At 38.2% G+C, this 71,722-nt stretch overlaps 5 protein-coding genes across 5 annotated transcripts; 4 read left to right on the forward strand and 1 right to left on the reverse strand.

Moving 5' to 3' along the window:
* Positions 1–3,676: 3,676 nt before the first annotated feature.
* On the forward strand, positions 3,677–5,748 carry LOC136063823 (uncharacterized). Its single transcript, XM_065764751.1, has 2 exons — positions 3,677–5,093; positions 5,162–5,748. Exons 1-2 carry the CDS (start codon positions 3,677–3,679, stop codon positions 5,746–5,748), a joined length of 2,004 nt encoding a protein of 667 aa, XP_065620823.1.
* Positions 5,749–7,443: 1,695 nt separating this feature from the next.
* LOC111999717 (putative ribonuclease H protein At1g65750) lies at positions 7,444–9,198 on the forward strand. The gene has a single exon (XM_024031856.2). The coding sequence runs from the start codon at positions 7,444–7,446 to the stop codon at positions 9,196–9,198; it is 1,755 nt and encodes a 584-aa protein (XP_023887624.2).
* A 6,389-nt stretch (positions 9,199–15,587) lies between these two features.
* LOC112036474 (uncharacterized) lies at positions 15,588–34,503 on the forward strand. The gene is made up of 8 exons (XM_065764752.1): positions 15,588–15,988; positions 17,365–17,455; positions 17,604–17,691; positions 17,987–18,056; positions 18,604–18,673; positions 21,111–21,180; positions 33,485–33,540; positions 34,498–34,503. The coding sequence occupies exons 1-8, from the start codon at positions 15,846–15,848 to the stop codon at positions 34,501–34,503; spliced, it is 594 nt and encodes a 197-aa protein (XP_065620824.1). The 5' UTR covers positions 15,588–15,845.
* LOC111989091 (probable plastidic glucose transporter 2) lies at positions 34,494–44,587 on the forward strand. The gene is made up of 9 exons (XM_065764748.1): positions 34,494–34,634; positions 34,736–34,848; positions 34,925–35,018; positions 35,838–35,991; positions 36,154–36,297; positions 36,395–36,468; positions 42,121–42,209; positions 43,597–43,711; positions 44,041–44,587. The coding sequence occupies exons 1-9, from the start codon at positions 34,509–34,511 to the stop codon at positions 44,221–44,223; spliced, it is 1,092 nt and encodes a 363-aa protein (XP_065620820.1). The 5' UTR covers positions 34,494–34,508; the 3' UTR covers positions 44,224–44,587.
* A 23,746-nt stretch (positions 44,588–68,333) lies between these two features.
* LOC111988779 (cyclin-dependent kinase F-1) lies at positions 68,334–71,035 on the reverse strand. Its single transcript, XM_024020570.2, has 2 exons — positions 70,464–71,035; positions 68,334–69,394 (listed from the first exon to the last, which is right to left on the reverse strand). Exons 1-2 carry the CDS (start codon positions 70,944–70,946, stop codon positions 68,465–68,467), a joined length of 1,413 nt encoding a protein of 470 aa, XP_023876338.1. The 5' UTR covers positions 70,947–71,035; the 3' UTR covers positions 68,334–68,464.
* Positions 71,036–71,722: the final 687 nt, after the last annotated feature.

The raw sequence follows: 71,722 nt of genomic DNA on the forward strand, positions 1-71,722 counted from the left end.
TCCCACTGCCCCACCTGGTGTCCCCTCCATCGTCGAGCAGTGAAGGCCATCGTGCCACTCTCCTGACACGATGAGAAAATCCTCGTTCAGCCCCTTGTTGGACGCAGGGAGGCACTGGATAAGCTGGACCCTGTCGTCCCTTGTCCTCATGTAGTACGACTTATTCTTCAGGTGTTGAAGGTTGTAACAGTAGTTCACGTCGTGATGGGTCAGCCGTAGCCCCATCTTCTCGTTCAGAGCGTCCACACTACCCAAAATTTTGAACATGTTGGTGGCGCACTGAGTAGGGGTTAACCGGAAGTATGTGAGATAACCCCTCGTCATCGGCCCCATGGGGATTCTCATACCGCCTTCCAAGAAGGCGATGATGGGAATCACCACCTCGCCCTCCTGCCTCCGAATGAGCCACTCCCCTTCCTCACAATACCTCAAGCCCACGTTGGCCGGTATCTTGTAATCGGAGATGAATTTCTCCATCGCCTCCTCAGTATAGACGTACTTCTTAAGTCTACCCATCCTAAATGACGCCAAAGAGAGCTAAAGAAGGAGCTAATAAAAGAGAAGGAGGAGCAGAGAAAAAGAAAAGAAGCTCAGAGAGGGATAGAGTAACTTACAGAAATGAGGAAAAGCTCCTCGGACAGGCTTTTTATGCTGGGGATGTAGGTGGAAACTTTGCTGGACTCAGGATATGTATGCGCAAGAGTTCTGGATTGTGAGTAAAGAAGAGGAAAAGCAGTTCGAAAGGGTATTTATACCCCAAATCGAGGAGCCATGCGGGTTTTCCCGCCCATAAATGATAGGCGAATCCCCACCATTAGATTGTCACCTACCCGTTGAGCGTGGGGAGCACAGAGCCGCCTGAATTTAATGAAGGACACGTTACGCGCACTAAAGCGTCAGTAAAGCACCTTGGGCAGGTGAAAAGGATCCGACACTGACGTGGGACAAGACTCGATGGGACGCAGATTAGGCCCGAGGGTGTCAAAATCCCCCTCTCCGCCCGAGGATGCGAACAGCAAGATTTTGAGGGGCTATTGTGGGGCCAGAAAGAGTTAGCCGGTCACGGCCCGCTTCGAACCAGGCCCAAAGGCCCACGCCGAGGAGGTGTCCGAGGTCCGAGGACGAGGGCGTAAAGCCCAGTTGCCCAAGAAACAGTGCCGAGGAAGATTCCTTCCTCGGATGGACGAGACCACAAAGTGGACACGCAGCACGCCATCAAGGGGAATCTTCCTGAACACCCAAAGAGCAAATAGAAGGTACCCAGCGTCGGCAGTGGAAGCATGGTGGAGGAACAAGCCCCGGATGAACTGTCACCTCCACATTAAATGCCCTCAACTAACGCCCTGGCCGCATTAATGAGGATAGGACTCCTGAACAGTGCTGTCTTGGGTGCTGCAACCCACAGGAGGAATGGGGATGCGGCTGATGGGACAGGTTCTCAAGTGGTGGCCTGGCTGATCAACAAATGTAGGGCCAGGATCAACTGAAAGAGATATATATAATGTAAGGAGTCCCTCTTGAGAGGGGGACATAGAAAAAGGGATCAAAATTGAAAAGTACTGTAGCAACTTGTGTTCTCTCAAACCTTGTAATCAATCTTAAAAGAAGTAATAAGGATTTCAAGTTCTATAAGGCTCGTCCGAGGAGCATTATTGTACCTCTCAAATTACGTTTAAGTTATTACACCCTCAAACATCCATGCATGGCCGCTACATTCCTCGCTAGGGCCTAGTTCTCGAACCCATTCTCTATAAATTCATTGCAGGGTTAGCTGGGCTTGGGTCCATTCTCTGAATAACAAAAGAGCCCAAAACCGGTCCCTACAATTATATATTTAATAATTTTTTTAAAATCAACTGTGGGGCACTTATATATATATTTATTTATTTATTTATATTTAAATATATATATTATATATTTAATAATTTTATAAAAAAACTAGTGGTAGAGCTACACTTCCTCAGTTCCTCCTACTAATACTAATTTAATATATATATATATATATAATATTATATAATTAATAAATTTTTTAAAATAACCAGTTCTTCCTATCCTATATAAAAGCCAATTAGTTCACACAAGCCCTAATAAATTACTATTGTTGTTTCGTCATTAGTGTTGTTTGTCTTTAAGGAGTTACATTGATATTAATATTTAGGTTTTTTTAATATATTAATATTTATATTTTTTTTCTACTCAATTTAATAATAATAATAATAATAATTTGTCAAACCCATGGATTCAACCCGACCCATGTAGGTTGGGTTGGGTTAGGTTGGGTTGAATTTTTTTTGACCCACTATGGTGGGTTGGGTCAAAAAATCCTCTCAACCCAACCTAACCCGATCTATGCACACCCCTAATAGTTTGTTAATTAGCTAGGAAGGTGATCAAACCCTCTTTAAGTACAAACAGGTAGGGTAGTAACAAACAAATAGGACAAAAATCAATTCTAAAATGCCATGGTGATAACCCTCGGAGGACCATTGCTATTAATAATTGAGTTCTTTGTTTAAATAAATAAATTCCTGTGAATAGTATTGTGAGCAGTGGAAACTTGGAAAATGGTGGGAGCATTGATGGATCATCCTTAAACCCAGCAATCCCAGTAGGCATGATTGTAGCCTCAGTCCCACCAGCTACCATGATTTCAGCCTCACCTTTTTCTAATGTGATTAGTAGCTGAAAAGAAGCAATAATTTGCCGTTGCACAAGTTAATATTGTATTGGACTACATATCGGTTGTCTAATTCCACACTATTTTTAAGCACATGGTTAAAATAGGCATATAAGAAAGATGTAAAATTGTAAATAATCGTGTATTAAAAATTGAAGCAGAACAACCAATTGAAGATTCAGTAAATTCATTAATTTTTGCTACAACAAAACATTTCATAGGAGATCAAGAAAAATATAGAGAAAAAAGTTTTGATAGCTTAGTTGATTTAAAGTGTCCAACCTTATCAGATTTTAGATGGTATAGGGATCTATTTTTGTCAAAGGTATTAGCAAGAAATGATAACAGTCAGCCATATTGGAAAGAAAAATTTATTGGAGGATTGCCTAAACATTTTGCGTATCAAGTTAGAGAAAAATTGTTTAATGAAGGACATACTGATTTTACCTATTGAAAACAAAATAATAATAATAACAATAATAATAATAATAATAATAATAATAATAATCAACCACTAATTTCCCAAAAGAAAAAAGTTTAATGGACCTAAACACTAACATTAACTTTAGGGTGTTAATGTTAAGGAATAGAAACATCAAAGATGTACAAGAATCTAACCAAACACTTCGCACGACCAAATTCATTAAGAACCATTTACAATACTAGAATCTAGATAAGTTTAACCATTTGACTATCAAAATTTATGTATATTCATTTAAAAAGTCTAAAAACACATTATTATCATTTATTGTAACTTAATATGATCCTAAGTCATAAATAGCTCTTCCCCCTGACATGGATTGATGGAGGGGTAGTTGCTCGCGTCTGGAGGAAGTTTTCTCCCTGTAAACTTGTTCTAGAGCGTAGCACTGTTTGTCCCTTCCTTGGAAGGTGAGAGTGTCCCTTGCGATAACACTGTTATTGCAAGGCTAGGGGTCCTGTTTTCTTTCTGGGTTTTGGGAAACACTGTGCGTGTCCTCTGGTGTTCTGCTACACAAGATGGAAGACTTGACAAATCACTGGTGCTCTCTATCTTTATCCGATAGAGAAGGCCAAGGTCTATGTCTAAAGAGTGACCAAGCCATCACCGAGCATGGTATTTTAGCCAGATTCCTAACAAAACGTCCGCTAAATATCGATGCCATCGCAAACACCTTCACCCCTCTCTGGAGATCCAAATCGGGGTTCAAGGTAAAACTCTTAGGGAACCATCTTGTTCTCTTTTCTTTCGCAAGCGTCAACGAAGTTGATCGCATCCTCTCATTGGAGCCATGGAGCTTTGACAAGCACATTATGGTTCTCTTACGCTACAACAAGGACATCTCAGTCAAAGAGTCTGAACTAACAAAAGTTCCCTTCTGGGTTCAAGTTTTCGACATTCCGCTTCGGTTCAGGAATAAAGTGATTGCGGAGCAAATATGCGATCCAGTGGGTGACATACTAAAACACAACGAGACGGAGGAATGGGATGGTGGAAGCTTCATAAGGGTTAGAGCTCTTATCGATATCTCGCACCCTCTGTGCAGAGGACGACTTATTACACTGGAGGATGGAAAAGATCACTGGGTCTCCTTTAAATACGAACGCCTCCCCAATCTCTGTTATTGGTGCGGTTGCCTAACGCAAAATGACAAGGACTGTGAGACGTGGATAGAGAGCGAAGGCAATCTTAATTCAATGAACCAACAGTTCGGGGCTTGGCTCAGAGCCCCTCCTTTCTCAGCAACAAGGAAGAAAGTTATCTCGGTCCCGGGCTTCTTTGCCAAGAAAAAGTCTAGTAGCTCCTCCTACACCTCCTCCAACTCAACCATCCGGCCTCCAAGTGATCATCAGCATGACGAAAGGGAACTTCAGTCGGTCACGGACCATACTCCATCAAATGGGACTGATGTGACTTCTGACAACCATAGAGCCAGTGGAGCATGTGTGGGAGGACGCTCTACCCAAAGTATAAATGAGGGAATCAAGGATGTTCCCCCCATACAATTCAAGTTGAATGATGATTTCGAAAAATTAATTCAAAATTTAGACAATGAAATCAAACGCTTCGACGGGGCGACAGATTCGCTAGATAACAGTGAGAATCTTAGACCGATTTCTACAAAGGCCACCCCAGCTACTGCAGGCCCACAGTTGGGCCCAAACTTTGAAAGTTCGAATCTGCAAAACCTTGAGCCCACGCCACAATGCGATCCAGCCAAAATGGATCACGATCAGGTGCGAATAAAAGCCCAAGCGGAAGGGAAGTGGTTACGCATCCAAAGGCCGACCCACCTCAAAGAAATTCAGAATTTTGAAGTAAACTTAGGTAAGCGTTGTCCTCCTAACAAGCTGGTCCCCCCTAACCCTCCTAAACGCAGAGCTCTAGGAAGCGTGGTATATGATGAGAATTGCCCACCAACGGCGGAGGCTGCCTGTCAGCCCCGCCGAGAGAGACGAGTTGGCTCTGCTGGAACGTGCGGGGGCTTGGGAACCTCCGTACAGTCCGAGAGCTCGAGGTTGTGACTCGGGCACAAGACCCCTCTGCCCTCTTTTTGGCCGAAACTTGGGCAGAAGAAGCTAGGCTGAAGAAATTGTGTGGTGAATTAAGGTTCGATCATTGCTGGGTTGGACCTAGTGCTGGCAAAACGGGCTGTTTAGTCCTCCTGTGGAAGAACTCGGTTAAAATCGAAGTGGTCTCATCCTCTCCCAATCACATCGACGCCATCATTGGTGATGTCTCAGCTGTACAGTGGAGATTCACCGGCATCTATGGTCATGCCGACCCCTCCAAGAAGCATGAAACGTGGTCTCTTATCAGGGGTCTCCATCGAAAATTCTCCCTCCCTTGGTTGTGCGCCGGGGACTTTAATGAAATTTTGTGGTCTCATGAAAAGCTTGGTTTGGGTCCAAGGAAAGAAGGTGTGATGAGGGACTTCCGGGATACTCTTGATGAATGCGGGCTCATGGACCTTGGCTTTGTAGGGGATAAATTCACCTGGAGGGGGAAACGGGCTGCTGGGTTAGTCCTTGAAAGGCTTGACAGAGCTGTAGCGGATAATAGGTGGTTTGCGCTCAACCCGGGCACTTAGGTACAACACATTCTTACTCACTCCTCTGATCATAGAGCTATAGTTATTAAACTTGATGGGATTACTCCCTGTCCAAACCGCCCCTTCAAATTCGAGCAGATGTGGCTTCGCGATGCTGGTTGTAGTGCTACCGTAAATAAGGTCTGGGGCTCTCCCTCTCCAAATGCCTCAATGGTACTTACGGCCAGAAAAATTAAAGCCTGTGGGGATAGTTTATTGGTGTGGAGTAGGCAGTCATTTGGTAGTGTCAAGAAGCAACTGGAAACCTTGGGAAAAAAGCTCTCTCTTGCCGAAATAAGGGCTGCCAACGGTCTTTTAGATTTTGAGGTAGTGAAAGGCTTAAAGACTGAAATCAACGAGCTTCTTGACAGAGAGAGCCAAATGTGGCAACAGAGGTCTAGGGCCCTCTTCCTTCAATGTGGTGACCGAAACACAAGTTATTTTCACAGTAAAGCCTCCCACCGATTCCGCAGGAACAGAATTAAGGGTCTTAGGAACTCTTCGAACTCCTAGTGTACTGAGGATCAACAGATAAGGAATATTGCTTGTGACTACTATCGAACCCTGTTCACATCATCCCATCCTACAGAGTTCTCTGATATTTTAGAAGCAGTCATACCAACTGTCACAGAAGAGATGAATGATCAACTTCTCAGGCCGTTCCTCAAAGATGAAGTAGAAGATGCCATCAAGCAAATGAAGCCAAACTCTGCCCCTGGCCCCGACGGTATGCCACCTCTATTCTATCATTCTTTCTGGTCTTTGATTAATGAGGATATATGCTCTGCTGTGTTGGACTGCTTGAATAATTGCAAAATCCCCAAAATAATTAATTACACTAACATCACTCTGATCCCAAAAGTAAAATCCCCGGAATGCATTACAGATTTTAGACCGATCAGCCTCTGTAACGTTGTGTATAAGATTGTTTCGAAGGTCTTAGCAAATAGACTTAAAGTTCTTTTGCCTGCTGTGGTATCCGAGAACCAGAGCGCCTTCCAAGCTGGTAGGGTCATCACTGACAATATCCTTATGGCCTTCGAAACTCTCCACTACATGAAACACCATCATAGTGGTCGAACAGGCTTCATGGCATTGAAGTTGGACATGTCTAAGGCTTATGATCGGGTTGAATGGAGATATCTCGAAAGTATTATGGAGAAAATGGGTTTTGCTAAGAAGTGGACTGATTTGATTATGGAGTGCATCTCATCTGTCAGTTATTCCATCCTCATTAACGGTGAAGCGTCGGAGGTGATCCAACCATCGAGGGGTTTGAGACAGGGTGACCCACTTTCACCCTACCTCTTCCTCCTTTGCACTGAGGGCCTTCATAGTCTCCTTCACCAGGCAGCGGCTGCAAGGCAGATTCGGGGTGTTTCTATATGCAAAAAGGGCCCAAGATTGACGCATATTTTCTTTGCGGATGATAGTGTGGTGTTTTGTAGAGCCTCCCTCGAAGAGTGCAAGAAAATTCAGTCCCTCCTTGATTGTTATGAGAAGGCCTCGGGGCAGAAACTGAATAAAAACAAGACAGGCTTATTCTTTAGTAAATCCACCCCGGCTGCTATCTTGGACTAGATTAAGGTTGCGCTGGGGGTGCAGGAGATCAAACAATATGAAAAGTACCTTGGACTTCCATCGCTAGTAGGCAGGAAAAAGAAAGCCAGCCTTTTATACATTAAAGAGAGGGTGATGGCTAAGCTTCAAGGGTGGAAGGAGCAGCTTCTTTCCCAAGCGGGGCGGGAAGTGCTTCTAAAAGCGGTGATCCAGGCTATCCCAACATTTGCGATGAGTTGTTTCAAACTCCCGATCTCCCTGTGCAATGATATTGAGGCTTCGATCAGGAAATTCTGGTGGGGTCAAAGGGGCAATCAAAGGAAAATCCACTGGGCCAAATGGAGCTCTCTCTGTCAGCCAAAAAGCCTGGGAGGCATGGGTTTTAAAGACCTCCAAAACTTTAATGTTGCTATGCTAGCTAAACAGGTTTGGCGGCTGCTGGACAACAAAACCTCCCTCTTCCACAGATTCTTCAAAGAAAAATTTTTCCCAAGGGGCTCCATTCTTGAGGCTAAGGAAGGTAATGGTTCATTCGCTTGGAAAAGCATTCTCAAAGGCAGAGATGTGATTAAAAAAGGCATGCAATGGAGGGTGGGTAGTGGCTCGTTGATACGGATTTACCACGATAGCTGGCTGCCCGACCCCTATAATAAACGGGTGGTGTCTCCTAGAGACTTCCTTGGAAATGATGCTATGGTCTCGGTTCTAATAGACAGGGATCGACGTAGCTGGATCACTGATGCTATTGACAACATCTTCCTGCCTCATGAGGCTTCGTTGATCAAAGCAATCCCGCTCAGCCTTAACGACTGTGAAGATAAGACTTTCTGGCCCCATAATGTTGACGGCTCATACTCAGTTCGGTCTGGCTATAGACTCCTCTCGGAGGATGTCTCAAAAGAACGTCCTTCTGTGTCGGACCCAGCACCTACGAAAAGGCTCTGGAAAGGTATTTGGAATTTAAAAGTTCCCAATAGGGTCAAAACTTTTATGTGGCGGGCTGGAACTGATTCTCTTCCTTCAAAAATGAATTTGCTGAAGCGTAAGGTATTGTGCAATGATCTCTGTCCTGACTGCAAGTTAGAAAGTGAGTCCTCCTTTCATGCTCTTTGGACCTGCCGTGTTGTGGCCCCTGTTTGGAAGAGCAAATTTGAATGGCTGCGTAAGCTCGCGGTTAGATGTAACTCATTCCTTGATGTTATCAAGCTCTGTCAAGACCACAACGGCCTACTGGACCTGCTCGCAATGACCGGGTCTCTGCTTTGGTCCCGTAGAAACCAGCTCAGACATGGCGAGAAGGCGATACAGCTCCACTTAATTAACGCCACGGCATCTGAAAACCTGTGGGAGTTTCAAAATGCGGCGGCACCTCCCTGCCCTGTCGCAAATGTTGCAGCTCCGGTCAGGTGGCTGCCTCCCCCTAAGGATTGGGTGAAAGTCAACTTCGATGGTGCCATTTTTCAAAAGGAGAAGCTTGCTGGTCTGGGTTGTATTATTAGAAACGATGAAGGTCTGGTTATGGCTGCCTTTACACAATGTATTCCACTGCCTACTTCTGTAGAGATGGTGGAAGTGTTGGCGGCGCGCAGTGCTATCGTTTTTGCTCGTGAGCTGTGCCTAAATCAGGTGATCCTTGAGGGAGACTCGGACACGGTCATCAAAGCCCTTTCTAGTGGTGGTTTTGACTCCTCATGCTTCGGCCACATCATTAAGGATGTCAAACTTCTCTCCTCTGTTTTCCAGAACATCTCCTTTTGTCATACGCGCAGGAATGGAAATAGCGTAGCTCATAGGTTAGCAAGATCAGCGTGTAAGTTTTCGCATTTTCAGATTTGGATGGAGGACTTACCCCCTGATATTGTATCTGTATACCTCTCTGAGCTTCCTTAATATATTTCCCCCCTCGTTTTAGGGTGGCTTCTCAAAAAAAAAAATAATAATATGATCCTATGAATCTTTAAAAATCATTTTGTTATAATTGCGAATGAAATATTAGAACACTATTTCAAACAAACAAAAAATATAAATACATTACAAAATCTTCCCAATGACATGTTGGTGGAAATATTTTCGAAGGTGGGAAATGATTTAGCAACGCTATTGGGAAATATCAAGTACGAAGATAGAGCAGGTATTGGCGTGATTGTTAGAGATAGTCAAGGCTTGGTCATGGCTTCCTTATTAGAAAATATCCGTCTCCCACACTTAGTTGTGAACCTGGAAACTTTGGCAGCATGTAGAGCACTTGAATTCTCCCTTGAGCTAGGCTTCGATAAAGCAATTCTTAAGGGTGACTCGATGACCGTCATTGCTGCACTAAGGGATCCTTCTCCTTCATTAGCTTCATATGGTCTGCTACTTCAGGATGCCTAAATGATGGCACGGTCTTTTACTTGTATTTCCTTTCAACATGTTGGTAGAGTAAGGAATAATGTTGCTTACAACCTAGTTAGACATGCACATCATGTCACAGGTTTTTCAGCTTGAATGAAGGATGTTCCTATCCATATTTTTGCACTTACCAGGCAGATTTACCTATCACTGAATAAAAAACTTCAAGTTCTTCTTTCTCAAAAAAAAAAAAAAAAGGTTAAGGTATAACAAAACAACTTTTTCAATGTACATATACTAATTTATTTCCCTCTAAATAAGTTATGCAATCTATTAATTCAATTCTTTCCTTTTTCTTAATCAATTGCAAAAACATCAATGAATTAACAGAAAACAGATTGGTCCTCCAAAGAATTAGATGACAAAGCCAAAAAACTATTTTTTTTTTTTTTTTTCATGTTATCAAGCAAAGAATCCCCACGCACTACTCATGGTGGGAACATACAAATACTTCTTGAATGAAAAAGTCATTGAAGGAAAAAGATTGATTGAGGAAGCTCTTGCATGTGGCGATTTTATTGCAATTTATATTCATGGAGTCATGCTGCTTTGTGAATCAAATCCTAAAGGCATAGGTAACCTTTTGGAAGTTTTAAATGGTGAACATGGCAAGCATAAGCTTTTAAAATACCAAAAAATTCTTCGATTACTTGCTATGGGAACTGCCTTGTTTCAAAGTCCAAACTTTCAAGCATGCCAAAAAACTAGAATGGGAAATTGGAACTGGGATAAACCTTATCCTTATGGTTATGAAGAATTTGTGGTTATGTGTAGAAGATGCTCGATCAACCTTGACATGTTTAAGTTGGTGAGTAGGCTTTTTTAATTCTCTCTCTCTCTTTTTTTTTTTTTCATTGTAGCATCACTTAAATTATAAAATGCAATATTCTTTTTTTTTTTTATTCATTCTTTGTTAGACTTGGTCAAAGTTTTACAATTATGATTTCCTTAATGGTTTGCCCAAAAAAAAAAAAAAAAACCAATAGCATCACTTAAATAATCAAATGCAATATTTTTTTTTTCATTATTTTATCTAATTCTATCCTCCATGTGATAAAACCCCCAAAAAAAAAATTTGACCAATAGCATCACTACAATTAATCATTCCCATGTGGTAACACGAGTTATATACTAGTATATATTAAAAGCCAAAACTTAGAGAAAACTCAAGTAAATTTCAATTGGATTCTCAATTTTGCGCCACATGTTCCATTTAATTTTTAATTTTTATACCAAGTGAATTATTGAGTGTAAAAATCAAAGAACCCAAATCTAATTAGATTCTAAATTAGATTTCAATTGAAGTCCAATTTTGCATCCAACTAATTTTTTAATTTTTGTGACAAGTGAATTATTGAGTGCAAAAATTGAAGAGTCTAAATTCATTTAAATTCTAAATTATAGATATATATATATATATATATATATATAAAATATGAGAAACCATTACATATTTTAAATTCTAAATTATAGATATATATATATATATATATATATATAAAATATGAGAAACCATTACATATTTTAGAAATGTATGATTTAAAAAAGGTGTAAACTAATACTATGTATAATTTAAACATCTTCTCAAAAAAATGTATAGTTTGAACAGTGTAATTGTAATTGTTTTTAATTGTATTCATGCATATGCATGAGGTTACACACTAGTATATTATAATACAATTATCTATTAACAACGACAAAGACACAAAACATCATTATTTTTTACTACATTAGAGCATCTGTTTGAGCCCATGCATATATTTCTATTTATTTTAGCATAATAACCTTTTTATTTTATTTTAGGCATAAATACACTTTTAGTCCCTATATTTTGACTTTTTTTCCATTTTAATCTCTACAATTTAATTTTACCATTTTTAGTCTCTAAACCAATTAACGCGTGTTATTTTCGTCATTTCCATTAGTTAACTGACGGAAATAGTTGAAATGACAGCCGGAGAAATTAAAATATTATAAAAAATGCCACATCAACATCTAATTTTTTTTTTTAATAAATAATTTGTCAATTTTAACTAAATAAAAAAAGAAAAAACAGAATTAAAAACAATAAAATACATCAATTTAGATCTAATTCATTTTGAACAAGAACACATGAGAACATGATCACAAATTTAAACATCAACACAAAAACGTAAAAGCACAAACCCAAAACCAAACATAAACTCAAATTTAAAAACACAAAGAACACAAACCCAGAAAATCAAACCCAAGAACATGAATTCAAAATTAAACCCATTGAATCAACTTCCTTTCCCACTTAAAATCAAATCAATAATGCAATAAAATTTGATAAGAGAACAAAGACTAATGTTGAAAGACCCATGTTGAAAACCCATCAGTTTTTCTCATTCTTCCCCAAAGATTCATAGCCAAAATCATAAAATCAAAGAAAACCCAGAAATCTCAAACACTTAAAAACCCAGAAACCCAAAAATTCAAACAAAACCCAGTTTATTTCAAACAATCAACAACAAAATCAACCAACCTGTCCAACTCGGCTCATTGAATCAAATAAACACACAAACCCAGAAAAACCCAGCCAATTCGGCTCACAACAACAACAAGCCCAACCAATCCATAACAAGTCTAAACTCAAATCAGCTATCATAGATCCCACAACTCCAACAGATTTAACATTGTGAGACAAAGAGAGAGAGGTGCTGTTATCTTTAATGCTTGGCTTGTCCAAATCCAGAACCACCGAACAATCTGACTTCGACAAGGATGAGGAGGTTGAAGACAACGATGAAGAAGAAGACGAACAACAAGCCTCCGTAATTTTTTTTTTTGTTTCATTTTTTGGGTTTGGGTATTTGATTTTCGGGTTTGATTTTTTCAGTAAGCAGATTTGCTCGCCGTTGGTTCCAGCGTCGAGCGAGCCCAGCAAGATCGAGATGTACTCGTCGGCCTTCTATGCCGCTTGTATTGTCGGCAGTATTCTCAGTTGTGGTCTCACTCACATGGCCATCACTCCTCTCGATCTTGTCAAGTGCAATATGCAGGTCCGATTCTTTTAAATCCCTCGCTCTCTTTCGTTTTCAGCTTCTTTTTCTTCGATTTGATTCTACTTTACATTTCTTTACTCGGATTAGATCTGTGTGTGTATCAGTATTTATCTATGTGTGTTTACATTGAGCTGGTCTTCATGTTAAAGCTTTTCTCCGTGGGTCTTCGACCATGGGTCTTCAGCTATGAGATGGACCGGCCATGAGAGGAGAGAGAGCTTGGGTATGAGCCATGAGAAAGAGAGAGTTTGAGATGAGAGAATAGTGTGTGGCCTTATAGTTTGAGTTTGAGATGAGAGAATAGAGTTTGAGTTTGAGATGAAAGTGTGTGGCTGGTTTGAGAATAGTGTTCAGGTTTGGATCTTATGTTAATTTTTTGGGTTTTAAAATTTTTGGGTTAGTGTTCTTGTTCAAGAAACTTTTAAATCTTAATTCACGTGAATTTTGGTTTTTAATTATATTTTTATTTTTTTTATTTATTAAAATTAATAAATTAATTTTTTAAATTTATATGTTGATGTGTCATGGGTGATGTGGCATTTTTTATAATATTTTAATTCCTCCAGCTGCCACCTCAGCTATTTCTATCGGTTGACTGACGGAAAGGATGAAAATAACACACGTTAATTGGTTTAGGGATTAAAAGTGGTAAAATTAAAATGTAAGGGCCAAAATGAAAAAAAGTCAAAATATAGGGACTAAAAGTGCATTTGCGCCTTTATTTTATATATTACTTTTCAAAATACCTTACATCAGATTATTTATTTTACACTACACTTCATCATAATATTATTTCCTTATCATTTTTTATTATTATTATTATCTCAAATTACCTCCCTCTTCCTCAACCATACACTTCATCATAATATTATTTCCTTATCATTTTTATTATTATTATTATTATCTCAAATTACCTCCCTCTTCCTCAACCAAAAACCACTGTCCTCAATTTAAATAATTTCTAAAACATTCATTTGCATAGCTACAATAATTTTGTAAAATTTTCCAATCAACCCCAAAATACATGTGCTATAATAATTGTGTAAATTTGTAAAAATACATTTGTGCTACAGAATTATGTAAATTTACATAGTTAATATAATACAAATGTATTTTTGCACAATAATACATAGATTTATGAAGGTGTATTTTAGGGTTGATTGAATAAATTTGGAGTCTTACGCTATTTTATAATTAATGCAAATGCTATTACAATGAAATTAATGTAAAATTGTAGAGAGAGGGGCCAAATATAAAATTGTAAAGAAAATACCTCTCTCTCTCTCTCTCTCTCTCTCTATTTTATATACATACATATATATATATATATATTAAAAAAATATCTTGGGACTAGTGGGGAACAGGCCTTCCATCCCTAATAACTGGACTGTTACCCTTCTCATATGTAAAAATAATAAAAAAAACCTATAATTTAACCCCATATTATTTTTTAAGCCCAATAATCCAAATATAAGTAATTACAAACCAACACTTACAAGAAGTAGAGAATATTCTACTTACAACACTTACAATTATTTGCAATCCTTAGTCCTTGATTAAAGTTTTACTTGGATCATAATATTCTACTTTATCATTAATATAACCCAAAACAACTTTAATATATTCCACTTTAACATTAGTATAACTTTGACCCAAACAACTTAATTTAAATTTTGTCGTAAATGTTATAGTATTAGTTTACATATATGAGAAGTTTGTCAATAGAAAAACAGGAAAAAAAAGTTTACATATATGAGACTACTATAATATATCACAGCTAAATTATTATTTTCTTTTTTCAAAATGGAAGCTAAGATAGAGAATCAACTAGAAAGGTCATTAGTTTTTATTATATATATATATATAATTTTTTTTTTAAATTTTAGAAAATTTTAACCTCTAACATTTGCTTTTGATAATTGTTCTTTATTATTAAATTAAGACATTATTTACTTTTTATTTAGTTGACTTAAATATAACATTTATTTTTAAAGAGGTGTAGATAGTTACATTCTTAAAAAAGAAAAAAAAAAAAAATTTAAACTAAACTAAATTCTTATATGTTTGCAAATTACTATTCTATCAAACACAATAATCCAAACAAGACAACAATAAGCCCAATGACGTAAAAAGTGGTGGATGGGATTTATCATTTTGCTTAACTCTTATGCAACTTTACTTTCAAATAATAATGTGAAGTTTTGTTTATGCGGTATGTAACTCCAAAAGTAGGAAAATTATTTTATATTCTCAAGTAGTATAAATGCGTACTTTTTTCTTTAAATATGAATTGTGACTTTCACTATAAATTTAATTAGTGGAATTTACAATTCTGTGAGAGAAATGATTATGCATTTACGATACATCGAGAATATTGTATAATAGAGAAAATTTAGGTACAGTATCTTAAGTGTTGTTCTTTAGACTCCCTTTTAAGATTTAGTCATTTGGTTATTTAACTAAAAAATATACAATTTTTTTTATAAAAAAAATTCACATGACAAAATTAAAAAAAAAAAAAAAATCTAAGGAACAATATCAAAATACTATTCCTATATTCCTAAGTCGTCTTGCTCAGGTATAATTACCTCCAGAAATATGAGTTGATAGTTATCCCTACAACTAATGATTTTCCACCAAACCCCCAAAACAGATAATATAAAATAAGATAATAAATATCTCATCTCAGCTCATCAAATCAAATACACAACAGTATAGCAATACCGCCATGAGTATAAAGTTGAGGGCACTGTATCAACATTCAACAGCTCTATAAAAAAAAGTTTAGGTAAATTTCAAAAAATGACCAAAAAACTCTTCACTTATTATTATAGTCATCACATCCAAACACCATGGTCATTTTCGTCCAAGTAAAAAAGAATCGGAATTTACACAAAAGCAAAGAGGTTTCTTTTGCGTGAGAACGAAGTCAACCAGGAAGACGTTGTTAATAAAGTGTTGTACTTCAAAAGTGGGTAGTAGTGGGCCTTTCTCTTCTTTCTCTTCAAACTTGTAAAAACCTTTTTATTTTTATTTTAATTTTTGGTTGAGAAATTTGTAAAACTACTTGAGCTTTGAGTTTCTGGGAAATAATTAATTATTAGATTAAAATTAAAATTAATGTTGATCTCGAGAAGAAGAAGGGTGATGAGCTGGAGGATAGTAGGGAAGTCTGTTCAAGCATTAGTGGCACATGCTTTGCTCTTCTCTTTCACTCTCTTGCTTTCTCTTAAGCTTCAGCGTGCCCTGCCTTATTCTTGGTGGTTCGTATTTTTTTTTTCCCTTCGTCTTTGCTTTTTCTATGTTAGCAAAAAACATGTTACTATTGTTATTGCTTTCAATCTGGGTTCTGACAAAGTGGGATAAGAAAATTTTTATTAGAATCCATTTGGGTTCTCAAAGATTGATTTTTTTTTTTTTTTTTTTTTTTGTCTTCATGGGTTGGTTCAATCTCTGTATATATGATGTTTCGAGGAGGGAATTGCTTATAAATGTTGTGAAATTGATTGAAACACTTGTGGTTGTGTGTAAAAATGTAAGTCTGTTTTTTATTATTTTTATTTTTATTTTATTGTAATAGTTGCATGCACTGACTTTATAGATTCTGATTTCTGATTTCTCTGAAATTTGTTTTATTTAGTTTTGTATGGTTGGATTTTCTTATCCTTGTGGTTTTAATTCAAATTCTTCTATCTAGGCAGTATTTCGATTTAACTGGAATCATTATTTGCTTAAAAACTGTGGGAAATGTGATCAAAATTGGCAGTCAGTGAAGTTTAATGTACTTGCAGTTAAAGAAATATATTATGACAAAACTTACAGAAGGGTGGAAAAGTAAAGAAAGAAAAATAAGACTTAAAAAGGGTATAATTAGAATGTTATCATTTTCTTGCTACTTATTTTATTATTATTTGTTTTTGTAAAAAAAGAAAAGAAAAAAGCCTTTTTCTGTACAATTCACACGTATATGGAAGAGTGAATTACTTCACATTTGAGAACCATGATGTGGACTCATATAGAGCTCTGATTCTTCCAAGTTCAAAGATCTCACCATTTAGTGCACGTTGATCTGGAAGTGCTGCTTAACAAAGTTTTGACAGGAGTAGTGCAAAACCATGATAGACGTAATTTAAAACTGGAATTTTGAGTTTTGAATGCAAGTGTGAATCCCTGCAAGTTGCTTTGAATACTAGCCAAGGAGAGATTATTCATGTTCATAGTAAGGGATTTTTCTGATGGTATTCCCTTGCTATTCTTTGGCTAAATTATCTAGCAATTTCAATAGGTAATTACAAACTAAGCAATGTGCTATTAAATATAAATTTGTATTGAGCACGTGTATGTTCATGTCAAACAATTCAAATAAGTGTACTATCTGTCCATTTCCTGCTGTCTAGAGGGGAAAATTTGGTCTCATTCCATGCATGACAGCTGCAAATTACTAAATGTATCATTACTTATAATCATATTGAGGGTCTATGTTTAAGCATGAACAGCCTTAAAAAAAAAAAAAATTTCTTGGTTAGGTTTGGTGGATGTTCTTGTAATATCCTGCATGTGGGCTGGCAATAAGAAATAGTATTTTTATTAATTGTTTATATGTTATTAAGTGGTTTTTGCTTTTGTTCTTATTCTGCAGGACTGTATTTGCCCCTCTGTGGCTCTTTCATGCTGTTGTAGCACGAGGCAGGTTTTCCTTGCCTGCTCCTTCATTGCCTCATGATCGCCGTGTATGAGATACTATCTACAACTGTTTTTTTTTTGGATATATCATTTTTATTGAGATCAATTTACTATAATAATCTTGTGCAAATCTGAAATTTGGTAGTATAATTAATTACAGTGACAGAAAATTAAACACTTCTTTCTCATGGACAGTGGGCACCTTGTCATGCCATCATGGCAACACCATTGCTTGTTGCTTTTGAACTTCTCCTTTGTATACATCTTGAGAGCAGCAGTTATGGTAAGCAAGATCCGTCATGACATAATCATCTATAAATGCTGTTGGGGCTAGCAATTTTATGTTCTAATGGTAATTAAATATGTGAGTTAACTTTGATAGATAGAAAAAAAATTAAATACTTGAATTGATTATGACATTCATCTGTTCGGCTTTTAAATGTTAATTAAGTAACATGTTGATGCACTTCCCTAATTGTCTACATGAACATAAACAGTTTAGGGTTCTTGTTATCATCATTTCTCAATTGTTCAGACCTTATCAATTAATGTTTTTGGCAAACTTGAATTTCTTGCAGTTGTAAACTTGAAGATTGTCTTTCTGCCCCTGTTGACATTTGAAATAGCAATTCTGATTGATAATATCAGGTAATGAGCATTTTTTTAAAGATGTTAAGCCGATGCCTCAACGTTCATTTTCTATAATAATGGTGCAATTCACTCTACAAGAAATTTTGGAACAGAATCCTGATTAACTCCGCAGACACAACCATAGCTACTGCCACAGGGTAAAGGATATATTAACAGGAAGAAGTGATTACCCAACACTTCCATTGAGGAATTCATGCATTTTGTCAACTCTTGCCCTTCCTTATGGTCCAACTACTCACCAAAGTACATTTTCCATGTCTTCCCTTTCTGTTATCAAGCCTTAATCCTGGTCCTTTTTTTTTTGGTGATTACACTTTCACACAGTACGTCTTCAAACCATGACCTTACCCTCCCCTTTGCTCTTACAAGGGGAGGAAGTCCCATTTGAGCTAGAGTCCATTGGTCTTAAACTCTAGTGTAAGAATTTTATTGCTTAATTCAAATTTAAAAGGTTATGTTAATACGTTTATTCAATTTTTAATTCATTTTGTAAATTGTTGATAAGTAAAATAACCCTGAGTAATTGGTTTGTCTTTTAATATAGGATGTGTAGGGCTTTAATGCCTGGAGATGAAGAAAGCATGAGTGACGAAGCAATATGGGAGACCCTTCCTGTACGTTCTGTAATTATTTTCTCAATTAAATAAATTTTTTGATGACATTTTTTACTGTAATTTACCTGGATGATCACTTATGTAGGTGACAATGCTTAGGCCTGTAGAATTCCCTCATTTCTGATTCTCCCATTATAAATTCTGCATTTTGATTAAGCCATAGATAACATATATAGTAGCTGTCTAACCAAGCTTGCAAACTATTGACTTAGCCCTTTGCCTTTCAATCTTGTAATTGCGCAGTTAAAATGATAGAAAAAGTTTGCTAGAGGACCATGATAGCCCTCATAAATTGGAACAATCTTGCACATGTCTCTCTTATGTACTTTATTAATTAATAGATCCTTGTAGGCATTTGCAGTGGATGTGCTTGTGCTTCAATTTTTGCAAGTTTCAAAATAAAATTGCAAGGGATGGAGTGATAAGATGACATAGATCTAGTTAGAGGTGTCCATACCTTCCCTGCTGGTGCCTCATAAGTCTAACTTGCATCTCCTTCTCTCTCTCTCTCTCTCTCTCTGAAGGTTGGTAATTTTATTCCACATTATGGGATACTTATTCCACCATCAACCCCTCCACTTGGGGATTAGATAATCCTGTTATAGCAGGATTATAATCCACATCAAACATTCTGTCCTGTCTGATGCATTGTATTGGAAACCAAATTGGATTGTCTTTATACTATTGACGGTGCAACCATTGCATGGCTAGAGAAAAAAAATACCCTCTTTGGCAGCATAAGATTAAGGCAAAGCTCAAGGAGGGGGTGGTTAATAAAGTTATTAATATATATATATATATATATATATATTTGTTTTGTTTTTGTTTTTCTAGATTCAAGGGTAACTTTGAGTTTTATTTTATTAATAGGTGAGTTTTTTTTTTTTTTAAAATTTAATTTAATTTAATTTTATAAGCTTTTATGTGTCTCTTTTGGTCCAATTCAATTAGAGGTTTGTTTACTAGTTAAATTAGGAATCCTAATAATACTGGGACAAGAAAAAGTCCTTAAATATTTGTGCTCAATGTACTCAAATAATAGATAGAGTTGAGTATTTGGTTGTGAAAGGCATGAGTGCCATAGTGTGATCTTTCTCATCCTTATCTCCTTTATGCTCTTGTTTCTTTATCTCTTTCTTGGGTATTGTTCACAAATACTATTCATACAGGCTATGAACACCCTTTAATTCCTAAATCACTATCCAAAATTTTCTAGAAATGTTTGCTTCAAATTCTTGCCCTCTTTCCCTATCTGGATTTTTTCTTTCAAAATAACACTAAAACTCAAACAATTTCGTTAGTTAGCACGTTTTCAAAACTATTTAGCAAAATAACATCTCGAGTGTATGGGACTCGAATTTTTTGTGCTAAATCGAGAATAAAGAACTTGAGCTTCAAAGACTCGACTTCCAGGAAACCCAAACAGAAACATGAAGAAGAAGAACAAACTAGAAGACGAAGAAGAAACCCAAACCAGAAAATACGAAGAAGAAACTCAAACAGAAACACGAAGAAACAACAATCCATAAAGAAGGAACAAACTAGAGAGATCAACCCCAAACAGAAACCATGAAGAAGGCGCTCACGAACCCAGATCTCCCTAAACCAAAGCTTAGGCAGCGATGGCGAAGCTCAAAGCGAAGGTTTGCCGAATTCCTTCATTTTCTTATCTGGGTCTTTGGGTTTGATAATGTTTTGTTGTTTTTCTTGTTTGAGTCTTTGGTTTGATGATGTTTTCCTCTGTGGGTTTGTTGGAAATCAAGTCTTAAAGACTCGAGTTCCATGGAAAATGAGTTTATTACACTCGATTTAGCACAACAGAATCGAGTCTCTCGTACTCGAGATGTTAGTTTGCTAAATAGTTTTGAAAATGTGCTAACTAATGAAATTGTTTGAGTTTTAATGTTATTTTGAAAAAAAATCCTTCCCTATCTTATTAAGCTGTAGTTAAATTAGAGCCCTAAACCTTTCTTGTATGACTAAATAATTTGTTGTAGACAGATTTCCCCTACATGTCCTATGTCACTTTTCCATTGTTTTTCCCCATGCGCCAAACAATGCCCTTGATACACATGTAAAACATACAAGTATATGTTTTCTGGATTTCTTGTTGGGACTACTTGAAGTATCTGTCAATTGCAACAATTTCTTAATTGTTATGATCTGGACAAATGGGAAAAGGAGATGTTTTGTTATAAGAAAAAAATTTATATTACAAAAGAGGGAAAACACAATTATTTAAATTTTAAAGCCATCTTTTCCTAATAACTTTCAATATTGTGTGATATTTGGACAAGGTATTATCATGTAACTGCAAATTTCAATAATGGTGAGAATTGTTTTGCTTATTTTGATAATGTGAAAGTTATAATTTTGGAAATTTTGTGTTCTTATTCCTAGTAGTTTTGATACTATATTATCAATCTTTGGTTTCTAGCACTTCTGGGTTGCAATTTCTATGGTCTTCTTTATCGCTGCAACAACATTCACTCTTCTAAAGATATGTGGTAAGTTTGTCAATTTCTTAATAGCAATGATTATAAATTGTATATTTTCTGAATCTTGATTATGCTACTAATCTCTCTACTTGAATCTTTTTGTTCTTTTGTATTGTAGTTTACCTATATAGGCATTCGGTTTGGTGTTATGACAAACTGACCCTGTTTTAAAGTTCTAAAGAAACCATCTTCTTTGCAAATTTTATTGTGGTGTTTTTTTTTCCATGTTTGTCTTCTTTCTTCTTTGCAATGGTTAACAATCAGAGTAAATTACATAAACCACCCGAAGGTTTGGTGTAATTACGTTTGTTATATACACGATTTTCGGCAAATGACACATCCTTCCTAATTTTGAAAATAATTAATACTCCGCCCTTCCTGGTTGAACAAAGCTGGAAGTCGACTCAAAGTAGTAGTCCTAGAGAGAGAGAGAGAGAAATCTTAAATGGGTGCTCAATCCGTTGCTGTGAGAGAGGAACACATCCCAAAGGTGAAACTGTGAAGTATAAAAAATAATAACTCACCTATAAAATGATTTAATTCAAACCAAAAAAACCCTAAAAAAAAGTCAAATCATTCACAAAACAATACTTAAACATTTAAGCATAGCAAAACTGTGAAATATCAGACTTAGAACTCACCTAATCAATCAATCATCTTTGATTCTGTATCAATACAATCCCAAGACCAAAAGAGAGGTCTCAAATTAAGGGTTTCAAAACTCAACTCAAGCACCACTGTGGAGTGCTGGCATGAAGTCATTGATGTAGGGTTACCGGATTTTTCAGTGTTGGGGTTGTGTGGTTGTGGCTTGGGCTTTGGTTTTTTGGGTATAGGATGTTTGGTGGGTTTGTGATTTTTGTTTGACTTGCTGGCACCTTGCAAAACCAACAACTGTGGGAGGTGGAGAAGACGAGGGTTGAAATAGAAAAGAAAGGGGGATGGGCTGGCGGTGGTAAGAGAGAGGTGGCAGCGCTGGTTTGGCTAAAAAATATATTCTTTTTTTGGGCATATTCCTTTGAAAGGGAATATTGTGTGACCAGTGTTAATACTTGTTGACTGACATAGGGGGTCAAGGGGCTAGATTGTTAATTATTTCTGAAACTAAGAAGGGTATTGTTGTTTATTGAAAATTGGGTATAGGCATATAGCATGTTTAATCACACCAAACCTTGATGGAGGTTGGTGTGATTTACTCAAATATTTCCAAATGCCGTTTTGAGATTAAGTAAACAGATTCAAGAAATCAGCTCTAAAGAAAGTTGCTGCCCACATTATTTGGTTATTCAAAGAGACTTTTTACTCCCATTTTAATGGAAATCTAATTGGGTTAAATGTTTACATTCAATAAGTAATGTGCCAAAAAAGTTGTGGCATGGGCTACTTGGATAATCAAGAAAAAAGGTTATCTTGAGGACTAGAAGATAATAGCAATCATGAAAAGCATTTAAAAAATTAACATGGGTGTCAGTCTTGGACATAAATATGAGGTGTTTTACATTGTTGACCAATACAAATCAGTAAATCATATAAGACATAAATAATTTTTTATCCAACATAATGCATAGAAAATGTATGACATCAAAATTGGTTTAATGCCCTTGTTCTATATGTGTAAATGAAGAGAAATATTGAAGTGTTGAAATGATCTGAATTGATCCTGTAGAATAAATATATATAGATTTATCAAGCATTCAAATGTCACCAATCATAAATTGTGACAATATTGAAGAAACAAAAGAAACTAGTAATAAGAGAAGAGAGGAATAAAATAATTGTATTATTGCTTGCTTATTCCACTATGTACAACTCTGATTAAATAGAGAAACCCTACAACTTATAATAGGAATACAATAGCAGAAATAGAGAAACCCTACAACTTACTCAATTTCCTTCTTTGAATATTTCCTTTCACCTTCATGCCCAAGATTATACCATATATAGCTTTCCACACATACCATACATAGAATCTGTCAACACTCCCCCTCAAGCTGAGGTGTAGATATCTCTCATGCCCAGCTTGTCCAGAATTTTGTGGAAGTGATTAGTTGCTACCCCCTTGGTCAAGATGTCTGTGAGTTGATCTCCAGTTCTTACATATGGAGTACAAATGATGCCTTTACGCAGTTTCTCCTTGATAAAGTGGTTATCAATTTCAATATGCTTCGTCTGATCATGTAGAAATGGGTTATGAGCAATATTAATTGCTGCTTTATTGTCACAAAACAGCTTGATGAGATCCTTACTGTCATATCCAAGCTCCCTCAATAATATCTTCATCCATAATATCTCACATATTCCATGGGCCATTGCTCTAAACTCAGCCTCTGCACTGGATCTTGCAACCACTGTTTCTTACTCCGCCAAGTAACCAAGTTACCTCCAACAAATAGACAATATCTAGAGGTGGAGCGTAGGTCTATGATTGAACCTGCCCAATCAGCATCTGTATAGGCTTCTATCTTCAAGTGATCATGACGAGCAAATAGTACTCCTTTACCCGGTGAGGATTTCAAGTAATGGAGAATTCTATGAACAGCTTTCATGTGCGTTTCTCGTGGCGAATGCATAAACTGACTTACCACACTTGCTGCATGAGCGATATCTGGTCTAGTGTGTGATAAGTAGATTAGTTTGCCAACTAGTCGCTGGTATCTCCCTTTTTCCACTAAGGGGCTGTTGTGGTCTTCTCCCAATTGGGCATTCTGCTCTATTGGATTATCAATAGCTATCCTAACATTCTGCTCTATTGGATTACCCTAACATTCTTGTTTCTTTGAGAAGATCGAGTATGTATTTCCATTGAGAAAGAAATATTCCATGCCTTGATCTTGCCACTTCAATACCTAGAAAGTACTTCAGATTTCCCAAGTCCTTTATGTCAAATTCTTGTGCCAAGGATTGATTTAGTCTTTGTATCTCTTCCTCATCATTTCCAGTTAGTACCATATCATCCACATAGACAATAAGAGCTGTTACTTTTCCCTGTAGTGAATGCTTAATAAATAATGTATGATCAGCCTGACTTTGATCATAACCAAATTTCTGCATAGCTCATGAAAACCTTTCAAACCATGCTTTAGGAGATTGTTTCAGTCCATACAAGACTTTCTTTAGTTTGCACACTTTCCCATTAGAAGCTGGTGGCTTAAGGCTAGGGGGGAGTTCCATGTATACTTCTTCAAGATCTCCATGGAGGAAAGCATTCTTTACATCAAATTGGTGTAGAGGCCAATCTTGATTTGATGCCAATGAGATAAGAACTCGTATAGAGTTCATCCTTGCTACTGGTGCGAATGTCTCCTCATTATCAATCCCATAGGTTTGTGTGAAACCATTTGCTAGCTTTGTATCTTTTCACTGACTCATCCGCTTTATGCTTAATTATAAACACCCACTTGCATCCAACCGCCCTTTTTCCATTTGGCAAGTCAACCAAATCCCATTTATCATTTTTCTTAAGAGCTCTCATCTCTTCTTGCATAGCTTCTTTCCATTTTGGGTCTCCTAATGCTTCCTGGAAGGTTTGGGGGATAGACATAGAAGATAACTTGGATAGGAAAGAATGAAATACAAGTGAGAAATGTTAATATGAAAGGAAATTTGATATGGGATGATGAGTGCATGATCCAACTCCTTTGAGTTGTGCAATAGGAAGATCAATATCATTTCTAGTGGGTATAGAGAGAACAGGAGTAGAATTACCTGAGTCAGGTTTAGATGATTGCTCGAGAACTTTAGGAGTAGTCTTACTTTTCTAGTGCCTTGAATAGGCCCTTAGTTCTTTCACAGGTGTCTTATTTGGTTGATCATCAATGGATGACAACTCATTATTAGCCTCTTGCACTTCAACATTGAATCGGTTTTCAAGTCAACATTAGTGGAGGTACTAGGAACAAGTAAGGGCACATAAAACTCCTCATCACCATTATACTCCCCTTGAGGAGGAGTTTGAGGTGAGGAGAAGTAAAATTGTGTCTCAAAGAAGGTTACATCCATTGACACCAAGTGTTTTTGAGAAGGAGGATGATAACATTTTGATGCAAGACAACCACACTATTTCAATGGAACAATTAAACAACAACAAAACAAAGGATAAACCCTAGGAGTCAGCACCTAAGGGTTGCTTAGAGTTAGCACCAAGCAAAACTGGAGTCGGCACCTGTGTAAAAGAAACACACGTTTATTATAATTCTCAAAGTTGTCTTGCAATAACTAGAAAAAAGTGCTTAAATAGCAAACAACAAGATGCATAAAAAAAAATTCAAATTATTAAATGCTTGGGCTTGCTTAATCTTCAAACCTAATTACTAACAAGCTCCATCCATAAGGCCACAGGTTGGGCCGTCTTCTTTTTGCTCTTCCTCCCATACATGCGTATAATTGGAGGCTTGTACCTCGTGTTTGCACCAACTCCCCTCTGGTGAGAAGAACTCGACCTCGTCGAGGGGAAATCTGAAGAGCTTTGATAGTACTCAAGCAAGTTAGTATCCAGTTGAGGTAGCTCATCTTGAGTAATCCATGTGCAATCAATATCTGGTCGCCCCCGCCGACAAATTAGGAAATGGCGAACTCCTCCATCCCTAGTAGAAACAATCTGTTCATCTAAAATAGCATCAATAGATTCTTCATGCGCATAGGGCAGATTTAAGGGTAAAGGAGTAGGGATAGGGGCATCAATAGGATCAAGCAAAGGCTCATCAAAAGGGGTATTAGGAATAACTATGGGGCCTTTATAAGCAAATAGATCCTCTATATTATAGGAGGAGCTAATACTATAATCATGGGGAAAGTCAATGACATATGCATTTGGGTCAATCCGTTTCAATACCTTGAATGGTCCGGCACTACGAGCCTACAATTTCTTAACAGTCCTAGAGGGAAACTGTTTAGGTCGAATCCAAATTATGACATAATCTCCTACTTGAAACTCTGCATGACGTCGACGAGTGTCAACATGAATTTTATATTGAGAATTACTTACCTGAATTTTTTTGCGAATCTCATTATGCAAATCATGAATATGTCATGCAAATGCCTCAGTAGACTTAGAAACTCTAACATGTGGGGACATGGGCAAAAGATCTAGGGGCTTCCTAGGTGTATAACCATGCACAACCTCAAAAGGACTAGCGCCTATAGACCTATTGACAAAGTTATTGTATGCAAGTTGCGTCGTAGGAAGAATTGAATCCTAATTCCGATTGGCTACATCCACTAGACACCGAAGGAGGTTGCCTAGACTGCGATTAACCACCTCAATTTGACCATCAGTTTGAGGATGAAATGTAGTGAAAAATTTTAATATCGTGCCTACTAAATGCCACAAAGTCTTCCAAAAATAACTCATGAAGTGAACATCATTATCAGACATTATGGTTTTGCGAAGACCATAAAGTTTGACAATCTCATCAAAGTAGAGCTTTGCAATTTTAGAAGTATCAGAGGTCTTAGAACATGGTAGAAAATAAGCCATCTTAGAGAAGCGATCAACAACTACTGGAATAGAATCATGCTTCCTAAAGGTGCAGGACAATCCTAACACAAAGTTCATACTCACATTTTGCTATGGGCGATCTAGCATAGGTAGAGGTGTATACAAACTAGTGTTTTGCTTGCAATGTTTGGCTAGGTGACTTGTATGACACTGACTATCTTGGCAATGCCCCTCTTAAGACCAGACCAATAGAATTAACATTCCACTTCCTCAATTATTTTGTCTCGGCCAAAATGACCTGCAAGGCCTCTTGCGCGTCTCCCAAGCTAGGAAATCTCTCACTGAAGACCGAGGGATACTTAACTTGTTGGCTTTGAACAAGTAGCCATCTTGAAGAGTATAATCATTCAGGATTGGCCGGGAGGCATTACTTAGGCTAGTGTAGAGCTCTCCAAAATCTGGGCATGACTCATAGTCATCCTTGAGTCGTTCAAACCCAGTAACCTAAACATTCATGACTTATAGCAAAGATACCTTTCGACTTAGAGCAATCGCAGCCTTATTCTCAACTCCTGCCCTATGTTTCACCACAAAGGAATAGCGTTGTAGAAATTCAACCCAACTACCATGCCTAAAATTCAGCTTCTTCTGGGAATGGAGATAGCGCAAGGCTTCATGATCAGATTAGCTAACAAATTCTGGAGACAACAGGTAATGGCGCCAATGCCAAAAAACTCGAATAATGGCATAAAATTCTTTGTCATATGTGGAGTACTTTTGCTTAGCATCATTCAATTTCTCACTAAAATAAGCAATTGGGTAGCGCTCTTGACTAAGTACTCCACCTGTGCCAAGACCTGAGGCATCACATTCTACTTCAAAAGGCTTGGTAAAATCAGGGAGACGCATGACAGGTGCCTCGGTCATCTTTTGTTTTACTTCATTGAAAGCCTTAGTAGCAGCTTTTGTCGAATTAAAACTCCCCTCATTTCATGCAGTCAGTGATGGGGACATAATGGTACTAAACCCTTTGATGAATTGGCGATAAAAGGAAGCAAGCCGATGAAAGCTTCGAATTTCATGGATATTTTTGGGCTTAGGCCAATCTACAATCGCTTGAACCTTTTGGGGGTCGGCAAAAACTCCCTTTGAGGATACTATGAAACCTAGGAAAATGACTTTATCGGTAAAGAAAGAGAACTTCTTGAGGTTGCCATATAAACTCTCCTTCTTAAGGGTAGTACAAACTTGAGTTGGGTGGTTTAAGTGTTACTCCCTAGATTTGTTATAAATGAGGATGTCATCAAAGCACACAATGAAGAATTTGCCCATAAAAGGCTTGAGCACTTGTGTCATCACTCTCATAAAGGTACTAGGAGCATTGGACAATCTAAAAGGCATAACCATCCACTCATACAAACCATCTTTCGTTTTGAAAGTAGTTTTCCACTCCTCGCCAAGACGAACCCTAATTTGATGATATCCACTTTTCAAGTCTATCTTTGAGAAGATTGTTGCTCCAGCTATCATATCCAACATATCATCCAATTGAGGGATAGGGAAACGATATTTCACACTGATCTTGTTGATTTGCATGATTATCAACACACATCCTCCAAGTTTCATCTTTCTTTGGAGTCAAAAAGTGCAGGGACTGCACACGAACTCATATTTTCACGAATAAATCCCTCTCAAAGTAGTTCTTCTACTTGCCTTTGCAACTCAGCATGTTTTGTAGGGTTCATCCTATAGTGAGGCAAGTTTGGGAGAGTCACTCCAGGCACAAAATCTATGGCATGTTGTATGTCACACATGGGTGGTAAATGATTGGTGAGTTCCTTAGGGAAAACATTTTTAAATTCTTGGAACACTGACTTCACTTTTTTAAGTTGCTCCTCACGGGCCTCCCCCATTGAGTTCCCTGGCAACTAAGGCAAACACAACTGATTCTTCAATCGCCACCATTTCAAATGCCTTTGAGCTTATGATGTTCAAACCTTTCGCCTTTGGTACTTCTTTTTTCTTGCTCATGTCAATTGGCTTGGGTTTCAAAGGATTGAGCACAATTTTCTTACCTTCAAACACAAATGAACAAGAGTTGGATTGCACGTGAAGGGTGACATCCAAATCATAAAACCAAGGTCTACCTAAGATAATTTGCCCTACGTCCATGGGAATCACATCACACCATATTTCAGCCCTATAGGTGAGGAATTGAAGTGGGACGACACATCTTTTTGTTATGGTTATGGAGGAGGTGTCTACCCAAGACACTTTATATGGGTTAGGATGTGTGATCAATTTCAAGCCTAGACGGGAAACAACGTTAGAGGACACCGTATTAATACGACTCCCGCTATCTATAATAACCTTGCAAGTTTTTTCCTCACACTTGGTGTAAGTTTGGAAGATAGCACTCCTTCGCCAATCATCAGTGTCTCTTTGTTGTGCCAATGCACACCTTACCACATTCACTCTGTGGACACCAAAGATGTCCTTGAAATCATCAGCTAAGGGAGATATGGCTGTAACGCATGTGAGGTAGCTAGGATCATCTTCCCATTTTGCTTCAACATCTTGGATTTCTTCGACAATTGGGTCATACACAAGCTTCTCAACATCTTCAACCTTTTTATCATCTTCTTGAATGACAAGGGTTCTAAAGGGACATTTAGTTGCAATATGTCCAACCCCATTGCATTTGAAACATTGGAGGCGAGAACCTAATCTTGAAGGCTCGTTGACCACGCCTTTTCCCTTATCATCTTTTCCTGGTGGGGTGCTATTAGGGTTAACCATCGGATGGGGTTTGCTACCAAAAGGTTGGGGGTTGGTAGGGGTATTTCGGAGCTCAGAATGTCGACAAAAGATAGATTTGGATGCTAATTCACAATTCCTAGCAAGGTCATATGCCTGGTCTAAGGTAGTGGCTCCTCGGGTGATAATCTCGCCTAGTAGGTTAGCATTTAAACCTTTCTTGAACCTATTGAGCGTGACAACCTCTTCCGATTATTTGAATTCGCCTCTTGAATTCCTTGAATTTTTCTATATATTTAGCCACAGGAGTAGTGCCTTGCTTCAGGCGATCTCATTCCTCAAGGAGGGAGCTCCTATAAGTTGGAGGAAGATAATTCCTTGAGAGTGCATCCTTCATCTCAAGCCAATCAGTAATGGGGGGTTCACATCGTCGCCTAAGGGTATCCTCAAGGTTCTCCCAGAAAAGGTCGGCTTTTCCAATTAACTTTATCCTGACATACCTCACTTTCTTATCCTCAGCCCAATGGTAATAGTCAAAGAATTTCTCCATCTGACGTAACCAATCAGTGAAAACCCATGGGTCTAGGCAACCATCAAAGGTGGGTGCTTCTATCTTTTCCTTGGACATTCTATCATCATAATCCCTAGGGCTATTGTGATTATAGTGATCATGTTCGAAGTTTGGAGCCTATTGAAGTGACTGTGATGATTTTGTCTAAGCATGTTATTTCCTTCATGGTTATTAGTCTCTTTTTAAGATGCTTCAACTCGCTCTACCCTCTCCAGTAAAGCATGGACGGTTTTTGCTAGGCTCTCCATGGTTTGCTCTAAGGAAGACTTAGGCTTAGAAGTGGATTGATGTTCGAGGTTTGACATGATGCGACCTCTACATAGATGCATGCACCACTATAATTATGAATGCAATTGAGATTCCCAAAAAGTTCGAGTAATCAATTCTCAATGTAAAATCAAGGTCAAGCAAGAGTGCATGTAGAGACTAGATCAATGAATCAAAGGAATAAATTGTAGTCAAGTAGTGACAGTGTTCACAATATTGAGAGATAGCACAAATGAATTGCAACTTCCACAAAATAAAAAGCTCAACAGTTAATAAAGAGAATCAGATACTTCAAAGGATTATTTTATTTTATTTTTTTTGTCTTTGGCTAATCAAAGGAAACAGATAATTTTTATTTTTTTTATTTTTTTAATGGGTATTGAAAGAAACAAATGGCCAACACAGCAACTAACTATAAAGCAAAAGTAAAGTAAATAAGCTGGGGTATGCACTTCAAGAAACTAGAGATGTATTTAAAAATGAAAAATTGAGTCTACCAAAGACAAAGAAAGAAAACCTGATCCCTGTAACGGAAGCCCAATTGAATGACTTGTTCTTGGGCTTGGGCTAGTCTGTCATGGGCCTGGGCTCTTCTATTGCTTGGTTTGTATATATATATATATATATATTTTATGCCAAATAGTAAGATGTTTGCCTACAGTTGTGTTGTATGGACCGAAAGTTTGCTTTGATACCAAAATTGATGCAAGACAACCACACTATTTCAATGGAACAATTAAACAACAACAAAACAAAGGATAAACCCTAGGAGTCAACACCAAGCAAAATTGGAGTCAACACCAGTGTAAAAGAAACACACGTTTATTATAATTCTCAAAGCTGTCTTACAATAATCAGAAAAAAGTGCTTAAATAGCAAACAAGAAGATGCATAAAAAAAAACCTAATTATTAAATGTTTGGGCTTGCTTAATCTTCAAGCTCAATTACTAGCAGGCTCCATCTATAAGGCAACAGGTTGGACCGTCTTCTTTTTGCTCTTTCTCCCATACATGTGTATAATTGGAGGCTTGTACCTTGTGTTTGCACCACATTTATATTCCTTTTGAGTAGGAGAGTAACCTATAAAGACACATTTGAGGGCAGAAGGGTCTAATTTACTCCTAGATTGACCATGAAGATGGACAAAGCAGATACACCCAAAGACACGAGGAGGGATGATAAAATTAGAGGATGGTACAGATGAAAAAAGTACCTCAAGTGGCCTCTTGAAGTCAAGGTTGCGAGATGGCGTTCTATTGATGAGATAAGTTGCGGTGAGCAAGGCATCTCCCCAGTAGGACTTTGGAACATTGGCAGTAAGGAGAAGAGCCTGTGTAACTTCTAGGAGATGTCGATTTTTTCTTTTAGCAACCCCATTTTGTTCAGGGGTATAAGAACAAGTGGTTTGTGAATAATACCATGTGTATGAAAATATTTTTGAAGAGCGCCAGACATATATTCAACCCCATTGCCTGAACAACTCGTTTTTATTGAGGTGTTGAATTGCTTTTGAACCATTTTGTGAAACATTTGAAAAACAGTAAACACATCACTTTTGTCTTTTAACAAATATACCCAAGTAGTTTGTGAAAAATCATCAATAAAGAAAATAAACCAACGACACCCATTTAGAGAAACAACCCTAGAGGGCCCCTAAACACCAGTATGAATAAGTGAAAAAGGTGCAGAACTTGTATTACTACGAGGAAAAGACACTCGATGGTGTTTGGCTAGTTCACATGTCTCACATTGAAATTTGGAAACATTATTCTTATCAAAAAAAGAAATTTGGAAACATTATTATGCTGAAATAAAGAAGGAAATCTTTTTGTAACAATGTAAAAGATGGATGTCCTAGCCTCTGATGCCATAACCAAATCTGAGCTGCTGAGTCATCTGATTGCACTGTATGATTAGCCTTTTTGGGCCATCCTTGTGCTTTGGATTGTGTCCAGATAGTAGAGACCATCCTTAAGGCTACCATTGCCAATCATATGCCCCGTGGTTAGGTCCTGGAAAAAACAGTTGGAGGAGTAAAAAATGGCTCGGCAATTTAACTCAAGGGTTATACAAGCAATAGATAATAAATTTGCAGCCAGGTTAGGAACATGAAGCACAGAAGATAAAGCCATGGATGGAGTCACAAAAATTGAACCTTTACCAGAGATAGGTGATAAAGAACTATTGGCTACTCTAATTTTGTCCTTGCTGGAACAAAGGTTATAGGAGGAAAAAGATGAGGATTTACTAGTCATATGATCTGTAGTTCCCGAGTCAATTACCCAAGGATCATCAGGCATTAAGGGCTGTAGCCAAATTTCCTGAATGGGCAAAGGATGAGGATGTATCAGTAGGTGTTTCCAATCGAGCCATAAACTGACGCAGCTGTGCCAACTCCTTGGTGCTAAGTGCCCTCTCATGAGTAGGAGCTGAAGTTGGTGCTGGAGGTATGTCCTCAGTGGAAGTAGTGTGGTTTGCACATAGACAAGAGAATCCACCAGAACGGCCCCCTCGTGCCTTGAAGCCTCCAACATGTCAACAGATATATCAATTTTGACTTGTATTATGCAAAACTGCAGCATTTTGATGCATTGCTATGAAAGTGTAGTATATCCTTTCAATTAATGAAAAGTTGAAAGAGGAATAGGCAGGAAATCAATATGAACTTTAAATAGCTTTATCAATGGGAATAAGATTTATTTTATGTTCCTAACAGGCTAACCTAGTCTCATGCTGTTTTTGCTCATATTCCAAAAAATCTTAGGGCATGGATGTTGAATTCCAGCTCCCATGGCCTATTTTAGTAGTTTCCAATTTGGAGATCTAATAATTATTAGAATATCAATGATGACACTTTGAAACACGTGGCTCTTGTATAATTACCAATTCTCCCAAAAGCTTAAGCAGCTAGGAAATGGTGAATTTGATCATTTAACTATAATTCTAACACTCCCCCCTCACGTGTGGGCCTAGACTCTTCTTAATAATTATGGCTCAACACGTGGGATTTTTAACATTTTAAATGGGAGGTAGAGTAAAGTTAGGGATCAAAGTTAGGATCTCCTACTTTGATACTATGTATAATTACCAATTCTAAAGCTTAAGCAGTTAGAAAATGATGAATTTAATTACTTAATCATAATTCTAACAGCACTAAACATGCAATCAATGCGTGGTATGCATGGTGGCTGTGTTGTGTTTGCATGTAAAATTTAGATTCATATTCTTAGTCTTCACATAACAAAATATTGTTTCTGACTTTCTTTACAACTACATTCAGGTGACGTAGCTGCTCTAGGCTGGTGGGACTTATTTATAAACTTTGGGTATGATTCGGTGTTTTTTTTTTTTTTTTTTTTTTTTTTTTTTTTTTTTTAAAACTTATAATAGGAATACAATAGCAGAAATAGGAAATCAAATAATCTCTAATTACTCAGTTTCCTTCTCTAAATATTTCCTTCACCTTCACGCCCAAGATTATACTATATATAGCTTTCCACACATACCATACATAGAATCTGTCAACACAATCAATTTTATTTCAGAATCTATTTTTCAGATTTCCTTTTTTTTAATTTTGCACTTGTTTTCTTTTTGAATTTGGTCTCCAATTTTGTTGAGGATTTTATGAAATGTAATCGTATATAATCCATGAAGCCTATTAAAAAGAGGCTCCAGGAATAGTTTGAGACATTGCAATGTGAATTAAAACTTTATGATTAGAGAATATTTTTAATGCTTGGTGATGATTCCAAGCACCCTTAGGTAGTGAAGCCTAAGTTTCAGGAATATTCTAGGTGTTGAAGCTTAAGACTTCTCCTGTTCTCTCTTATTTTCCAAACTATTCTTTCCTGCATCAGAGATAGGTTTAGAAATCTATTTACATTGATAGTCCCATCTGCAACACTGATTTAGTATGTTCCCTTAGCTGTTGCACACTTTTGTTTGGCAGATAATAACACTATTTTCACCTATTCAAAGTTTGCATATAATAATGTATATAGTTGTTCCTCAAAAAAAAAAAAAGTATATAGTTAAGTTGTAAAATACGAATATTTAGGGTTAAGTGAGAATAATGAGGAAGAAAGAGTATAGAGACAGAGAAAAGAAAGAAAATGTTGAGGGCATTAACTTGATCAAGCCCACACCTTAGAATATATCTGTATTAGGGTTTCATAACATGATTACAAAAATAGCCCTATTAATGTGCAAAAATAACGACAACTAGAACTAACTCTAACATATATTATAGATGCTTTCCTGATAGTGTATTTTACATCACATAATTTTCAGTTATAGATTGGATGATAATTAATTGCCTGCATTTCAGTGCAACAAGCAAAAGTCTTGCCGGTATGCTTTTGGGACGGTTATTTGTTGGGACTGGAATGGGCTTGGGTCCCCCTGTTGCTTCTCTCTACGTAACAGAGGTTAGTTACATTTGTGTCTCATTGATTCCAGCTTAAATTTTTCTTGGTTGTTGATGAAAGGGAGTGCATCATATATGATCTTGTCCCATCTATGTGTGCAGATTTCTCCGGCATTTGTGAGGGGTACTTACGGAAGCTTTATTCAAATTGCAACATGTCTTGGACTTATGGGGGCTCTGTTTATTGGAATCCCTGTCAAAGAAACTGCTGGCTGGTAAAGACACTGCTATTAGATTTCTCAGTATCTGTATTTCATGTTCGACTGTTTGATATACTTAATTTATGCTCAGGTGGCGTATCTGTTTCTGGGTATCTACAATTCCAGCTGCAGTACTCGCTGTAGCCATGGTGTTTTGTGCAGAGAGTCCCCATTGGCTATACAAGGTTTGCTTTCATATTTTTTTAATTTGTATTGAGATGATTATCATTATCATTGTCATTAATATTATAAATCTCTATGCTGTAATTGGTTTCTGTTACTCAGAATGAATAAAGTCCTTACTAAATTCTGTAAGTCCCCATTGGCTATACAAGGTTTACTTTCATATTTTTTTAATTTGTCTTGAGATGATTATCATTGTCATTATTATTATAAATCTCTATGCTGTAATTGCTTTCTGTTACTCAGAATGAATAAAGTCCTTACTAAATTCGATATAAATCATATTTATAATTTTTTACAAGATGAGCTAAAATTCTTTAAGTTTTAGTGCTGTAATATGCCATTTTTTTTTAAATTTTAATTTTTAAAATTTTGTATAATTATTTTCTATTTGACATATACTAGATTCTGTTGATCTCTTGTGCACTCTTTATATCTTAAAGCATATTTTTTCAATTTGAATAAAAATTTGTCTCCTCTCTTCAATTATTTGTGGAAAAAATCATGACTCTCTCTCTCTCTCTCTCTCTCTTAGCACAAAGATGCAGAAAGGTGCAGTTCTGTTTTCTGTATTGGCTTCCAAAGAAGTTGCAGTACTTTCCATCTTTTCCTTCTGTTTTTTTTTTTTTTTTTTTTTAGGGGGGGGGAGATGGGTGAGTATTGGCTCCTCCCCATAGAAAACAGTTCCCTCTCCTCTGTGCAAGTTTGGCCAAGTAGCTCTTCTACTCATAACATGAGATAAAATTCCAATTACATGTGTTTTATGTAAGTGCTTATGCTGAAGACAAAAGACTAAAAAGTTTCTTAATGGTGTGATATAGAGAGGAAGAACTGAGGAAGCTGAAGCTGAATTTGAGAAGCTCCTAGGAGGATCACATGTCAAAGTTGCTATGGCAGAATTATCCAAGTCAGACAAGGGAGATGACACCGATACTGTGAAGCTATCTGAGTTGTTTTATGGTCGCCATTTTAGAGGTAAATATGATACATCTGGTATAATTTTATGAATTTCCAAGTATAATCACTCCCTTTTTCTCCTGTGTCCACAGTTGCCATTGCCATTGCTTGTTCTTCTTTGTCTTATATTGTTTTTGGGCTTTCCAAAAGTTCTTTGTTATTCACGTGTTCCTTTTGCAGTTGTTTTTATTGGGTCAACCCTATTTGCTTTACAACAGCTGTCTGGTATAAATGCTGTGTTTTATTTCTCTTCAACTGTTTTTAAAAGTGCTGGAGTGCCGTCCAACCTTGCCAATGTCTTCATAGGAATTGCAAATTTAACAGGTAGATTCAGTTCATGGTAGCCCCTTCTGTATCTAGGATTATGCATTCTTTCTCTTGACAGCACCATTTCTTATTATTGTTTTTTCTTTTCCTGCAGGATCAATTATTGCAATGGTTTTGATGGATAAACTAGGAAGAAAGGCGCTCCTTCTATGGAGCTTTTCGGGCATGGTAAATTGTACTTCCAAATCACTTTCCTCCTTCTATGGTCAAAGTATTGTGATTATAAAACTAAATCTGCACTTCATCTATTTGGGAGGCTGGAAAAGAAGGAGCTCTTAAATATTGATTCTATGTTCAAAGCAAAAGGAGAGTGATGTTATTATATTGAAAATGGACTAGTATAATCCTTTAGAATAGAAGAAATTGGTTATTTTAATATACCGATAATGGGTTGGTAATAGACATTGATGCAGATTGGTTATGGGAGAAGAAAATATTTTAATATTTTATGTTGTTTTCTCTTTCCTAATGGAATTAGGATTTATTTGCTTTTACTAGTTCAATTAAAATCCTTTAATGATGCAGATTGGTTAAGTGAGAAGAAAATATTTTAATATTTTATGTTGTTTTCTCTTTCCTAGTGGAATTAGGATATATTTGCTTTTACAAGTTCAATTAAATCCTTTTCCTATTTGAATTAGGATTTTAATTGTTTTTCCTTTCGCAAGTAGAAGTAGGTTTATTATTTATTTTCGTAAAAGGAGTAGGAGAAATTCTATTCCTCTAAATACTCTTTTTAGGGAGGTGGATTATTATGTGTTGATTACTAGAAGTTTGTTAGAGAAAGGAAGAGAAATAAAACACACCCAACCCACTAGACTTAAGAGGGCTACAAACCTGAGCCCACATAACCAAACTGAATTTAGGGGACTTATCAAACTACCCTATAAAAAATCCTGCTGGAGCTTCTCAATACGATTTGCTATATCCACCAAAATATGGAAGAGAGACAGGTAATAAGTAAGCAAGGTTGAGAGAGTGCTTTTAAGTAAAGTAACCTTACCACCTTTTGATAGATATAAATGCTTCCAACTTGCTAGTCTTTGCTCAATTTTTTCAAGAATAGGGTTCCAAATTGCCCTATCCTAAAATTTAGCTCCTAATGGAAGCCCCAAATAAGTCATTGGCAGTGAGGACTGCCTACACCCTAAAAGGCCCACAACCTCTCCCATATTTAACAGCTTTCCAACTAGAACCAATTCAGATTTAGGCAGATTAATATGCAAACCTGACACAGCCTCAAAGGAAGATAAGATCTCTCTCAATTTACCTATCTGACTAGGTAAAGCATCACAGAAAATTTAAGTATTGTCTGCAAAAAGAAGGTGAGACACCGTTAAGGGAGCATGAGTTCTGGAGCCAACAGTAATCCTGAGATGTGACTAGCCAGAACAACTCCATCCAATAAGAGGCATAAAGCTTCCATAACAATTGCAAATAAAAGCAGGGAGAGTGGGTCACCTTAACATAGTCCCCTAGAACTCCCAAAGAAATCTTTAGGGCTACCATTGATCAGAATGGAAAATTTCACCATGGAAATGTAAAACATAATCCACTTCCTCCACTGCTCAAAGAACCCACATTGCTGCAACATATACAAAAGAAAGTCCCAATTGACATGATCAAATGCTTTCTCCACATCCAATTTACATAAAACACTTGGAACTCTCGCCTTGAGTCTACCATCCAAGCATTCATTAGCAATTAAAACAGAATCCTAGATTTGTCTGTCGAACACCAAGGCATTTTGGGTCTCAGATATAATCCTAGAAAATTTACCCTTTTTAGCCTATTAGCCAGCACCTTGGAAAGGATTTTATAATTACCACCCACAAGACTAATAGGTCTAATGTCCCTCACATTGAAAGCATCAACCTTCTTTGGAATAAGAGAAAGGAAAGTGACATTAAGGCTTTTCTCAAAAACAGCTTGGGAATGGAAATTGCCAAGAAGCTCCATAATTTCTTGCTTTAAAAAAACCCAACAAGATTGAAAGAAGGCCATTGAGAAACCATCGGGTCCTAGAGATTTGTCGCGATTGCAATCTTTGATGAGACCATAAACTTCCTCTTCTTCAAAGGGTTTGTCCAACCAAGTAGCTTCCTCCCCGGAAATCCTAGAAAATTCCACTTCATCAAGGACAGGTCCTTGACCTTCAGTCTTAGAGTATAACTGTTTGTAGAAGAGGGATATGCTAGCAGCTATGGAACTCGGATTCGATGTTAGGTCACCATCCACCTCCAGATTGTTGATGGTATTAAATCTTCTATGAGAATTTGCTGTTTTATGGAAGAACTTAGTATTTCTATCTCCCTCTCTAATCCAAAGTGCCCTAGATTTTTGTCTCCAGCAGGTTTCCTCCATAAGGGTTACCTTTTCAAGCTTAGTGCGAAGTTGATCCTTCTCCAATATCTCCTCATTGTTAGAGGTTGGCTATCACCAATCAACTCTAAATCGTTAAGGTCTTTCCATAGCTTGCGCAGCCTATTCTCTACATTCCCAAATTCTTCCTCATTCCATTTCTTCAAATCTAACTTCAAAGGCTTTAGTTGGCTGGCAATCTGAAAGCTAGGGGAGCCTTGAAAAAGATAGGATTCCCACCAGGTTCTCACTCTGTCCACAAAACCATCTGCCTTTAGCCACATGTTCTCAAAACGGAATGGCCGATTGTCCCTCTGAAAATTTCTCCCTTCTAAAAGAATAAAGGCTTTAAGGTTAGTGAGTACTATTTATCTCTCTTCTTGACCCTTGACTCTCTTTTTCCTTGGAGACTTGTGTGGTGCTCTAAGATCCCTCCTAGAGTTGTTTTCTTTTCTTGGATTATCACTTTAGGTAAGATTGACTCTTGATAGATTATATGGAATAAGGGTGTCCCTGTTCTTGATTGGTGTTATATGTGTAAAGGAAGCAAGGCATCGGTAAACTATCTTCTTCTCTATTGTCCCATTGCTTTCGAACTATGGTCTATGGTGTGGATCCTTTTTGGTGTGATCTGGGTTATGCCTCAAAGTGTTGCGGATTTATTTGCAGATTGACAAGGCTTGTTTGGCAGACATCGCAACATAGACTTGTGGAGGGTTGTCCCACATAGTTGTATTATGGTGTCTTTGGCGAGAAAGGAACTATGTTGCATGGACATGCCAAACTTGGCCAAGTACCCGTGTTGGACATGGGTACTAGTAAGACATGCCTAGAAAAAGTACCCATCGCGTACCAGAGAGAAAAAATATTTTTTTATTTCGTATACAGCCCGAACACAGTCATGACACGCTGGGTTCATCTTGGACATGGGAGAGGGGAAAAAAGAAGAAGATATTCAGCCTCTCTTGCTTTGTTCTTTGAGTTCTCCCTCTTGCGAGGGGAGGGAGGGAGGGAGGGAGAACTCCATGTATCATTGAGCAATTAGTGTCTCAAGATGTATTGTTTTTATCCTTGTCTCAATAAAATGAATATTTTTCATCAAAAAAAAAAAGATTGGTACCTTTAAACCCAAACATTTAAGCCCGAATAGACATAAGCCAGCAAGCCAACCTATTCATACTAAAGCCCAGATTGAAATTTAACCCAACTCAAGCCAAGCCCACAACAAAAGTATACCAACAGCCTAACCCAAAAATAATTCTACTATATAAAATTCCCAAACCCAAAATCAGAATTTCCTAACTAATAATAATAATAATAATACTAAACCCCATGAGCACATAAATAATTACAAAATTACTCCAAACTCCTTGACATCACATAAATAATTAATTTTAGATATGTTTTCAAGCATTTTTTTTGTTGTAACATAATTTTTAAACCTAAAATAAACATAAATTATGTCTAAAAATATTTAAATTATACGTAAAAATAAATATTAAGTAATTAATTAATAGCCGTACCCCAAACGTGTCGTACCCTAGTTTTTCAAGAAATGCCGTACCCTTGTACCCGAGTCCGTGCAACTTAGAAAGGAATACTAGATGCTTTGAGAGAAAGGAATGGTCAATTCTCGAGATTAAATCTCTCCTCCACTCTTTGTTTGATTGGAGTTCTGTTTTTACTTCTTTTTCTTGTTCTAATCTCTTTGTTATGCTTGATCATTGTAATTTACGAACTTGATGTACTCCTATCCATGTACACTCCCGGTGTACCTGGGTATTTTGTTTAATGAAATTTTGTTATTTTTAAAAAAAAAAAAAAAATTTGTTAGAGAGGTTTTCTCTATTATTTTGCTTACTAGCCTAGTGTTCTTATAGAACTTAGGTTTTGTGGAAGAGTTGTAGTAATTGTGTTATAGATTCTGCTTCTACACGCCTATGCTGCATTAGTTGGTATCAGAGCAACGGTAGGATCCTACCATGGCACAAAGAGGAGCACTTGGAGGAAGACTTGTTGCCATAGATGACATGTATGAATGCGATGAGGTTGCACAACGAATGGAGGAGTGGTTTGATGCGCTGTCAAAGCAACTCGAGGCCTTAGCCGTGGGAAATTAATCTCAAAACTTGCATCCAAATCCACGTTATGTGGAGGAGGAGGATTTCGATATCAAGAAGGATGACTGCAATATCAAGGAGGATGGATACATTGAAAGAGTTTGTGTAGTAAATTGGGAATCTCCACCAATTTATGATGACTATCCTGATGAAGTCAAGGAGACAAGATTGAGCTTGATAAAAATAAAGTTATATACATACAAGGTGAGCCCAAAACTCACACTGTTGATGAGACTTTTGACATTAAAGCACAAGAGGTTATTGATTTTTTTTATTACAATCATAAGTCGATACAATTGGTTTGTTCATCAATAGATGAGTTATCTATTGATGAATGAAGTTTTGATCTACTAAAGCTTGAACTTGAACACATTAAACGCTATGATTTCATTGGGGTTGATGAGTTTCTGAAAAAAAAAAAATTTCCTCATAGTATAGTTAATATTAATTTGGAAAGATTAATGGAAAACTTTATTGATCCTTGAGAGGATTTTATTGAACAATAATTAATAGAGGACAATAAGAGGCATGAGTGAGTGATTTTAAGTAATCCTTGTGGAGGAGGCAATATGAAGTTTATGGATGTGTGCATGGATTCTTTTTTAGTACTTGCTTCATCTATATCCCATCGTGGCAAAAGAAGTCATGAATAAAAATTCGTACATCAAGATTTATTATGAGTGAGAAAAGATTGATAAGTAGCATATTGATTTGTCTTGTCTTGCACAGAAGAATATTATGGAGAGGATTATTCGGAGTTCCAATTGATTATGGAAGATTATCTCAAAGACTCGAGGACGAGTTTTCCCTAACCCTAGGAGAATGATGCAAATTGGTTAAGGGAGAAGAAAATATTTTAATATTTTATGTTGTTTTCTCTTTCCTAGTGTATTTAGGATTTATTTGCTTTTAAAAGTTCAATTAAATCCTTTTCCTAGTTGAATTACAATTTTAATTGTTTTTCTTTTCCAAGTTAAATAGTTTTTCCTTTTTTAATTAGAAGTAGTTTTATTATTTCTTTTTTTCAAAAGAGTAGGAGAATTCTATTCCTATAAATACTTTTTATAGGGAGGTGGATTATTGTTATGTATTGATTAATAAAAGTTTGTTAGGGAGGTTTTCTCTATTATTTTGCCTACTAGCCTAGTGTTCTTGTAGAACTTAGGTTTCGTGGAAGAGTTGTAGTAGTTGTGTTACAGATTCTGTTTCTACACACCTACTCTGCATCAGACATTCATTTATTGCACATTATGCATTACTCTAAAAATAACTTTCCGACATGTCTTGAAGTTAATGAACTTGGAGCCCGGTTGTGACATTTTGCTTTATATTCACCCAGGTGATGTCTATGGTTCTTCAAGTCACTGCAGCAAGTTCTTACGTAGCAAACTCTGGAGCTATGTACCTATCTGTTGGTGGCATGCTGATGTGAGTAATCTCTTAACGCATGCATCTTGAAGATGAATTTATGATAGTGCATTTAAAAAAAAAAAAAAATTATAAATTTAGTCAAATGGAAAATGTGACTCATTGCTATGGGCTACTTCTATTCTTGGACTTGTAGATGTGCTGCGCTAATATAAAAATAACAAGTAACTCTGACACTCATCCTCAACCTGGAGCATCATATCAAATTTGCCTAACTTGAAAGACAATCGTTGAAAGGAGGCATGAACAAACAGTTTCATGAGAATATCATCACCTGATCATCTGAGTCAAAGGGAGTGACAATCTATTTCCTCACCAATAAATCTGAATAAAGTGACAGTAACCTAACCTTGATAAGTTTGGTGCTGACAATCTATTTGGGTTTCTAAGGTTAGGTTACTGTCACTTTATAAGGTTAGGTTAGGTTACTGTCACTTTATTCAGATTTATTGGTGAGGAAATAGATTGTCAGCACACCTTGGTAAGGTTAGGTTACAGAGGATAGTCCAGATCTATTTGGTGCTGACAATCTATTTGGATTATCAAGGATAGTCCAGTGACGATCTCAGCATATGAATGTTGAAGTCAGCACACCTTGGTTCTAATAACAATCTTCAGATTGTTCAAACACTTTCTAGGGTGGATTGGTACACTTTGATACCAAGTTGAGTTGTAAAATATGAGATATTGGGTTAAAAGAGAGAAGGAGAAAAGAAGAATGGAAAGATAGAGATTTGAGAAAAAGGTCTAGGGCTTTGTTAATCAGTCCCTCACCTTAATATTAGGGTTTATGGCATGATTACAAGAATTCCCTTATACTATTGTAAAATAACATGCTAATATAAAAAATAACAATAGATAACTCCGCCTAAAATAATTCTGGCCATGGTTGGGAACCTTAGTAGTCAATTGGACTCTAGTTGGGTTTCTGACTTTGAGTGACCCCAACAGGCAATATATGCAGCCCTATCTGGATCATCTGGAACTACATATATATCTCTGACTATGGCAACTGGGACTCTTTGGATCAGGAAAACAATTCCTCCCCACTACAAAGATTGATTGAGAGGGATTTCAGGCTCAATAGTGTTGAGAAGTTATTAGAAATTGATCTGATAAATGAGTTGGATATCTTTGAAAATGATGAATGAACAAATAAAATCATTTTTTCTAGTATTTAATTAGTTATCGTATTGAAAATTGCTCTGAAAAATGAGTTGGATATCTTAGAATTGATGATTGAATAAATAAAATTTTTCTAGTTTTAATTAACTACCTGGGATTGTCTGGCAGCTATCTAGGGATAAGTACGCATCACAGTTGTTTGAAATTCAAGCCATGGGAGAAATTCAAGGATCAAGGACTAACAATGGATTTCTTTGTACAGGTTTGTCTTTACATTTGCTCTGGGAGCAGGTCCAGTTCCCGGTCTCCTTCTACCTGAAATTTTCCCCAGTCGAATTAGGGCAAAAGCTATGGCAATCTGTATGTCAGTTCATTGGGTAATTCTCGTCTGCTTCCTTCTTTTTTTCTTAAAAAATCTTTTATGTCTGCTCTTGCTGGCTTCTGGATCAAACAGCAGAATGGCATTCCCCTTGTACTGGAGCTCCTAGGTTCAAATCCTTACTCATGCATGAGTTGGGAGGGAATAGAATTTGGTGAATTTTAGTGGATCTATGGTTACAGTCAGCTAAGTTAATGCTTGTAGATGCTACATCTTGGCAATTTGAAATTATATGAATTAGTTTTTAATTCAATGTTAATTCAGAATGAAGTGGACTTCCATCATCTCCTGATTTCCTTTGCTTAATTGGTTAAACTGGTTCTTCAGGTGATCAATTTCTTTGTGGGGTTGCTGTTCTTGCGTTTGCTGGAGCAACTTGGGCCACAGCTCTTGTACTCAATATTTAGTTCTTTTTGTTTAATAGCCGTGGTGTTTGTAAAAAGAAATGTGGTGGAAACGAAAGGGAAATCCCTTCAAGAAATTGAGATAGCACTTCTTCCGCAAGAATAGTATGTACTTACTATGGTGAATTGTTCCCAAAAAGAATTCATTTGGTTAAGTGAAGTTGCAGTTTCAAGTTTCGACCAAAGTTGTGGCAATACCTTACGAGGGAGTTTGTATTTAGAGAGATGATGTATGTTTAGCCAATGGATACTTTGGGGTCAGATTTTGTTGATCGTCATATGTGCTTTATGTGAAGTTTCTGGTAGATAGCAATATATCCATCAAGTGTAATCCCCTTCAATGGAAACTTAGAAATGCCTGCCATGGAAACTTTTTATGACTGGATTTGTCTTAGAATTATGTAATCCCCTTCAAACACATCAATGTACTTTGAAAATATAATATATATGTATATATATGAGATTAAATTCGTCGTCTCCTTGTCATGATGTTTAATTAAAATGTACCCATGGTGGTTTATTTATTGGGATCAAATCCACGAGGCTATTTAGAGTTACAGAAGTTCCTGGAGATGGCTTCAAATCCTTTTCCTAGGGAAGGAGAGAAGCTGAGGCCACATCTACATGTGTAAGTTGCGTAGGTCCCCTCATGCCAGATGGTCACTGCGTGACTGTGCTGCCGTCTATCTAACTACCATTCCCGGTGGAAATGTACTGAGATTCTACTAAACATTGTCAGGCCCTAAAAAATTTCCTTACAGTTCATCATCCTTTCAATTTCAAAACCACCTTTGTACCTGAACAATTACGATTTGTCATCATCAAAATTAAAAATAAAATTACGACTTCTCCATGTGTGTATATATATATACTGGGAGTGATCTCGTGCTACATCCGGAGTCTTACCAATGTCACTCATTTCCCAGCATTAGAGCATTAGCCATGATGCTAAAAATTTTAGCTTTTAATATCTAAAAAATTCACTTTATTTATTTTAATAGTTAACACATCACTTTAAAACACACCAAACATCAATAGTTTTATTTTGAAAAAATTACAATTAACCCACCTGTGGTTTGACCCGTTTTAACAGTATTCACCCATAATTTAAAATTTATCACTTAACTCAAGTGACCTCTATTAGACCCCCATTACTCACCTCTCTCTTTTCACCATTAAAAATAGAGATAAATTTATCTTTTTCATTATATTTTATGTCTCTCTCCTCTTTACTTCCCTTTTTCTTCTTCTTCACATAAAACATAAAAGAAAACCCATACACCTACAGTCACAAACAAATCCACAAATCCATGTGAACATACACCCATAAATCCAAAAATTGACTACATAATTCTTCATAAAACAAAACCCAGATTTGCAAGTTAAAAATAAAAAAAAAATCTGCAAAAAAAAACCCAGCAATCTGTTCAATAAAAAAAAAACCCAGATTTGCAAGTAAAAAAAAACTCAGCAATCTGTCCAAAAAAAAAAACCCAGCAACTCTGTTGCTACACCTTTCGATTATGAGATAACAAAGCTTTGGGAAGATGTCCAATGGAAATGACTTCAGAGGATTACAGCTATATTCTATAATCAGTCCCACAATGGAAGAATAACAGGGGTACATCGGGAATTCCAATTCCTTACAATCATTGATAGAAAGATATTTTAGTGCCCACTGGATAGACCACCACGAGGAAGAGACTTGAGCACAGGAAATTTATGGATAAATAACGTTTCAACACAGTGGTTGTGGTCCATCACTCCGTCTGGCAGAGACTCCAAGTTTTTGAATCCGATTACTGCGAGGATGTGCAATGCGGGTGGTAATTCTTTCAATAGCACATCATTACCCGATCTGAATCTATTTGCACCTCCAAACACGATCTAGACGATGGCAATACTGTTTGCCTTTGAGGAAAGATTCGAGGGAAAGGAACAGATCTCCACCATCTGTCGCCTTGCTGGTCTTTGATGTTCATGTACAGCTTCAAATCTTGAGGCTTTACCTGTTTGATTTTGACGGATTATGGATTTGGGGATTTTTGGGGTTCTAAGGTAGAGAGAGAGGGAGAGGGAGAGAACTTATTCCTTTTCTTTTAGGGTTTTAATTCAGTTCTAATTTTGGCGTAAATGAGATTTTTTAACGAAAATGGTAGAAATAGGTAATGGGGTTTAACGGAGGCCACCTCAAATGTGTTAAATGACAAATTTCAAACCATAAATAAATACTGTTAAAACAGGTCAAACTAAAAATGAATTAACTGTAATTTTTTCTTTTATTTTTTTTAGCACTTCATTTAAATATTTTTTCTTTACTATTATTTTTAACTTTTCCTATATTCTTCATTTCTTAGTCTCTTGCTCTCATGCTACATCACGAGGTCTTACCAATATCACTCATTTTCCTGCGTTAGAGCATTAGTCATAGAGCTAAAAATTTAACTTTTAACATTTCAAAAATTCACTTTATTTATTTTAATAATTAAAGCATCACTTTATATCACACTAAACATCAATAATTTTATTTATTTTTAAAATTTTATTTAAATATTCTTTCTTTACTATTATTTTTAACTTTTACTATATTCTTCATTTCTTTGTCTCTTGCCCTTGTACTTCTCTTTCCTATTAGGCAAGAACAACCACCCACAACCACCACGCACAATCCACTGCCAGCACAACCAGCCGCCACAACCTATGACCATAACCTCACCGACCCAAAAAAAAAAAAAAAAAAACCAAGAACCACACCCACCACCACAAACTTACCTCAACAACCACCACATACCCACCTTAACAACCACCACAAACAGCCACAAAATTGCCGCAACCCACCACCCACTACCACAAACACCCACAACCAGCCACCATAAACACCCATAGCCCACTGCAGATCTGATTTAAAAATAAAAGAAAAAAATCACAATCTGCCATAACAGATCATATCTACCGCCATCCCAATAAAACCTAAATCCAAAGAAATCAATGGATCTTCGATGGTTTGCATTTGGTGGATTCGCCATTTCCATCGCAAATCTGATTCAAGCTTTGGGTTTGGTGGTTTCGCCGATTCAGTTAAGAGGGAGGGAGGAGGGCTGGGTGAGAGGAAAAAAGAGAGTGAGAGAACAAAGAGAAAGAGAGAATGAGGGAGAAGAGGGCTGGGCGAGAGGAAAAAGAGAGAGAGTAGAAAATGGAGAAGACTTGAATAGAGGAAAAGAGAGAGAGAGAGATACTGAGAGAATGGGAGAGGGAGATTACTGATAAGCTTGGCCTTCACCATCTCCGACAACGTCACTGGTATGCTTTATGTTCATGTTGCAATGCTGTAATTCATAGCAATATCTTTCCAGGTTCATCTAGAGCATTTGTGCAACCTCAGGAGAGGGGCTTTATGAGAGTTTGGATCTGCTCTCTAGCAACATTGCAAACAAGATAAGTATTGACATTGATTGTCAAATTTACCATGTTCGGAATTTATTTCAGCCATAATTTTTTTCTATCTTGTTGATTCTTCCCTCTTTTCTCCTCTTCTTTTTTTGTGAGAAATATATTCTTTTTGTTGTGCATTATTGTATAGACTTATAATGTAATTCATTTTTTGTTGGTTGATTCTTCTTTTATTTTTTTATTCTTTTTTTTTTTCTTAAATTGCAGGCATAAAGCTCCTAGGAAGTTGTTTTGTGCACTGGCAAATTCTGGATGCGGGGATGAATATTATCTAGTTCTTTTTAAAGATAGTTGGATTGTGGTTATGCCTTTTCATTGCGGGATTAGTTTTTTTTTTATCCCTCTTTTCTCCTCTTCTTTTTTTGTGAGAAATATATTCTTTTTGTTGTGCATTATTGTATAGACTTATAATGTAATTCATTTTTTGTTGGTTGATTCTTCTTTTATTTTTTTATTCTTTTTTTTTTTTTTTCCTTAAATTGCAGGCATAAAGCTCCTAGGAAGTTGTTTTGTGCACTGGCAAATTCTGGATGCGGGGATGAATATTATCTAGTTCTTTTTAAAGATAGTTGGATTGTGGTTATGCCTTTTCATTGCGGGATTAGTTTTTTTTTTTTGCTAAAATACAAAACTAATCCTCTAATTTTCTTTAGATTTTATTTCAGTTCTCTAACTTTGCTTTCATTCATTTCAGTCCTTTAAATTTCAGATTTATTCAATTAATGTTTTTCTGTTAACTTTTGTTAAAATTTTTAGGAAAAAAAAATCTGAAAAATATTTTTCAATCATTAATTAAATATTTTTAATTTAAAAAATTTGAAGAAAATTTTATAAAATTGAAAAGTTAACCACTATATATAACAAAAGTTTATAAAAAAGTTTTAATTGAATAAGCTTGAAAGTTAGAGGACTGAAATAAATAAAAATAAAATTAGAGGACTGAAATGAAATCTGAAGAAACTTAGAGGGTCAGTTTTACATTTTATTCTTGTTTTTTTAGTGGATAGGGGAACCACGTCGTTCCCTGAGCCCTTAGTTTTTTTTTTTTTTTTTTTAATTAACGTTTTCCAATTTTTTAAATTAAGAAATAAAAAAAAAAATCATCCAAAACAACGTTGTTTTGGTTAATAAACAGTTAACTAAAGGGTAAATGAGGACTGAATTAACAAAATTTGAAATTTAGAAGACTAAAATGACAAAATTAAAATTGAAATGATTGAAATGACAAAAAGTGAAACTTAAAGGGTCAATTATTTATTCTAATCTTTATTTATTTTTTAACTAAAGACAATAGAAGTTCATTAATATAGGAGAAAGACTACATGTTGTTACCTAGGTGGTCAAAGAAACAGCCAAACGCAGTGGCTAGCAATCCTTGGTAGACAAAAAAAAAAGAAAAAAGTGTATTTATTTATTTTATATATATTTATAATTTTTATTTTGAGAATCTAATTTATAAATGGATAAAGAAATTTGAAAATGAATAAGAGAGTGACTCTATTTTTTAGGCAATATTTTAGTGGGAGTTAGAGTCGAATTTTTACCAAATTGTCATTTAATTTTGAGTCTACTTAAACATAGGGATATAAGAGAATTTTTGAACAAAAAAATGAAGACTCAAAACAGAAGAAGCTTCTTAAACAGTAGTATAGAAGAACAAAACAAGAGAAAAAGTATAGTGAAAATTTAGGAATAAACACGCACCTATGTTTATTTCTAGGGGAAGATATGGGTACTTTTCTATTTGAGGAATTTTGATGAGGATATTTATATCATATTGGGAAGATTGGGATTTGAGAATTTCTTTGATTATTATATAAGTTTGATGAGTTAACTGAAATATGAAGTGGGTGTAATAACGAAAATTAAGAGATTGCATTGTTTTCGGGAGACCGAGCTTTGTGAACAAATTGTAATTTTTTCTTTTTGGAGCAGTTTTGAATGTTATTCATTTCTTTGTTGAAACCTTTTCCCATCCAAAAATCATCTAGATCTTGGCTTTCTAGGGACAAGGAGACTTCACCGGCTTATTTCCCTGCAATTCTTTTGTAAGTCACGAAGAAATTTGTGTTTTGGTTATAAATAGTAGTGATTTTGATAGTGGGTTTTTGTTAAATCTATGTTCAAATTGTTAAAGCAAAGACTTGGGGCTTTGACTGTGGTTTTTGCTTCGGGTTAAGTCACTTGTTCTGTTCCACTAACCTGCAAAAATCCACAACCAAGGCCAAATTGGGGGTTTGAGCGAAGAAAGAGAGAGGGAGAGATCTAGGGCTGAGAAATAGCAGAGAGATTTTTTTTCCAAGTTATATTTGTAATTTTTGTGTTCTTGAAGTTCTTTAGCAAGTTTCTACCATTTTTACAAATGACATTTTTTTAATCTTGTTTTCCTTGTTTTTGTATGTTTTGTTTTGTTTTGGGAGGAGAGAGACATCTGCCTCCTACAGTACTAGGCCAAGTGTTTTGAGTAAGAGAGTTGAAACCGATTCAATTGCAACTCAATTTGGTTCAGCTTGTACACAGATATAATAAAGATAACACAAGAAATACTAGATAGAATAAATAAAAGGAAGTGGCAAGAAGCACCCCTGTACACAAAAGTAATAGAAATAAATGGGGAAATAATAATAATGGGCTTCTTGAATCAAGGAAGGAAAAGATCAGTCTGCCACGCCAAGTAAGGCTAAGGAGCTTGAAATCGAGAAGGGAAACCACTTCCTCAATGCGAATAATCTCCTTAGGAAAAGAAATTAATTGCTTTAAGGGAATGGGCCTAAATGGTTTATGTTCAATGAGGATCCTTTTTCTTTGGGAGAGAGTAGGGCTTTAGAGGGAGAGAGGAGATCTACCTATTGGTGTATGCCAGCCATTCTAAGTTCTCTATTTTTCCTTTGTTTTTCCCTCTTCCTTTCTTAGTACTTCTTCTGTCTTATGATTTTCTCCTAGAGATTACTATTACCGTGATCGTGATCCCCCTTGTGCACGGCAAGGGCCCCTTTTTATAGTGCTTGCCGTGACTGGTTTTTACTATTTTAGCCTTTAACTACCTTTGTCTGATATGGGTGTCCTTGCCAACCACTACTGGTTCATTAGTCATTTAGCCATCACCACTTACCTGTACTGGCCGTGCCACTTCCCTTTATTAGACAAAGAAGGCTAGTTGTTTGTTTGTCCGCCGTGACTCTCCTACCCGTTATAGTGTGGATGCTCTCTCTCTCTCTCTCTCTCTCTATCCCTCATGGCATGCATCTAGTGGATTCAACTTATCCTTACTTCTTTTGAGTGACATGTCATCCTAGTAGGACATTTTCCCCAAAAGAGAGAAGCCCCAAAATAGGTTTTCTCCTCTCCCCACCACCAGACCATGCCCTCTTACCTCTGATACGTTACCTCACCACGTCCTGTATCGGCTGGGTATAGACTGGTGATGTCTGGGCCTTGCGCGTGCTTCTCTTCTATGTGTGTTTAAAGCTTGCCTGCTATTCATGCGTTTGCCGTGATCTAGAGGCTTGTCTGCACATTATGCCGGTCATTGTGGCTTCTTATGGCGTAGGCTGTTTTCTGATCTCCCATTCTCTATGCCTTACTTCCTTTGGGGGCTAGGCTTTGCCGGATTGTGGGCTTTCCTTCCTTCAGCCTACCCTTTTACTCTTTCCGTAGCCTTGCCATCATCTCTTGCCATACCACTCTGCTATTCTTGCTGTGGTGTTATTTGACCCAAGCCTACTAGGCCTCTTTGGGCTTGTTGTTTATTCTTCTCTCAATGACTCAGTATAGTCATTTGGGCTTTTCTTGTTACATTGCTTGCTGGCTCCTATGTCCCATTTTTCTTTTGGGCATCCTTGACCCACTTTACTTTCTTTGGGCTTCCCTGCCCCAATTACTTTATCCTTCATCCTTGGGGCTCATTGACTTTCCATCAACCCATTACTTTCTTTACTTTCATTACTTTGGGCCTACTGTGGCCCATTCTCACTTTTCTATATCATATATTACCTATGGGTTTGCTACTTCTCTCTTTCCGGACTCCTTTAAGTCCGTTTGCTTCCTCAAGATCCATTTGTTTATTTCATGGGCCTATGATCCATTATTCCAGCCACTTGGGCTTAATGGTTTTCCTATCCACATACTAATTCTTTTCTGCCCATGTTGCTGGGCTTCTTCTTTCTACTGGGCTTCCCAAAATGAGCATCAACATTTAGCCCCCTAAACATATAAAGCGTTCCTGTGATTCATATGTGAATGAAAGACTTCTCTACCCTTTCTGTCTTTTCTTCTTCTTTTCCTTTGCGAGCTTTTTCGAACAGTGGACCTTAACTTGTATGCTTTTTTTTTTTTATGCTATGAACGGTGTTGTCTCTTTGAATTTCCCAGTTTAGCAGTTATTCTGAAACACAGTCGCCGTTTCATTAATTTCATCCCTCTTTTGATGGCCGACGCCTCCTTTCGTGCCAGTATTAATGAAGTTGGTATTTAAGAGAAAATCCTTTCGTAATCCAAACACAAACATCTTCTCCCTTTCCAACATAAACACTCTCTCCGTTTCCCTTTCTTCACCGCTTCCTTCTTTTAAAACACTCCTATTCGTTTACTCCGATCAAACTCCTATACCATGACGCTGAAGAAAGGCCAAAGCTCTTCCTGCTATAAGGGAAAAGAGATTGTCTTCGATCCTTCTACCGCATGTGATGTAGGTGAGGGGGCCGTGTACTCTGAATTGGACCATTTCGATGAGGAAGAAGCGTAGCATGCCCCGGATAGTGAGTGCACTCCTCTTATTGATCCTTGGTACAATACCCATCCCCATTTCCTAAAGGTTCCCGGTGATTACACGCTGCCGTCACCAGGCCGTGTGTGGCTAACTCTTTGCTGTCACAATACATACATTTCTTGGGCTTCGTTGGCTTCCTTGATCCCCGATCTCGTCATCCGCCAAGGCACTTCACTCCTGGTGCCCATTCACTTTGAATTTGGATTGGGCACTGCTTTGGGTTGGAGGGAATGGGTGGATAAGGAGTTATCTGATATGGGTTTCATGGGGTTGCTACAGTGAGCTAGTGTATTGAAGGCTATTGTTTCATCCCCCTGTTTATCTAACTATAGGGACCTCTTCAACCTTTGCCATTTGGTCCGCCAGTGGTGTACCACCACTCATACTTTCATTCTCTCCAAAGGTGAGATCTCCGTGACTTTGGAAGATGTAGCGAATCAGTTGCTCTTGCCCATCCTTGGTGATGCTGATCTTGGCGTTTTAGAGTTTTCTCCAAAGGAAAAGGCCGTGGAGGCCTAGTTGAAGAAAAGGATGAGTGGCAATGCAAAGTTGTCATTTTGGGTTAGTTCCACTGCTAAGATCTTCGTTACTGCTCATCATGTAGCCTTTATCACGTTCTGGCTTTGTAAGTTTATCTTTGGCTGTGAAGCCTTTATATTTTCAATTAGCTATCAAGATATCTGCAGCGGCAAGCCTGCCATTGGCTCCCATGTTTTTGGGGCATTTGTATGTTCAGTTAAACATCAAATGGAGTGATGAGAATCAGTCAAGCTCTTGTCACATAGTCACTACTTTCGTTCACAGTACTATTCTGTAGCACTTGTTATATGAGTGTTATGCCAGGCACTTGGCGAAGTGTAGGCCCGTCTGTTTTGCTAAGGAGAAATATCAGTTGTGTCCGAGAGTCATTACTGATTTCTGTGGTAGATTTGAGTTTTACTTCCCATTGGCTTTTCGTTGGGCTAGTTTAAAGCCAATTGATCATTTTGTTGTTGAATTCTTTGATAAAGGAGTTAGGTTTTCTTGGAGAGCTTACAGGAACTTAGGTATGGGTTACACATGTGCAGACTCTGTTATGGGTCTATTTGTTGACATTACCGGGACCACCACCCCCTTGACCGATTTCGAGGAGATAGGGATTACTTACTTGGTGGCCACCAATGCTGGGTGGTTACCTTATCTAGTCGACAAAGGCATTAGGTTTGTGCATTATTTTGCTAACCGGGTAAGAAGACAGTTTGGGCTAGATCAGGACATTCCCGATGATCTTTCTTTTCTTATGGAGTCTTCTACTTCCGTTCGACCATTCCTGCGGCATACTGCTTTCGAATTCTGGAGCCAACGTTTTATTGCAGTTACCATTCCAGGCTTACTGAGAGAGGGCATTTGTACTCCTACCATGCACGGATACTGGTAGGTTGTGATGACTTCGTTTGAGTAGGAATTGATGGGTAGTCATGGTTTCTCCCTTATTCCTCCTGATGGGCTCAGTGCGGTCATTTTGGCTAATCCTCAGTTGCTCCTGCCCTCCAAGTTTGTGTTAGCATATGCCAGGAAGCAGAGTCGGTCTGCCATCTTTGAGTGGGATGAGGAGAATATATGGTGGTATTGGCATGCCGGTGATTATCCTCCGGGTTGGGAGAAGAAAGTGAAAGTGACGAACATTTCTGTGCCAGGTAAGAAAGGTTTTTCCAAGCCTAAATCCGCCAAAAAATGTGGTGATTCTTCTGAAGCTTATTTAGGCATTGTACCTTTTGAGAGTGGCCTTCCTCACATAGGCAATATAGCTTTGGAGAGCCCTTCTTTTGCTTCTACCTGCACCCGTTCTAGTGTGTGCCCTACTGCCAGCAAGTCCAAATTCACTACTCCGTGACTGCCTACCTATGCTCCTCCTTCCAGTAGGACCCGAGGTAGTAAGAGAAAGACCTCTCCTCCTTTGTCCACTACCACTGAGCAGAGACTATGTTATCTCTAACCTTGCCTCTCCCTTCTCTTTATATATAGGGTTTTCCTACGGTTAACCCTCATATACCTGTTAACTCATTTCTCCATCTTTGTCTTTTTCTTCCTTTCCCTTTGCAGTCTAAGCAAAAGGAGGATGTATCTGCCACCCGTCCCATATTACTCAATGAGCTCGAGTTTAAGGTATGTCTCCTTCTTTTTCTTCTCTTCGGCCCATATTTCCTCTGCCATATGGCATTGGTTGTTTCATCCTTCTTTCAGCATCATCACTAGTTATGGATTCCTTTATTCCATTTTTTTGTTTTTGTTTTTTTTTGTTTTCCAGGATGAGCCCGAGCCTATCTCTATATACCACCCCACGGCCGAGGAGCTTTTTGCCTCCATGGGCACGCCTATGGAAGGTTTCTTCGATGGGGCTGATGTAGTATTTGCAACACTTGCCCCTCCTTTTGCTGCACATGGATTTCTTGCTGAGGCTCCTATCCCCTCCACTGAGCTGGTACCCATAGATGAGGGTACTTATACTGAGAGGGTTAGTGAGGCCACTCCCATTCCTGCCGAGACACTTACTCCCTAAGACGAAGTCATTTCTCCTGCTGATGCTCAGACCGAGGTTGCTTCTCTTGCCACACCCCTTGTTATCTCCACCAGTGACCCCTTTGTAGCTCTATCTCAGGCTGTGAATGATGGTTCCTCTTTGATGGTTACCCCATCTTCCATTCCTAGATCTGCTACACATGGGCCTGATGCAGACTTGTCCTCTGAGGGGTTTGAGGACGGTCTTGAGGATCTTGGCGACGAGCCTACCATAAAGAAAAGGATTTCTGATTCTAATGAAGAGGAGAGTGTTAACCCCGAGACAGAATTCATGGGTACGTGCCTCTTTCCCCCCCCCCCCCTTTTTTTTGCTAAGTTCACTCTTCCCTCTTTTTTGTTATCTTCTCCTTATACGTATGTATTTGTGTCACCCCCTTTGCTGCAGTCTTCTTTTATTTGTATGTCTATTTCCCTATTTGCAGAGACCTTTGAGGGGCCAGGAGTTGCAGCAAACATAAGGATGCCAACAGCCGCTCCTCCTGCCACATCCATAGCACTCGTTACTATCGTTCCTACAGTGCCAGTTTCTGCAGTACCTTTTGTACCTGTTTCTGCCATTCCCACATCACCCATTCCTGCTATCCCTATAGCCCCTACTCCTGTGGGTCTTGGTGTGTCTCTTTCCCTCCCCTCCTTCTTCATTTATTCATTGCGAGCTCATTCTCTTTAACTTGTGATTTCTCACACCATGCTTCGTGTTTTCCTGGTAGGTCCAATTCCCACTGCCCCTTCTCAGTTTGAGGTGGGCAGCAGTTCTACCACCATTCCGGACCTTGTGAGTGAGGCCGCGACCTTCTTTACATGCTTTGATCAGCCTAAAGTTAATGACCTCGATCCTGTAGATTTTTGGGGTTCTGGTCCTCCCTATGTAGACTTCCACAGTTTCAGGGTCCTCGAGGATTGTGCTTCTCATTTGGTGGCGGTCTACAGTAGCTGTGGTAACTTCATGCAAGGATTCCGCCTTGGCCGTTCTGCTAGAGAGATTTCTTGAAGATGCTGGGGAGTGTGATGAACGATATTGAGCATAACTTTGTTGACACTGTCTCTACCGAGAGGATCCTACAGTGGAGGGCTGCGATTCAGGAGCTTATTAGCGTGGGTTTTGCTGTGGAGTTCATTTTAGACCATCTTCATGAGATTGCCTGAGGAGGGTTCAGCCTGCTATTGATGCCATTGATACATGTATTGAGGCTCTAAGGAAGGAGGTAGCAGACTTGGAGGGCCATCATGAGTGCCTTCTTTCTAGTATTGGTGGATCCGGTTGTTTTGAAGATCAGACCCTTATTTCCGGGATTCGTTGATGATGATGTAGTCCCCCCTTTTTTGTTGTTTTCCTTCTCTTATTACCCCATCTAGTACACTTTATGTTTCCTATAGCACTTATTTGGCAAGTTTGCCACAGATTGGGTTTGTAATTATGATGCTACATTTTGTTACTGCTTTTGCTATTGCTATGACATAGAATGCTTTCATAATACTTTGCACTTTTTTATTACATACTCATAAAAGCACGTTACAATCTTGTCTTGTGACATAGTCACTTGAAGGAAGAAAATGAAACATAAAATTTATTAAACAAAAGGGATAACTACATAACTTCTTCTCTTTAAGCATAATAACGTTTCAACCACTTTCCATTGATGGGGTCCATTAGGTCTTTGCCATCTATTTGGGTCAAATGGTAATACCCACTTGGATGCGCCTCCCTTATCACAAGGGGTCCTTCCCATTTTGGTGCAAACTTAGATGGTCCTGCCATCCCTCGCCTGACGTAGTTCGCTACTTTTAACATGAGTTGCCCTATTGCGAACACTCTCTCTTTAGTCATCCTGCCATAGACTTTAGTCATCCTTTGTCTATATTTATGGTTGTGTTCTTGGGCCTCTTCCCTCTTTTCATCAAGCCCTTTTAGGTCTTCATACCTTTTTTCTGCAAATACTTCCCTTTCTTTTTCCTTCTCCTGCATTTGCATAACTTTCATTGATGGAGTCATTACTTCTGTCGGAGTCATTACTTCTGCCGGGCTCATTACCTCTGTCCTGTAGACCAAGGAAAAGGGTGAAAACCCTGTGGTTGACTTTGGTGAACTTCTATAAGCCCAAAGAGCGTCCAGCAGGTGCGTTGCCCATCCTCCTTTATACTCTTGGCTCATTTTACTGATGATCTTTATGAGGGTCTTGTTTGTCACCTCTGTTTGCCCATTTCCCTGAGGATAATAGAGTGATAAACGATGGTGCTTGACTTGGTAGAATTCCAGCATCTTCCTTACTTCGCTGTTGACAAAGGGTGCCATTGTCGCTGATAATCTTGTGGGGTACCCCAAACCTCACAATTACAGTCTCCTTGATGAAGTTTGCTACTGCTCATTCTGTGGCTCTACGGAGTGGCACTACCTTTGCCCACTTTGTGAAGTATTCTGTAGCAACTATGATCCATATGTATCCATACGATGGTGGGTTAATTGGTCCCACTAAATCAAGCCCCCAAGTGTGAAAGGGTCATGGGGTGACCATGTTATGTAAGTTCTACGGATGGGTGTGAATCAGGTTGGCTTATACTTGACAACCATGACATTGTTTTACAAATTTCGCTGTGTCTTTCTTCATGGTGGGCCAGTAATAGCCAATTTGTAGTAGACATACGTATAGCTTCTTCTTCCCCTGGTGTTCCCCACACTGTCTTGAGTGCACCGCCTTTATCGTTCCTTTTGCTTCCTCGGGACCCAAACATCTTAAGGGGTCCCCATCATACACTTTCTTGAAAAGGACTTTGTTATGCAAAAAGTAGCGTGTTGCCAACCTCTTAAGCTTACATCTTTTCGTGTGCCTTTGTGGTAGGATACCCTCCGTCAAGTACTGCACAAATGGACTTTTCCAGTCCTCGCTGGCGAATACAGCGTAACTTTCTACTCTATCTGCCACAAACTGGCAAGTCTCACATTGGGTTTGGACTTGGTTTGGGTCTTTACCCATACTTGGCCAATAGAAGCCTGCCCTTTGAAGCATACGGTTAAGATTGACCTCTTTACAAGATCCGCATGTCTTGTCGTGCACTTCTTTTAACTTTCTTTGGGCCTCTTCTTGTCCTACGCACCTGCACAAGACCCCTCCTGGCATCCTGCGATATAATTCTCCTTTTACCAGGGCATAGTCCTTTAGCACCTTTAGTTCTGCGGCGTCTTCTTCCTTCACCAGGGCCTCCCTTATAAGAATCCGCCAATCTCCTTCACACTGTTCTTCCTGGAACCTTTCCTTCAAGGTCTCAATAATAGACTCCCTCCTCTTGCTAACTTCTATCCTGGTGTTATCCCCTTCAAAAATTATTTATGAGCCTAGTGCGGCGAATGCATCTGCAAACCGGTTTTCGTTCCTTGGAGCATGTTCTATCTCGAAGGTTGAAACCTTTTCCTCCATCTTTTGGGCCCATTGCTTTGTACGGGGCTAGGCTCAGTTCCTTTAAGGAGAAGCTCCCCTTGGTCTGGCAGACTACTAGGTTCGAATCACCCATTACTCTTAAATGCTTGACTCCCATTTCGAGAGCCGTGGCTAGCCCAATTAGATGGACTTCGTATTCTGCCATGTTGTTTGAACAGGGGAATTCTAGTTTGAACGATAGCGCCATTGCCTCATCTTCTTCAAGGTATAAAACTACTCCCACTCCCCTTGATTGGGCGGTAGAAGACCCATCAAACTTCATTACCCATTTTTCTCTGACTTCTTCCACCATGGCTACTTCCCCTGGAATTTCATCATCCAGCGGGAATTCTTCCTCTCTTGGAAACTGCGCCAACAAGTCTACTATAGCTTGGCTTTTTACTGCCTTGGGCGTTCTTGTTTTCAAGTCGTATTGTGACAATTGTAACAACCACTAGGATATTCTACCAGAGAGGATTGGTTGCCGCATCAAAGTTTTGACAACATGAGACATGGTCATCAGCCATACTTCGTAAGCCAAGAAATAATGGTGTAGCCTCTGCAAAGCATACACAATAGCCAGGCATGCCCTTTCTGCCCTTGGGTAACGAGTTTCTGCATCTTTTAAGGCACAGCTGATGTTGTACACTAGTTGCTCAATGCCACCTCCATCCTTTTGGGTGATTAATGCACCAATGACATACGAGTTGGTGGCCAAGTAGATTAGCAATGGTTTTTTGTGAATTGGGGCTTACATAGTAGGGAGGTTCATCATGATCTGCTGTAGCCTTTTGAAGGCCGTCTACTGCGCTTCTCCCCATTCAAAGCTTTGCCCTTTCCTGAGTAATTTGGTGAAAGCAGAAGTAATTGATGCTAACCTAGGGATGAATCTTCGGATATTTGATACCTTCCCTAAGAAGCTCTTCAACTCCTTTACTATGGCTGGAGGTCTCATAGTTGCTATGGCCATGACTTTGGCCGGGTCCACATCTATTCCCCTGTTGTGAACTAGGAAGCCCAAGAATTTTTCAAAGGACACTCCAAATGAGCATTTGAGAGGGTTCATTCTTAGTTTGAAAGCTCTACACCTCTCGAATACCTTTCTTAACACGTGGAAGTGTTCCTCTCTCCTCCTTGATTTTACCACTATGTCATTCATATAGTCCTCTAGTTCTTGATACATCATGTAATGAAATATGGCCATCATTGCTTGTTGATAAGTTGCACCTGCATTTTTTAACCCAAAAGGCATCACAGTGTAGTAGAAGTTGCCCATGGGTGTTTTGAAAGCAATTTTCTTTGCATCCCTTGGTGCCATTCTGATCTGATTGTACTCACTGAACCCGTCTATGAATGAAAACATGGCACTTCCTACTGCAGAATCTATTAGTAAATCCAGTTTGGTAATGGGAACTCATCCTTCGGACAGACTTTGTTGAGATTTCTGAAGTCTAAACAACATCTTATCTACCTGATTTTCTTCTTTACTAGTACTATGTTAGATTGCCAGCGCGGGTGTTGAACAAGCTTGATGAATCCTGCAGCCAACAATTTCTGTACTTCCTTGACTATTTGCCATTCTATCTCAGTGTGGAATATCCTGGAAAGCTTGGCCACTGGCTTAGCCTCTAGGTCCACATTCAACGTATGCGCTACTAGCCCGGGATCTAACCCTAGCATTTCACTGTAATCCCATACGAAAACGTCTTTGAACTCTTTCAACAACAGTATCAATTTTGATTTTTCCTTTTCCGTCAGACTCGCACTAATTGAGATAGGCCTTGGTTCTTGTGAGCTAGACCCTAGGTCAACTTTCTCCAACTCTTTTTCTGCCATAACTTGTACATCCTTTTATGCCACAACTTCCTTATCTTTCTCTTCATTACCTTCCTCCAAACTTTCTTGAGTTACGCAACACGCCAAACTCCTGTACTGCCACTCTTGGTTGGGGCTCGCTTGTATTCCACTCGTGGGCCTTGCATGCCTTCATAATTTGTGAACAATCCTGCCATTAGGGCTTCAGACCCTGACACATTACGGTGTGTCATCTGATTCGCGGCGGACGCTTCCTTCCTTTTCTTTTTTCATGCTAGCAACTCCCTTAGATCAGGTTCCGGATCACTTTGGATGTCTTCCTACTTAGGTACGAAGGTGCCTCATGGTTTTGATACTAAGCTTTCCCTAGATGGAGCCCATTAGAGCCTCCACCTGCTTAAATGGCGAGGGATTTGCTGCTATGCGTATCATTCTGCCATTCGTCCTTCCCTTCACACACTGGTGGTAGGTGGATGGGACTAGTCGATGTTTGTGCAACCATGGCCTTCCGAATAGCACATGATATGAGACCTCTGTCTTTACTACATGGAACCGAGCTAAGGAAGCTATGGGGCCCACCTTTAACCACAGCTGAATGTGGCCTGTAGTGTATTCGCCCCTTCCTCCGAACCCTATCACTTCCATTGGGCAACCCTGAATCTTTCTTTCTGAAATTCCTGCCGCTTGTAGAGTGCTCAATAGAATGAGATTTATAGAAGCACCTGTATCCACCAAGGCTCTCTTGATGGGTATTTGATTTATAGATGCTGCTAAGTAGATGGGCCTCCTGTGGTCCGGGTGTCTCACCTCCATATCCTTATTGCTAAAAGTGATTTCACTTGACTCCTGTAAGAGGGCTTTGTCATCCGTGACTTTTGCTGATAAACATTCTATTCTTGCCCCCGGAGGCAATGCTCACCAGGGCCTCTGTGGCTATCTTTCACTCCTTCGCCGTAAGCCCCAATTGGTCAAACAAAATTTTGAATTTAGAGCTCTTCTGTAAGGTGGTAATTACTGTGGTAGGCAAGGCTGGATTCTCCTCTTTGTCCTCCCCTAGATTTGCGCAAATTACTACCACTACTACACCCTTCCTTTTTGTAGTTTGGGAATGGGTTTCTTTGAACTTCCTACTGCGATAGTTCTAAAGTCTCTTCTTTAATCCTACAGTGCACCAGTCTGCGAAGCGCCCAATATTCTGCAGTAGGATGTTGCACGTAGTTGTGTAAACGACAGAAGCGTGGGTCCCTTCGCTCCTCTTCTGTGGGCTCTCTAGAAACTTAATTAGGCTTAAGGACTCAGTATACTATCCACTTGTCTAGGAGTACATCTAACTCCTTTAGGGTACATGGTATTGGTGGGGGAGTATCATACTCCCTTCCATCAGTCTTCCTTCTCCGTTTGCTAGTGGATACTACCATAGCCAGTAGAGCGTTCCTCTTGTCAGAACTTGGTTTCACCGACTAGGCAGTCTTCCTAGCCTTTTGCAACAACTGTGCAAACTGGGAGATTTCTAAGTTTTCCAGGACTGCCCTGTACTCCCTGATCATGTTTGTCATACACATTTCCACCAATGTTCTTTCTTCACAATGATCATAGCAGTCAAGTGCTATGTCCTTGAACATTTTGATATATTCCATTAAATCCTCATCACTTCTTTGCTTGGTTGCTTGTAGGGTTGCAAGCGTTACTGTTTCTTCCTCGTGGAAGTATTTAGTGCATAATATGTCCACCATGTCATCCCAAGTTAGGATTGATCCTAGCTTTAGGCCGATGTACCAAGTGTATGCTCGGTCACATAGTAATTTGGAAAACTCTTGAAGACATAAGTTTTCGTCTGTGGTGTAAGGGCCAAGAGTATCAATAAACTTGCTCACATGCTTAACAACACTTCCTTTCCTGCCATCATACTATGCAAAGGCTCGCGGCTCATACCTCTCAGGGTATGGTTTGCTGAGTACCCTTAGTGGGTACGAAGGTCTTCGTGCATAAAATCTTTCCTTAGGTGCTATAGCCCTCTCCTGCTCTAGGAGGGTCGCTACTTCGGCCATAGTGATGAAACATTGTTTCGCATTCTATGAGACACCTCCTGCTAGTGTCTCCTCTTTGTCTATTGCATGCTCCGGGTCATGCTGGCTTCCTTTCTCCTTTGTTTTGTCTGTTTTCATCTGACGGATTTCTTCCATCATTTGTTGTTGTGAGTGCTGCAGGGATTGCAACACCTCAATGAAGATGTTGGCATTGTCAATAGGGATTCTTGGTTGTGGTTGGGGTTCAGCCCCTATTCTGTTAGCACCTTCCGTCTGGTTAGGCTGATATTGGTGAGGCGTTGTTGGTCTGAACTCTGCTTGTGAGGGCATAGCGCTCATGTTTCGCGTCGTCCTGGATTTTAGAGGCATTTATTTGCGAGGACTTCTATCCTTATCTGTGACTTAACTCCCCAGTGAAGTCACCAATTTAATGTAGTGGGCCTTTTTTACAATGTTGGGCTGGGCTGCCTCTTGCGGTACTAGGTCAAGTGTTTTAAGTAAAGGAGTTGAGACCGATCTAACTGCAACTCACTTTGGTCTGACTTGTGCACAAACTATACCCCTTTTGACAGGTTTTGATCACATACCCATGGCAGGCAGAGATGCTAGGGGAAAGCTATGGCAGACAGATATAATAAAGATAACACAAGAAATATTAGATGAAATAAATAAAAGGAAGCAGCAAGAAGCACCCCCGTACACCAAAGTAACATAAATAAATGGGGAAATAATAATAATGGGCTTCTTGAATCAAGGAAGGAAAAAATCAGTTTGCCCTGCCAAGTAAGGCTACAGAGCTTGAAACCTAGAAGGAAAACCACTTCCTCAATGCGAATAATCTCCCCAGGAAAAGAAATTAATCGCTTTTAAGGAATGGGCCTAAATGGTTTATGTTCAATGAGGATCCTTTTTCTTTGGTAGAGAGCAGAGCTTTAGATGAAGAGAGGAGATCAACCTATTGGTGCATGCTTGCCATTCTAAGTTATCTCTTTTTCCTTTGTTTTTCCCCCCTTCCTTTCTTAGTGCTTCTTCTGTCTTATGATTTTCTCTTAGAGATTACTATTACCATGATTGTGATCCCCCTTGTGCACGACAAAGGCCCCTTTTTATAGTGCTTACCATGACTGGTTTTTACTATTTTAGCCCTTAACTACCTTTGTCTGATATGGGTGTCCTTGTCGACCATTACTGGTTTGTCAGTCGTTCAACCATCACCACTTATTTGTGCTGGCTATGCCACTTCCCCTTATCAGACAAAGAAGGCTATTTTGTTTATTTTTCTGTCGTGACCCTCCTACTTGTTACAGTGTGGGTGCTCTCTCTCTCTCTCTCTCTCTCTCTCTCTTTCTCTCTCTCTCATGGCATGCACCTAGTAGTTCTAACTCATCCTTACTTCTTTTGGGTGGCATGTCATCTCAGTAGGACATTTCCCCCAAAAGAGCCTGAACAAGATACCCAGAATAGGTTTTCTCCTCTGCCCACTGCTAGACCATGCCCTCTTACCTTTGACCCATGACCTCACCACGTCCTGTATTGGCTGGGTACAGGCTGGTAATGTTTGGGCCTTGCGCGTGCTTCTCTTTTATGTGTGTTCAAAGCTTGCCTGTCATTCATGCGTTTGCCGTGATCTGGAGGCTTGTCTGCACATTATGACGGTCATTTTGGTTTCTTATGGCGTGGATTGTTTTTTGATCTCCCATTCTTTATGCCTTACTTCCTTTGGGGGCTAGGCTTTGCCTAATTGTGGGCTTTCCTTCCTTCAACACCCTTTTACTCTTTCCATAGCCTTGCCATCATTTCCTACCATATCACTTTGCTATTCCTGTTGTGGTGTTATTTGACCTAAGCCTGCTGGGCCTTTTTGGGCTTGTTGCTTATTCTTTTCTCAATGACTCAGTATAGTCATTTGGGCTTTTTTGGTTACATTGCTTGCGGGCTCTTGTGTCCCATTTTCCTTTTGGGCATCCTTGGCCCATTTTACTTTCCTTGGGCATCCTCGGCCCTTTCTAGTCTTGTGTTCCCTTGGGCTTTAACTAACTCCTTAGGGCTTCCCTGGCCCAATTACTTTATTCTTCATCCTTAGGGCTCATGGACTTTCCATCAACCCCTTACTTTCTTTACTTTCATTACTCCGGGCCTGCTGTGGCCCATTCTCTTCTACATCATATACTGCCTATAGGTTTGCTACTTCTTCCTTTCTGAGCTCCTTTAAGCCCATTTGCTTCTTCAAGGCCCATTTGTTTATTTCATGGGTCTGTGATTCATTATTCCTGTCTCTTGGGTTTAATAGTTTTCCTATCCACTTACTAACTCTCTTTTCTGCCCATGTTGTTGGTTTTCTTCTTTCTACTAGGCTTCCCAAAATGAGCATCAACACCCTCAGTTTTAACAGAGGTGGGTTATGAGAGACAAACAAAGTGAACATCAGGTGGGTAAAGTGACATTTTTTAAACCACAGGTAGACAAAATAATTTTGGAGTAAACCTCAAGTAGAGTGTGTCTTGGTTGCCATCATGTCATTTGATGGCCATGTAAGCGAGTCACTAATGGAAGCTACTTTTGCTAATAGAGAGAAATTTCAGGGTGTAAAATCTAATTTTTCAAATTTGATGTAAAATTTAAACAACCCTAAATTTTATGATGTACTTTGCAATTTACCCTATAATCTAAAAGGCAAAAATTTGTTACATATACGTTAATGTGAATCCAAATATTTTATACCACTTTCACTATATCACTTTATGTACCACAAATCAAAATTGGCCATGAAGTCTACTAATTTAATTAACCTATTTTATACCTTTTCTTATTTCACTTACCTAAAATAATAAAAATAAAAATCGTTACATATCTTAGCACCACTACCGACCATAGTAAAAATGCGTATAATACAGGAATCAAGCCATTTTGGCTAAATTATGCTGGAGACTAGCTAATGAAAGTGAAGCCCCTTGGGCAAAGATGCTGGTAAAGAAATATCTCACTCCTAAGAGGTTGTCTGAGGAGGGCAGAAACCTCCCTTGCTCAAGAATTTGGACAGCTTGCAAAATAGGTGGACCTGTCTATGTCAAAGGATTAAGATGGTCAGTGAAAAATGGTCTACATGTCAACCTTTGGCTGGACTTTTGGCTCCCTAATGGCACACTCCGAAGCCTTATTGAAGGACCACTTGCAAGGGATGAAGACAAAGTAATGTTGCATCAATGTTTTGACAATGGCATTGGCTGGAATTTGCAAAACAGTTCTTTTGTGCTACCTGATCAAATTTTAGAGAAATTTATAGCAATTCCTTTCTCATGTGACACCAATGCTGAAGACTTTCTCATTTGGGCCCTCTCCAAAAATGGTTCTTTCTCTCTATCTGCAGCCTATTTATTGGCAAGAGGCTTAAACCCCTTGAACCTGGATACCATAGATATGTCTTGGGTCTAGAAGACTACTGCACCACCTCGGGTTCAGTTTTGCCTGTGGCTGTGCATGCATAATAGCCTTCCCATTGGTGAAGACTTAGGGGTGTGCAAAAAACTGACAAACCGACTGAAACCGACCGAACCGTTGCCAAATTTTCGGTTCGGTTTCGGTTCAGTTCGGTTTCGGTTTCATTTTTTAAAAACCGAAATTTTCGGTTTCGGTTTCGGTGCTGGATTTTTTCACCCGAAACCAAACCGAACTGACCGAATATATATATATATATATGTAATGTTAATGCACAACTGATCAGTTGCCTTAATGGTATGCTCTTTATGATTCAGCTACATGATCCCAGGTTCAAGCCTTCGCACTGGACGTGTGGGTATTTTTTGCTCTTTAATTTTTTAAAACCCTAGTACTAGCATAAATACTAAAATACCCTTATTTATTTTTCCCTTTTGCTTTCTTCAGCCGCCCCTCTCCATTCTTTCTTCTCTCAATTATTTCTTCAGCCGCCCCTTTCCCCATTTTTTTTCTCTCAATTCTTTCTTCTTCAGCTTGTTCCCTTCGATCCTTCAATTTTTTTCTCTCTACCCTTCAGTCCTTCCCCAGTTTTCTCTCTGGTCTCTGCCCTTCTCAGTCCAGCCGCCTCATTCTTTTCTTTTCTTTTCGCTCTCTGAGTCCCATGGGCCATGGCCATGCCTTTCTCTTCTCTCTAAGTCACATGTCTCTGTTCGTTCTTCAATTCAGATTGAAAAATCACTACAGAGACATGGTGGTAGGCTCAAGCATGGTGGTAGGATCCTGCTATGGTGCAACAACGGTAAAGTTCTGTCTGGACCCTTTTGCTAATTAAAAATATTTTCAATTTTTTGTTGGATTCTGTATGTAATACTGTAAATTGTTGAACAAATATTGTTGGAAATTTTTCTTTCTCTGTCGTTCTGATTTGTTCATCAGCTCTTTCTCTGTTGCTCTGTTATTTTGTTTTTTATATGTGATTAAATTTAGGGTTTTGAAAATCTCAATATCCCTCTCTTTGGAAAACCAATAACCGACCGAAACCGACTGAAACCGATATACACCGAAACCGATGGTTTTCCAGCCATTTCGGTCGGTTTCGGTTGAGAATTTCACAAACCGAAATATTCGGTTTCGGTTGGCCATACCTATACAAACCGACCGAAACCGAACCGAGCACACCCCTAGGTGAAGTACTAGGTTCAAGAGGTTTAAACCTCAATACAACTTGCCCTTTATGCCTCAAAGAGACTGAATCACTTGATCATTTGCTGCGTACTTGTGAATTTGCCCAAGATTTTTGGCTGAAGCTAAATTTTCCTCATTTGCTAAGGGAATCATTCAATAAACCCATTAAGGAATGGTTGGAAGTTAACTGCTGTACAAAACTTGTATCTAATTGTATGGGAATCCCGTGGAGTATTGTCTTTCCTTTGGGAATTTGGCACATTTGGCTGCAATGTAATGATTGTTTGTTTAGGACTGGTACTTCGGCTACTAAGGCTATTGAGAAATGCAAACAGAGTGCTGCTGAATTTTTTGCTATAGGAATGAGATCTAAGATTGCTATATCTAAGTCCATTATACTTGTGGCTTGGAGAAAACCACCAGTGGGATTGGCTAAACTCAATACTGATGGTTTGGCATTAGGATTTCCTGGAAAGGCTGGAGGAGGTGGGCTGATCAGGGATCACAATGGAGATTGGGTTGCAGGCTTCTCTAGAAGTCTTGGCTGCACTAATAGCTTTATGGCAGAGTTGTGGGCCTTACGAGATGGACTCATTCTTGCTAAGGACCTCAATCTTAATAGCCTTGTTGTTGAATTGGATGCTAAGAGTGTTGTTCAGCTAATGAATAATGATTCTGCCAATATGCTAATGGAGCCTCTTTTGACTGACTACAGGACCCTCCTGAGAGCCATCCCTAACAAACGGGTTGAGCACACCTACCGAGAAGCAAATCGTTGCGTAGATGCTTTAGCTAGAGTAGGGGCTAGCTGTAATTTATCTTTTGTAGTGTTTGTGGAACCACCGTCTGTGGTGGAGCATCTGTTAGCTTGTGATAAAGCTAACACTTTTTGTAATAAAATTGTTGCTTCTAATATATAAGTAGCCCTTTTTGACCCCAAAAAAAAAAAAAAAAAAAAAAAAGCATATTATATGCGTATATTATAAGTATGTCAAAAAAAAAAACTCGCATCTTACGTTCTCTTTGCAACTATACGGAAATGTAATTGCTCTTTGATTTTTTTTTAGTGGATTTTTGCTAGCTAAAATTGTTCTTGTTGTTTGGTGGTTGAGCTTAAAGAGAGATAACGATAGTGATGTCTTGTGGTTGTAGTGGCGTTGTAGGTTGGCGGTAGTGCTTCAAATCGGTGTGGTTGTGCTAGCAAAGGCATCAAGTATGGCCGCTAATGGCCTTAATGGCATTGACGATATCTTTATAGTGGGGGTGCCAGAGGTTGGTGGTGGTGGTGGTGCTAAAACCACACTCCTCACAAATTAACAAGAAAGAGAGTTTCCAGATTTTATGGGTTTTTATTTTTATGGAGTGATGGTAGTTGGCGAGTACTACTTTCATATAAACATTAGGTTGGTCCAATATATTTCTAGATATCTTTCAATACTAAATTAAATTATGTACTTACAATATATTTATTTTATAATTCAATGGTTGGGTGGAGAGATTTGATCTCTAGATGTCTCTATTGAAACCATTAAGAAGTTGCAATTAAGCTACGAGGCTCTTGGCATGAACTCCCAATATCCTCTCTTTCTTTTTTCTTTTTTTGAGAAGAAAGGTAAGATGAACTTTCCAATATCTAATCACACAAAATTGCAACAAATAATTTAACAAATCAGAGTGCCTTAATGCCCTTTAAGCTCAAGGGAACCGTATGGAAAATCCAGTATCAGTCCTGGTATAATTCTCAAAGTCCTCAAAATCGGAATCCGAACCCATTCCATCATGGCCAGACCACCCCCTAGGAGAATTCTCATCTTGCCCACTTCTGGTCAAAGGAACCCATAACTCAGACATTGGAACCGGAAGAGGCTCTTCACTGAAATACTTGTCATGGAGCAGTTCCATTGCTGTAGCTCTGCTAGCTGGGTCATAACAGACAAGTTTTTTTACCAAAGATATTTCATCAGGGGAGCAGTTGGGCAGGCAGGCTTCTAAACCAATTGGATTTTCTACCTTATTAAATGAAATTGTTTTATAATCAGGAAGTTTAGAACAACCTGGCCAGACTTCCTCAGTTAAGTTTCCCAAAACACTAAAAATCCTGCTGAGTTGATCAATATCTGCAGTTCCAGGAAAAATGGGCTCCAGAGTAAAAAGCTCAGCAAATATGCAACCCAATGACCACAGATCAATCTCTAAACCATAGTCAGTGGATCCAAAGAGTAGTTCAGGGGCTCTGAACCAACGAGTTCCAACACAGGATGTAAGACAACCTTGTCCATCATCTCCACCACCCTCAGCCTTGTATGAATATGAATTCTTGAAAGGATCATCCTCTATGTCACTTGTTGTGCATGTTGCAAGACAAGATGTATCTCCATCATGAACATCCGTTTCCTCATCAGTTTCATCTATATTTTTAGCTTTGAACTCATCTAACTGTCTAAAATATTCTTCTTTACTTATAGTGCCCTGCTCTTGAATTTCATAAGCTTCTTGGCATAAATTGTCTGTTTCAGGAAAATCCTCAGGAGGCTGAAAGGCATTTTCCTGATTTACAGCATTTTGTTCATATGGTTGTAGGTTGTTGTAGGCAGCAACATATCCAGGCTCCAGGAGTATCCTTGCCTAAAATCAGAGTCAGATAAAAACATTTCACAAACCTTGATAAAATAACAGGAATAGCAATTTCATTCAAAATATTTATATGCTTGAAGAAAGTGCCTACCAAATCCAAATGTGAAAATGTGTCATGTTGGAACTTAAGAATGGTCAAATCCTCAAACTAGCAGCTGATAGATAAGGAGCATACTCAACATTTCAGCTGACTACTATGGATGACCTCCCCCCACCCCCCTCTCCTCCTTCACACACATACACTCTATCAGTATCTCAACCACCCCCCCTTTTTTGATAAGCTATACTCTATCTCCCTATGTGTATATTATCTCTTAAAAATTAGAAATGAGGAATTTGTGTGTGTGTATATATATACTTTCTGAAGAATTCTGGTGTATATTTACCTAAATTACCTTGTCTTATGATTTGCTATTTTGTCCACAACATGATACATGAATAACATTTACAAATGCAGTTTGGGAGTTTAATTTGCAAGATTACAAACAACACATCGTAATTTCTAACAATCAATGACTACTACATCAACGGAAATGCTTTTCACCCATTGCTTGTACAAAAAGAAAGTCCATTTACCATAACGCAGAAAGTCACAAACCCTTCCTTAAAATGCAAACTAGCAATGTGCTAAGCTTTCCTAGGCCTCCTTCCCACACCATACCAATACAACAAGAACAACCAAGCCTTGTCTTAAAATGTTGGGCTCAGCTATTCCCACATCAAACCAATCAAATCCAAAAAGAGAAAACCAACTCATCCTCTAAAAAATTCCTGACAAAAAAAAAAATCATCTCTCAGAGTACCACACACTCTAAAGCATTCCCTATCATTAAAGTAAACACTAAACATAAACCCATAAACGAATTGCTTATAAATGTAATCAAGCTGCAAAATCAACACCACCCCAAACCCATCAAGCAAATCTTCTTTTCATCAATTCGTGACAAAATTAACAGGCCAAAATCCGGTAGCTTTAAATCAAAAGAAACCAGCCTCATTGCCTAAAAAGTAAACTTACTTTAAATTAAACAAAAACCCATCAATCTTAAAATAAAAAGACCTGGCCAAAATCGGCAAGCTTGAGCAGGCCATCATCGGAGACGAGAAGATTAGTGGGTTTCAAATCCCGATGCAAGATCATATTCCTGTGACAGGCGTCAAGGCCACAGAGAATCTGGAGCATCCATCTCTTAAGCTGGGCGACTCCAATCGAACGGCCCTCCTTCTTGGCCTCATTGATCACAGATGCCAGGTCAGTCCTCAGGTACTCCAAGACAAGCACAGCGTCCTCGTCTTCCCGCCAAAAGAACTCGTGGAGAACGATGACGTTTGGGGAGTTGAGGATCTGTAAGGCCTCTATTTCTCTGAACGCCGACTGGTAATCGTGAACCTCTTTCAGCGCCACCACCACGTTGTCCGACAGCCGACGCGCCTTGTACACGTCCGAGTACGCTCCCGACCCCACGCGCTCCTGTATTTCGTACTTCGCTATTATCTCGCCTCGGCTGTGGATGCTCCAGCTCTTTGCTGCTTCGGGTTCCATTGTTTTTGTTTACGCTCAGACTCAGAGCTAAGCCTAAGCTAATAAGGAAGGGGTTTTCGATTTGGTAATTAATCATGGACTCTCTCTTTACTATTATATATTAGTCTCCAAAATCCAAAAAGGATGGGTTTTTATTTTTATTTTTATTATATATATATATATATATATATATATTTTACAAACATTATAGAATTGGTTCGTACAAAAAGAAGTTAGTCCCTTTTTTTTTTTTTTTTGGGTTAAAAGAGCTAATATATTAGATTAAACAAAAATAAAAATAAGTCTATTTTACAAACATTAGCTACCTTATTAAGGAATAGAAATTTTTCCACCGTAGAAGGTGGGTTGCCAAAAAGAACAAAAGAAGACTCTAAGTTAGATTTAATTAAAATACTGGTGTATAGATTCTCAAAAAAAAAAAAAAAATACTGGTGCATATAATAATGCATTGAGAAAGTTCAAAATTATATATATATATATATAAAGAAGTTTTCTATTTAATTAAAGTTGAATTAGATACTTTTTCTTTCTCCAAAAAAAAAAAAGTTGGATTAGATAAATTAAAATATAGTTCAATCAGATTTTTATTTTATTTTTTTATAATGTTGTTTAACTTTAATCTAATAAGACACAAGTTCTTGTCAGTTTAATTTAAAATTGGTTTATGCCTTTGACACTCAACAAAATGGATAGAAGTGTGACGAGGTCTCTAACATCAAAAAAATGAATTTCCATACATGAAATAATGATTTTAATGCTATTTTGGTATTCATTTA

Source organism: Quercus suber, unplaced genomic scaffold, assembly GCF_002906115.3.
Source record: "Quercus suber isolate HL8 unplaced genomic scaffold, Cork oak 2.0 scaffold_582, whole genome shotgun sequence".
Taxonomy (NCBI): domain Eukaryota; kingdom Viridiplantae; phylum Streptophyta; class Magnoliopsida; order Fagales; family Fagaceae; genus Quercus; species Quercus suber.

Bases quoted from the DNA above. Each gene is read 5' to 3' on its own strand.
- LOC136063823 (XM_065764751.1), top strand. From the start codon at position 3,677: ATGGAAGACTTGACAAATCACTGGTGCTCTCTATCTTTATCCGATAGA. The intron at 5,094-5,161 runs GTCAGCCCCGCC...ACCTCCGTACAG, and splicing joins ACCAACGGCGGAGGCTGCCT to TCCGAGAGCTCGAGGTTGTG.
- LOC111999717 (XM_024031856.2), top strand. From the start codon at position 7,444: ATGGCTAAGCTTCAAGGGTGGAAGGAGCAGCTTCTTTCCCAAGCGGGG.
- LOC112036474 (XM_065764752.1), top strand. From the start codon at position 15,846: ATGTTGATCTCGAGAAGAAGAAGGGTGATGAGCTGGAGGATAGTAGGG. The intron at 15,989-17,364 runs GTTCGTATTTTT...CTTATTCTGCAG, and splicing joins GCCCTGCCTTATTCTTGGTG to GACTGTATTTGCCCCTCTGT. The intron at 18,057-18,603 runs GTAATGAGCATT...CTTTTAATATAG, and splicing joins ATTCTGATTGATAATATCAG to GATGTGTAGGGCTTTAATGC.
- LOC111989091 (XM_065764748.1), top strand. From the start codon at position 34,509: ATGATAATTAATTGCCTGCATTTCAGTGCAACAAGCAAAAGTCTTGCC. The intron at 36,469-42,120 runs GTAAATTGTACT...ATATTCACCCAG, and splicing joins TATGGAGCTTTTCGGGCATG to GTGATGTCTATGGTTCTTCA. The intron at 43,712-44,040 runs GTAATTCTCGTC...CTGGTTCTTCAG, and splicing joins TCTGTATGTCAGTTCATTGG to GTGATCAATTTCTTTGTGGG.
- LOC111988779 (XM_024020570.2), bottom strand. From the start codon at position 70,946: ATGGAACCCGAAGCAGCAAAGAGCTGGAGCATCCACAGCCGAGGCGAG. The intron at 69,395-70,463 runs GTCTTTTTATTT...CTCTGATTTTAG, and splicing joins AGCTTGCCGATTTTGGCCAG to GCAAGGATACTCCTGGAGCC.